We start from the raw sequence: 72,089 nt of genomic DNA on the forward strand, positions 1-72,089 counted from the left end.
TTTTCCCCGTATGTGCATTTGCAAAACTACTAGTGAGAAGAAACCAGTTACCAAAAAAATGACATAATAACCATGTTTATAGTGTAGTAACTAAGCATTTACAGACTGAAGAGGATTTGGGGACTGACTTTTTTTTTTTTTTTTAATACTACTGGTTTCCAAATGATTAGTGATTTTGCATGCATTGTTCATATGTGGACCTGCTTGAGTCAATCTAAAGGAGATCTGTTTTTCTCAGAGTGAGGCTTTGCCACTGTAAAAGACAAATTACATGAAAGTATCTCAAAATAGGCATTCCCTGAACTGAGAGATTTAAAACCACCAGTCCTTTTCAAAGCCTTGACTGCTGCAGCTGGAAGCATTTTTACCCAACCAGCTTATTTTGATGAAAGTAAGTTATGGTGTTTGCCCCATAGTCAGGTTCAGTATTTAGCCAAATCAACAACAGAAATGCAAGGGCTGTATCAGATGCCTGATCTGTCACATGACATATCAACTTATGTAGAGGTTCAGTCAAAAACCTTATTCTGCAAGGAAAACTCAGCTGGCATTCAACCAGAACATTCAAATATTCTTGAGACAGCAGCTGCTCATTGTCAATGCTGTGTGGTGTGGGGGGGTTAATGTTTCCACAGGGCTTTCTTACCCTTGTGAAGCCTTGTATAAGATGCAGTTACTATCAGTGTTCAGAGATCTTCTCCTGAGATGTAGCTCTCTGCTGCCTAAAAGCAGGACTGTAGGTCTACAGATAGCACAGTCAGCTTCAAATTTTACAGGCCTGTAGGAATAGGAATTGTGCTAGAATCATGGGATACGTACGGGTGTGTCTTTGCCTCCTCGCTCTACAATAGTACTATCCTGTTAACATTAGTCTGCCAAGTTAGGTACATTATGTTCTAGCAGGACACAGCCTCCTAATAATGTTTGTATGACAGACAATAAACTTTATTTTCAACAGGTGGTCTGTATGGAATTGAAGGCTGTGATACTGCAATTGGATTTTGATCATTCTTCCAGTTTGGGAGGTTAGGCTCAGAAATCAGAGAAGACAGTTATTTCTGGCTTCAGAATGTCCTAAGGGAAGCTGTGTTATCTTTCATGTAAAAACCAATCATAACACTGTATGATATTCACTAATGGACAGGTGACACGAGCAATGTCCTCTGAAGGAATGCATTTGCTTGTTATTTACATTTCTGCTGTGAGACAGAAATAGAATCAGAGCCCTATAGCATTAGAGAAAAGTACTTTCTCCCTCAGTAGCAGTCCCTGCAGCAGTAACAGGGTAAAATGACTCTAAGAGCAAGTCAGTGACAAAGGAGAAGAATGTAGCACTCCTCAGCACAGTCTGGTGGACCCAAGGGAAAGGACCCTGAGCCAGAGATTCATTGCCTGAGGCTGCCAGCTTAGCTGAGACTTTTTGCTCCAGGTGTGGACAATTCAGGTGGACCCTTTAAAACAATACAACAGCAATATTAAAAATAGCTTTAAAGAAGGAAAAAGCAAGCACTTAGGAAAACTATCAAGCAGAAGGAAGGAAGGTTAGGTATGGAGTAGAGGGAGTAGAGGCTGATGGAGGAAATAAAGAGAAAAAATGACAAAGTGTAAACAAGTGGTGAAAGGAGGGACTATAGAAAGACTGACAACGTAAAGGGGTGAAATAAAACATGATCTCTTATGCAGACGTTCATGATTAGGAAAGGTTATTTCTCCTTCATTTTTATTTCCTTGGCAGAGAAGGGTGAGCTGTAGGAGGAGGAAATTAAGTGTTTGGTACTGGTGTTGATGGAAACTTTTGTTTCAGCTGCAGCAGGGCAAGAATTTCCCCTGGTTGGGCCCAGGTGAGGGCTTACAGAGCAGTGGTATCTGTGTTGGAGGCAGAAGCCCTTAATATTAATTTATCAGCCTGTGCCTAGGGAAAGCAATGTTAATGAGGCTTTAACATATTTGCCACTGACATGTGACATGCATCTATAAATATTCAAAGAATGACAGGATCACTTAACCACTCTTTCTTTGTTTCAGCCTCAGTTCCTATCCCAAACTGAACTGGAAAATTTTTTATGGACTTTGGCTTGTCTCAGTTAAATTAACCCCCACCCCCCCGCCCCTCTTTCTATACCTCCTTTCCTGTCTATTTCTTCTGAATCACTCTCTCACACTGTGTCCAGGCTGTTTTCAGTTCTGGCATTGAACTGCAGCTTGTCACTAAAGGCATCCTGGCATGTACATAAAAGGAATTTAGAGGTGGAAATGACCACCAGTTAAATCACCTCATCCTCCCTAAAGTCAGTGTGGGATTGTTCCTGCAGCATACTCTCAAGGGCTTGGGGTTTTAGTGCTTTGAGCAACAGAAATTCCACCTCCACCCCCTTTGGGAGGGGTGCCTGAGGGCTAATAGATCACACTCTTATGCAATTTTTCCTGATACATAGCCTACATTTTCCTTTGTTTGATGTCTTTACTCTGTTATTCCTATTTATAACTAGTGCTGGGTGAACCCTAGGTGGTTCTGAGGTTTATTTCTGTTTAAGAAGGCATGAAAAAAGGCAGTGACTAGTCCATATTCTTTAAACCTTTTGGTGCCCTCCTGACAGGCTCCGTTATTTCTTCCCTAAAACTGCCCAGGACCCAGTAGAAAGCCTCATTTCTCTCTATCCCAGGAGGGTAAGATGTTGGATACTGGCCAGTCCTCTGCTCTGGTAAATCTCTTCTGAGAACAGAGACTAAAGCCCTGATCTTCTCAATCTCTAATATCCCTTTTTCTAGTCATTACCTAGTAGCCTAATTCCCCCAGTTTAATTTCCTGTACTCATCAGGCTGTTGCCATTCTTTTTGTTCTCTGACCTAATTGAGGGAATTAATCAATCCCTTTTCATTGGACCCATTCCTTTGATGCCTGAGCACAAAAGGTGCTTCTTGAATATTTTTTTCTTAAGAAAGAAAGGTATTAAGCTGTTATTTCAGCTGATATCCCATAAAACACTGCAGTAATCCAATGGGAGCAAGTGGGATCCCTTCCCTTGTTCTGAAGATATTTTGCAAGAAAGGATTCGGTCAGGGGCTGTGAATTCTTCCTCTAGACATTCCATCATGCAAATGGAGACGAGTACCGCAGAGGAGTCACAGCATGTTCCACACTTTAAGGCTGCCCAAACAATAGTTCAACATAATCATTACTGGCAATCATTTTTAGCAGGGGCATATTACACATGTATGCAAGTTCAATGACAAACAGTGCTGTCAGGACTTTCTCACTATCTGAAATCCTTCATGAGAGCAGCTTTCTCCTTCTTCAGATGTCAGAGACATCAGTATGGTGCTTGATTCAGGCATATAATTTGGCCAGGACACGTAAATTACACTCAGAGGGACTGCTCCTGCTACTGCCTTTTTAATAAATACTAGTTACCAGGGCTGTAATAAGCCTCAGATCATATCTTTTGTCTGTTTGAAGAGGGATTTAAATCCACAAATTCCTGTTGCTGTCAGAATGGCCCCTATGGTAGTGTATTGTCTGTCTTCTCACTCCTTCCCTTTGAAGGCTAAATAACAATAAAAAAAATTTTCTGCTCCAGCAAGAGAATTAAGAAGTGAGAAATGCCTGCTGTAGTCTAGTGGTCTAGGTATTTGCATTATGGGGAAATTATTTTAAAATGCCTTTACTTGAGGCATTTTTTAATACAACAGTAAATGAGTTCAACAAGTCACTGGTTCACAAATCGCATTCATGTTTATATTATTCTCTTAAGAGGCAGAAAAACTGCAGTTCTATTTCTGATCCAGATCCAGGACACTGGTTTTCCCCCAGTCATACCACTACTACTCTAACACTAGGCAAGAGATAGGAAGAAGAGGCACAAGCACCGCTTCTCCTATATGTTTCGTATGGCTTAAGCATGCTATTAGCCTGTTGTGAAGCTCACAGACAGCACAGTAGTGGTTGATCTTTGGTGCTTGTTCACATAGTGAGCATGAAGAATAAAGTAGGCTGGGGAAATTGTCTGCTTTGGAACTGTAGAAATACAGGTGGGAGAAGAATAAGGCTTCCATAGACATGAGCTTCCTATGTCTGCTGTCCTGGACAAACATAAATCCATGGTTACAATTTTTGCCATCAGCTAGTTTCTAAATGATATATACATGTATCTAAAATTTGAAAGCAGAGGTTTGTCATGTAAATTGAATGGCAGTGTCAGGAAGTAATAGGCATTGATAATAAACCACTGCACTGCCAGAACAAGTAGCTGGACAGAGTAATTATTTATAGAAAGGGAAATTTATAAGTTTTTTTTTTATTTTTCTGAGGCAGAGGACTGAAGACCATCAAACCAACCCTAAAATGACTCAGGAAAATTTACCAAGAGTAGCATATGTACACAGGGAGACCCTTTTTGGCATTACAGACTGTAAATTATGGTTATTCCTATGAGGCAACAAAAGAGGTTCTGTCAGTTGTACAATTACTTTTTATTGGCAGTGTTCTTTCAACTCAAGAAAACATTGGCTGAAGTTCAAGACCAAGATTTGGCTCAAATGCCACCATAATTTTTCAGAAATGTGATGAATGTTCCTCAAGAAATAGTTTCCTAAGAAAGCCACAAAAATGTGTCCAGTTAGGTTACAGGATATCTAGAATGATATCCAAAAGTTGCTACCACTGAAGATCAATTGCTGTAAGTAATTTCACCAAATGAGATTTTTACCTGTCAGACTGGCTGATACTTTCTGACAAAAAGATACCAAACACATTTGGATGAACTGTTTCATAAATATTGATGTATGTATACATGTACACAATTCATCACACATATCTCAAACATTCATTTTGGCAGATAACCTATTAAAAAAAGAAAAAAAAAAATAATCTAGTGACAGCCAAAGAAAGTCCTGCCACTGTGAAGGTAATGAAGTGTTAGACATGGACTAATAGCTGAAGGTCATATACTGAACACAAATTCAGCCAATAATCTCTCATGCCATATTCTCAAACCTGAGTGAAAACTTTATTTTATTGAAGCTGATGAGATTTTTTTCTATTGCTGTCAATGAAGGCAAGATGTCAAAAGTTTCTCCTCCTGCCTTCCTTGATGATGCATACCTACAATATAGCAGCAGTAAAACATGTATCATTTCCGTTCTCAGTTCTAGCAAAGTTAGAATATTAATAAACATTAGTAAACTAAGCTTTAGTTTATCCTGAATAGAATCTTAAATTGCTAGAGAAGACTGGAGATGAGACATGTAAAATGTGCACTTTTGAGAAGATCACAAAACACCTGTAATGATTACTGCAGTTATCCAGAACACAAAACACTACTTGTACTGTTTTTACTAAAATGATTTATACAGAAATACTGGAAAATTACTGGATACTTCCAGATAATTCCTGTTTGCAATGGGATGAAGACATAAAAACACAGTCATCAAGAAAAAGCAGAAGAAATAGTAAGTTCTATCTGTACAACGTTCATACAATTAGAAGTGTAACTCTGAGGAGGCAGATTTAAAATCCTCTCAATTCTAACATATATTGAGAATATCTTCTACAATTTTGGAAAGTTAATCTCTCTGTACCTTTAATCAGCTGTACAAACTGGTAATATTAATTTCCTGCTTGGCAGTATTGAGTTAATTAAATTTCATGACATCTTTAGAGATTTATCAGTGAAAGACATTGCAGCTAGGAAAGTAGTTCAACCCCTGCCTGACTGAATGGGCCTCTCCAAGCCTGTATTTTTCTTTCCTGGGCTGCAGAAAGATTTTAGGTTCAGTTCACTCAGAGGATGTTTCCATCTCTCTATCAACTCTCCAGTGAATTCTTGGTACTTGTAGTTTTGGTATGAGTGTGATCAGATACTTCTTACTCATACTTGCTTCCAAGTTATTTTAGATTATAAAGGCCTGGCATGCTCTCAAGCACAAATCTTAAATTTGGCAACATGGCTACAACAGACACATGCATACAGAAAGCAGAAGGCTAGACAAAACAGGGTAATTTGAAGACTATATTTAATAGCACAGGAAAGAAACTGAATTAAATTCCCCCAATTTGATAAGACAGCTGCAAACAAATGAACTTGTAGCTTATTAAAATGTGTAAGTTTGCCTCTCCGAAGGCTACAAAAATTAATGGTTAATAGTTAAGGTTCCAGTGTATTTAAGTAATTTGGTTCCTGTTTAATTGAATTTCTGGATGACACAATAAATAGAAAAATATCCAAAGTTTGTTTATACTGATTGAAAACTTTCCCAGACCTTAAAATACCAGGGGGAATTTTCTTCCCCCAAAAAGGTTAGATTGATTCCTGATTTAATCAGTTGCTAATCATCATTACAATCAGGGGTTTATATGGTGCCTTAGACCCAAAATAACCCTCCTGTTATTAACTCCATACCATCTGATAGTACCCTCTAAATGAAACAGACCAAAAATGTAGTAAACAGGTGACAAAAGACACCACAGAAACAGGTGGTAACATATTCCTATGTCTTTAATGGAAAGATTTTGCTACAATTTAGGTTATGTGATATTCTTGTATTTTTAAAATGTGTGAAAGAAAATGCAAGAATAAAAAGTCAAAGGACACCAATGAATGTAGATATTTTAAATGACCAAGCTGTAAAAGAAATACAATACATTACACAAATAAACAAAGGTTATATCCACAGTCATGAATACACACTCTTCTCTACACAAAAACAACAATAAATAAAATCACATTATATGCAGATAGTTCTACTTACATCAGTACAATATACTGTGCAGCTTTCCATTTGTTTTCTACTAGACTGGTACTAGGTTTCTCTGTGGTCCAGTATTTTTACATTAATAATGAACAGTATCACCGAAAAAAGGGGACAGAGTTAACATCCGCAGTGTATCCTGAGTCCTCTTAGTTTTGTGATAATTACACTTTATGCACAAGAAACATCAAATTCTACCCGCTGACTTCATCCTGCCACTCTACTCAAGTCTTCTCAGTACTTTTAGACCATCACAGTAAAGATGACTTTGTTACTAGGTAAATACCCAGCCTAAGGGCATGGTACACCCTGAGCAGGTCCTATGTACCACCTAAATCCTGTTTAAATTTTAGGTAAGGGGGCTATGTGAAATTTAAAAGGTGAATAAGCTTTCTGCTGAGTCTCTCTGAAAGGAGATATTAAACAAAGACAGCATACTGTGCAGGAAGAGCTTGATTGCATCCTCCATAGAGTCAACAGTATCATCATGGAAGTATAATCAACCCCCAAGCACCTTCCCTCTTCTCTCTCCCTAACCCAACTGCACAGGTATTTTCCCTATATTCCAAAGAGATCTTTTCATCCCTTGTATCCTATACTGCAGAAGTCATCACAACACCTGCCACAAAGCTACATCAGGGAGATACTAAATATGGGAGGAAACATTTATCATCTCACATGGCACCAATATAAATGACCACTGATTAGTAACTGTGATATTGGCTTTTCAGTGGAGGCTCGTTCCTTTTTTTTTATTCCCAAGAGAAAAAGAAGTCCAGATCATCACCAACTATGAAACCACACAGCTATGCTCATTAGGTCTGCTGATGGTTTTGTGTAACACTAGCAAAACCTCTGTTCATAGTTTGTCGGGGAGAATTGTGTGTTCCCTGTGCATACCAGCTGAGATTACAAAAGAAACCATTAAAACAAGATTTTTTTTTAAATACCCTTTTTGGTACATTTTCTTTGCTTGCTCAAGTGTCCTCTAAAAACATTCACATGACAAACACCAAGCAACAGTTCACACCGAGTGGATTTTAACCTTTCAAAGATGTATTACCTAATGAATCCACAAAAGATATCTTAAGTACTATAGCTTAACAGACATACTTTAACGTGTCAGGTTATTTAGAATATTTTGACTTTGATGTAGAATATTAACTTAGTGGTTAGTGAGAAATTTTGAATGAACTTGAAGCCTCTCCTTTTGAAAGCTAGTTTTATATGCTGTAAATTGGGTGTATGTCAGTTAGGAGTCATTCTTAAAGGTAAATTCTGGAATAAGTAAATAGCATATTAAAACAGTCTATGTAATGATACACTGGACATGTTTAAACACTAGTCCAAGAAAGCCTCAAAGCCATGGCAGCATTACCTTCTTCATCGAAACCAGCAATAACCTCATAAAAACACCAACAATAACCTTTATCCTTTCTTCCTCTACGGGCGAGATAAAGGGAGAGCTGCTTTCATGCCAGACTCAAGGCTTCACTGGGGCAAACTGCAGTGCTTAGGCTTCCTGTCATTCTCTAGAAGAGAAAAGACACTACCAGAGTCTACTGCACAGCTTGCTGACCCCTGTAGACAGCCAGGTCTGAGGTCTCTCACAAACAGCTATTTGTTTCAATTTCAACAATCATTTTCCATCAGTCTCAGAGCTCAGATGTTAAAAGGTATATGAGAATGGATACTGCACATTGCCTCAAGCAATGTGAATTCATTTCTGCCTCTAAACAGGGATATGCACAGTGCAAACACTTCCATTCTTCCACTTGAGAGGTTTCACATACACACAAATCTTGTGCTTTCAACAGCAAGAAAGAAAGGGGAGGAGACATACACAACATATCTGAAGGCAAAACCTTTTCCATCATGTCCTTAAAAATATATTCCAAAAAGTAAGTTTGTATTTATTTGTTTCTAAAAAGGGTTAAAACTGTCTTTTACAAAACACGCACTTTGATGAAATTTGTCCCTTCATCACTCACTGTTGTGAGACAAGTTACGAGGGCATGTTGCTGACCAACAGAAAAGGCAATGTACCATTACAAACTTGTATTTCTGTTCCCATGTGCCCTGCTTTGGGGACAGTGGCCACTAGATTTGATGTCAATTGTATAGCAACAACAATTAGGGGACAAAAAAAAAAAAAAAAGGCTGACATCACCTGACATCATCTCACCATGCTTGGACTAGTGCATTTTCTGTGAGCCCAGTGGCACCCAGGAATCATTTTAGCTTTAATGAGACTGCTTCTACAACCACAATCTATGGTGCCAGCCTTAGGTGTTTTTAAAAGGAAAGAATGCCAGCTGCAAAATTCAGATTAAACTTCAGAAAGTTTTTAGTCAGTCTGATTTTTCAACTTTGCTTGGTTGAAAGTCAGGCAATATCAGACAATTCTGGGCCTAGATCTCTGATAACAGCTGGTGTGGCCACGGGCCAACAAGAGATGTGCTGGCAGCTAAGCAACACAGTGGCAATGAACAATGGCTAAAATTATGTAAAAGCCACCTCTCAGTGAAGAGGGAGCATTTCTGACTAAATGAGGGAAAATGGCTGTCTCTTTTCAAAGCACTTCTGAAGTTAGAGAAAAAACAATGAAAAAAAATGGGGAATTCAAGAGTGTTCACTCTACCCTGGGAGAAAGTGAGGAAAACTAACCTCAACTGTTTTATTTAAAGAAACAGAACAGCTACATGGCTACTCTAAAGCACAGAGGAGGGTAGCGAAGGATGTGGAACTGTCTTGAGCTCCGGAAAAGGTGGACTGAATTGCCAAAGAAATTTATGACCAGGACTATTAGCTTCCTGTCTTTGATGTCTATTCTTGGCTTTCCAGGAGCATTATGGCATTCATGAGGTGAAAATCACACTGGAGCCAAGGTCAGTTAAGGCTGATGCAGCCTGTTCTACTGCAAAGCTGAGAAATTCACTCTGAACTGCTTCAAGATGCCGAGTATAAAGCCTGAAAATGCTTCACTGAGGGCCTGAGTTTACTTCTACTGAATCAATTAGAGGGTTTTTTCATCAGCTTAATGAGAGTGTGATTACATCTACAGGCCAAAACATGAATCAGAGATCAACCTCCCAGTACAACATGCTGTCAAGGAGCACACTTAACTTGTCCAGCACAAATGTTTTCAAAGCAATAGCTACACCATAATAATTCTCCATTAAAAACCAACAGAATATTTTCAATAATGCAATAAAGCATTTCTTAAAAACAAACTGAAAATAGATCAATAAAATTTATTTTCAGAAGTGAATGAATATTAACTCTTTAATAAACTGAATTCTGGCCACAGTCTTGCAAGGTGCACAGCACTCTCAATCAAAAGTTTTAGCAATGAACGAATGTCTTCAGCACTCAGCTGGGTTTGGTCTTCAGTGAAGCACATCAAAGAAGGAACTGGTAATTGACTAGTGATGGTGGTAGTCATAGACAACTGAGAACACATAAACTATCCAGAAGAATAATCTCCAGAACTACCAGTGGCCTAGGTCAAAGCATCTAGGCATCTGACTAAAATCGTGGGTTTCAGCATACTAAATCACAGGTACTATTGAAAGTTTTGCTCCACCTTTATCAACTTGCAGTGGACACGTATGCATTGAAGATAAGATGGTGAAAGTCATAGTATCCTAATGAAGAAGATTCTGAGGTGAATCAGCTATTAAGATGAGCAATATTTGGTAATTAAAAAAAAGGCTAAATTAGCAGAATTTGTCAAGTTTTGACAAACAAAAATATGACGCCACTAGTTCAATTTAAATTTAATATGCACAACTGTAAGATTTAGCAATAAACATATGGCCTATGGGGCCAACCTTACCCCAATTCAAGCACATGGCAAGATTCTCTTTGTTTCAGACATGACCAGGATCACACCCTTCGGTCCCAAGTGAGCAAAACACTTAGAATCTGAAGTTGAGCATATTTTATGTGTGTTCTAAACTGCTGAGCTGAGTCAAGGCCCTTCTTGTGCTGCTCTGTAACACAGAGGTATGTTTGTAATATGGGCAATTTGTTGAAGCCAAAAATGTAGGTTTTGAAAACTCTTTTGAGAATCAATTATTATTATTTTGATTAGACATTCCCTTACAGAGTTTGAAGCTTAAACATTGTGGCATTGAGCTAACGCAGATGAACCAGAAAGGAAAAGTGCATTAGCTGGTGAAGAATCTCTCCACTAATAACCTAAACTCAAGGCAGTTTTTGATCGACGGTCCACAGAAGACCTGGGAACTATTTGTGAGAGGCCTGTGAAAGGCAGCTAAGAGCAAGTTTTTTTATGCTATACAGGAGTCTACTTATGTGAAATATCATATATGATCTCCACACTTCCATGGGAAAAAATGCACACGTAGGTGTGCACCAATTTAGAAAGATTAAAACCCACTGATCTAAAATGTTCTAATGTGCAAGAAAGGTTCACCTCTCTTGGGAGGTCCTAGGATGCAAGTTGTGGCTAGGCCTCCATCAGCATCCCACCAATAGACATCTTATAAAAACACTTCTTGATATCATGATTATAAATCCTACATAACACTGGAGATCAGAATTATGTATTTCTAATTAAAAAGTAACTTTTCACTATACTGTTTTTGTAAATATGTTTAGTTATAGTAAGATGATGCAATAAAAAAGCTGTCTTAATAAATTTATTGTCCCAGCCAGATCTCTGGCTCATATTTTCTGGACTGACCTGACTTGCATGGCGCAGGAAAAATGCAGATCTACACTACTGTCTTGCTCTCTAATTAGTGACTGTTTCAGTACTAGTTTACACTGCAAGTCAAGTCATAATAAATATCATTTTGAAAGAAGTTTATGCTTCAAATCGTACCCTCTTTTCTCTACATATTTAAAAGTCTTCCCTTTTTCTGTGGCAAAGTAGTCAAATGGATCAAAGAAAGTAAAAACACTGAAAGGTATATTTGCAAAACAAGAAGTAGATCAAAATTCCCTTGGAAATTATTTTTAAAAAAACAAACCTTAATCATGCCCAGAGGCTAGACAAACTCAAATGCTCGAAAAAAAAATCCAAAAACTAATCAGGAAGTCTTTTTTTCTCCCCAACTCCACAGCAGTATGAATGCTGCTCTAGCCTACATTCTTCTCTGGCGTCCATGGGATAAGGAGGTTACTTCAGAAAACTGTCCGCTGGCTGCAGTGTTACTTTGGCTAAGGCACCTTTGCAAAAGTCATACAAGCCCAGACTGGGAAACAGGATGATGGAAATCTACTGTGTGAACAACAGCTATTACAGTCAGCCCTAAAGACACTAAATCTACCTGGTCCACATCCACCACCTATACTGGAGCTGCCCTGTCAGCCAGGAAGCCCTGCCCTCTGGCTGCCTGGGACATTGGACAATATTTCACAAGGGCAGGTGACAAACCCTTGCATATGCTAAGAGACAAGTGAAACATAAGAAAAAAAATTCCAAGGAAATATTCCATGGGGTATTTCCCCATTAACAAATAAAAGGCAGCAGAAAGAAGACAGAGCCAGATTTCACTCTTCCTTCACATCCAGCTACTCAAATCTCAAATGGTTTCTCTGAATTGGCACTCTGGCTTCTCAGAGCCTAAAAGTTTTGTAGAACACAGGCTTCAGTGCCAGCTTTGAGATTAATTTTCAAGTCTGACTATGACTGCTGAGACCAGAAAGTTCTGCTAATGAAATCTGAATAGGATAAACTAAAAGATTTCACACACTGGAACCACAGTCATAGCTGGATTTTCCCACAGACAATATTTTTATGGGTCTTCACCACATTTATAGTATGTACTGTTCACTTCCATTTGCTGACCAGAAAGCGCAGAGCTCTCCTTTGTCTAGCATAAACTAACCTGTCAATAGGTAATTCATCATAGATTCAATTTTGGTCCTAGTAAAGCCAATGGCGAAAGTCCTAGGGATACTGATGGCAGCAGGATTAAAGTCAGCCCTAGAGTAGTGTTCTACCATCCTGAAACCTGAAGGTAGTTCTTTGTGTGTTTAGTTGTATACACATGAACAGTCCCACGTTAAGACAATGAGACTAACTATTTAACATGTGAAATGAACATTATTCTCAGGATCAGGGCCATCATCACATAGACAATGTGCATTTATATTGTTTAAGTAAGTATTTGAATGTTGCACATGACTGAAGAAGAAAGTGGGGCCACTTCTCCTCCCCTAAATACTGGTTCTAAAATGTATCTACAGCTGTTGACTTTCCCTGCCTGTTACTCCTATCATAAAAAATATGTCTTCAAAACATCCTCTCCCTTTTAAACCTACCAAAGCAAAAATAGATACTTTAATAGAAAAATACAAGATAAAAAAATATCCTAAAAATAAAATGGTAGCATGGAATGTCATTTTTACACAAAAAAGATCCCCTTTTTGAATTGCCTCAGCTATACAAACACTTTCATATTTACAATTTTGGATGTAGTCCTGTGCTCACTGAAGTTAATGGGATTTTGCCATTGACTTCACTGGGAACAGGAGCAGGCTCTACAAGGACTGTATTTACTTCTCTGAAAAGTCATGGCAGTGGAGAGAAAAGAGCATGATAAAACACATACAAGACTGAGGAATTAGCCAGTCTCTCTCCAGAGGCCTGATTGTTTTCTTTCTCTCACTATTTCACACCACACTAAAACTCTTCATCCTTCACTGGAGTTTTTTCTAACTCCCAGCACCTAAGAGAATCAGTGCTTTTGTCTGTGATACTACACAAACAAGGAAATAATAGTTTGTGTGTGTTTCCACCTGCCTGACTTCTCAGTGAAGTTAATTACACCCCAGTGGAGTTAATTACACCCAAGTGCCAGTTCCCTCCCAGAACTAAACTCCATATGGCCAATCTTGTATCCCCTTTAATCAATGACAATGATTCAGTGATGTAGATCATACCCCAGATGAATCCCTTTTTTCCTTTTGACAGCAACCAGCACATGTGCCTGTGAAATAATATTCGATAGCCATGGGTGAGATGCAATTAAGGAAGGAGGTGGTAGGAGCTAAAAAAAGAAGGGAACAGAATGAGGCATTCCCCATCAACTAAGCCCAAATCTGCTGTCCTTAATATATGCCTTAAGAAATACTGTCTTTATATATTAAGTACATCCTATAACATCAAACTGCATCATTTTCTTTTTTCATGAGATGAAAGGCCATGCGGCATAATGTGATTAGTAAATCATTCCTGAGCTTTTGAAAGAAATTAAGACAAAATTACTGCTTAAAAGAGTGAGTTCTTCAAGAGCCTCTTCTTTTTACACTGATGTCTTTGGTTGTGTCCTCTTCCCTAATTATTTTTTTCCCTAGGAAGAATGGAATTATTCTTCTTCTTTATGCAGCAGAAAAATGAGACCTAATGGAGTCTTCACGTAACTGCCGATGTTTCCCCATGTTACACTCCTCCTGTCGAGTCCGTCTCTCAATAGTTATTCTGTATTTCTTTCTGCATGAAAGGAGAGGAACAGAGTGAGAAATTCTTCTCCAGCTACAGAATAACAGGACTTCACTTATAAAGAATGCCTGTAGGGGACAGCTGGGTGCCAGTGAAAAATGAAATGTGGCAGAATGTGAAACCCTGGTCAAAGATTAAAGTAGTTTGCCTCAAAACATTTTACCCAGGCTCAAGAATGACTGCTAATTTCTATACGGCAGTCTCAAAGCACGAAGACACAGACATTTTCTTCTTTGAAAACTTCTGATCTAAGTGATTAGGAAGTTTTTGTGAAGTTTCATGTGAACTGTGTCACATCACTGCTTTATATTGATCAAAGCCAAATTTCTTTCCAGTATATGGGGGGGGGGGGGGGGGGGGCACTTTCTGCAGAGTTCAAACAACAGATATGACTATTCAGTTGTGTTTCTCACTGAAACTATATATTAACCAACTAATCCTCCCATCTCCCTCTGAGAAAGCTACTATGTTTATAATGTCAGAGGAGGTAGTTTGATGAATTAAGAGGGATGTAGAGGATAGATAAGAAATAAATACAATTGCTCATGCATCAGACACAGTTTTTCCTGTGTGTCTTCCTCTAGGGCCTTTTGAAGAATTCTGTTACGTTACTCTATACGTCAAACAAGCCCTCTGACTGCCTTTAAGTTTCCCCCTTAGTACCATCTCCCCCCAAAATCACATGTTTATTTTATGCATTTATGCTTCTGCTCAGTTTCAGGACCAATTTTTCAGAAGGGCATTAGTCCAGCCCCATGTGCATACAGTACTGCTTGTCCAGAAGATGCATGACATAAAGCTCATATGCCAAGGAAAGCTCTGCTCCACTTGCACGTGGCAGGAGTCTGAGCTAGATAGATAGCAGTGGAACAATTATTTTCAAAAAGCCAAGGTTTTAATTTGGGTAACATGACTCATTAGAAAGTGGGAACCTACAGGTTCTGAAAAGATTCCCTAGACATTTGTGGCTCTAACAGTAGGCTCCAAAACAACTTGAAAAACCTATGTTTTTTACTTCATTTATATATTTTCAAGTCAGATACTCCCACAGGTCAGAGCATGCAGAGTAGTCATGCATACACAATCAACAGGTATGCATTTTAAAAATGTAACTATTTAAGTTTAAATCCTTTCAAGGCTACATATCAGAACTACTACCCAGATCTTTTAACAGTTTGCATGCATAGTCAAAACTATGTTTGCATAATCATTTGTTGTAATTACAGATCCAAATGAGATGTAATCAGAAGGTACATAGACAATTTGAAAGGTACAGAAGCTGCAGGTACAAATTACTTCCAGGCGTACAACTGCTAGACCTACATTTTCTGAAAATCTGACCCATACACCCTGGTATTTTATGTTTCATATGTTTATTCTATTGGTGGAATTAGAGGGTTGTCCCTGTTCCTGCTCTGAGTGAGTCATAAGGATGACATGAACTGCACCAAAAAATTATCATTTCTCCCATAAATAAATAAGATGAGGTGTTGAGCTCAGGTGTGTACATCTACTTTTACAGACACTCACCTTTGCTCACATGGATTTCCAATCCAAATCTTTGTGTCAGATGACTAAGAGTTTAAGTCCCGTTCCTACAATGATGCTTTGCATACTTTTATACCAGCCCAGGATATGTATTCTGCCTCATTCTTGTCCTCACGTACCAATTCCCTCCCAATATCAGCAATGCTAAAAAACACACCTAAAAATTATCATTTGAGATTGAGAATGTATAAGAGATGCAAGAACCTCTTATGACACACAATATAAAAATAGACTTGTATTTTGTTTTTCTTTTAAAAACTGTCTTTAATAAGCCCCAGCTAACTTATCTTGTCAAACAACATATATAAGCACCAAGCACATGCAAGAATAAAATCACCCTGCAGAATTACAGTTGTAATCACCTGATGAATAAACCTGGTTCTGGGAACTTCTGAAACCCTAAAAGTGTGCTGGCGAGTTGAAGCAGTTTTTGTTTGTTTCAATTTGTTAACATTTTTTACTAAAGACGTATTTTTATTGGATAGAATTTTTTGATTCTTATAGGCAGGTTATTTCTATTCTCCTATCTGCCTTTTCTCTTCCATAGCATAAGAGGAAAAATTATAGTATATATATTAGATGCTGAACATGTATAACTAATTTATTCTGTCAGTGTAGGATCAGCTCTCAGGACTTTAGATTTGCTGACTAGCAGTGTACGAATTATTTTATTTAATCAGGAATAAAACACTGATCACCCTGCACTGACCGCAGCCTACTAAATTAAATGCACAGCTTTGAAATCAAAATGCTCTCTTATACTGAAACAAAAATCTCTTCCTAGCTTCCAGTACAATTTCACTCAACACTCAATAACTAAGCATGGTACCAGGCAAGTGATATAAATCTCTTGCATGCTCACAGCCTGAACAATTGCACTGGCAAGGAGTACTGAACAAAGAAGGCTTTCAAGGCCAGGGCACTTTACTAAAGCAACTGTGAATAACTGGAACTCACTGGAATTACTTCCATGAGTAAAGTTACTCTGAAATGTAACTGTTTACAAGATGAAGCCCTGAGTCAATAAAACCGTTTGGATATACAAAAAAGGACAATCAAAGTGTGTTCACTGTCTGCAGGAATGTTAACACATTATTATGGTACCTCTCTATCTCCCTTCGAGTGTGTGCTGTCAGGAGCTGAGAGGTTTGGATGATGAGTACTTTAAATGAATCGAGTACTTTAAATGAATCGGACTAACCTGAAAAAGTAGAAAGCCATTAGCAAGCCTGCTCCAAGCAAGGCACCCACAACTATTCCGGTAACTGCTGATTCTCCTAGACCACCTGCTTGAAAAGGGGAAAAATAAACAATCAGGGTTCATACTGAAAATTATTTGCATTCATGTATTGGTAAATACACACAACGAGGAAATGAATGACCAACATCAGATACCTAGAGCCTTTCAGAGCTCAAGACTCTGTGGAAACCTCCTCCTTAGTTCCAGTTTCTCCATGTTTATTTTTTGTCCTTGCTTTTCTTGGGGTTAAACAAGCCCCCAAGATCAGGGTCAGATGAAGATTCAATTCTAGAGATGTGACAGACAGGAATGTTTTTGGAAAACTGGACAGTTTGGTCTGAATCATAACACAGACTTGGATTACAATGACACACATAAGAGGAATCAGCACTGAATATGCCCTCAGTCATTATACCAGAAACAAACTCATTTCACCTGGTTTAACAACACAGCCCTTTATCACACAGGTTTCTTAAAATGAGTGCATGATTATGCAGCAGCTCTTCAATTATTATTTTTTTCTGAACCTAAGCTGTTTCAAGTTAAAGCCCTATGAGCTTTGCCTTGCTCCAAAATCTCGAGGTAGAGCAGGGACACACTGGCAGAAGGGGAGCCCAAGTAGGGATTGTCACTCTGCAAAATGCAGGGCAGCTGAAGAACAATGGCATTTTCATGTGGGTGCAGCCTGATCTCTTTTCCACGCCCACCCGGGGTTTGTGGAAAGGAACAGAGAAACACTAAGGAAGTTAAACTGCTCCCCCCCTGTTCATTTACCCTTCACCCTTTGAGGAGATTTTGTCTGTACATCAGGATGTGTGGAAGGAAGAAGGTGCACAGCTACATCACGCTGAGCACGGAAGGTATGGCCTGGAAATAGTCTATACAGCATGTATGCACAGGTTTTTCAGGAACTGAAGAATCACCAGGCTGCAGATACCTTTTCATTGCAGGACTAGTGATTTGTTTCCTGTGAAAAGCTAAGACCACCCTTTGCCACTGAGGCATCAGTATCTTTCTACCCTTATCTCCTTGCAATGTCCTCCTCACTACAACATGGTCTGCAAAATGAGTACACTGGAAAACAAGGACACCTTCTCTATGGAGGGTAGTCCCAGCCTTCGGGATTCACAGGTGTCACCCTACTGAGAAGCTGACTTCACTACTTCTCGGCTTTCTGGCCCCCTCGCAGTGCCTTCTCATAGCACTGAAAATCATTCTGTGCTAGCAGAACACTGCTCCCATCAGCACTGGCCTCCCCAGCTGCTAATTGTCAATATGACTATTCCCTGTTTGGGGTTTCAGTTATATCCTTCTTTCTGGCTAAAACAGATTTTACCTTTTAGCCCCTGGAAAGCCCTAAAGCCTCCAGGGCCCTGGGCTGTGCATCATGATTACTGTCATGTTTAAGTTCAGGGAAGTAATTCAGACCACGTACTACCCATGGGCTGCCAGATCTTAACTTCCCAAACAGTCAGCAGAGAGACAGAATCCTGATGTCTCAGTTGGACAACGGTGCTAAGCAACTTAATATGGACCATTATGTTGCATCACCACGTGGATTCCTCTCTCTGACAGCCTGGACAAGAGCATTAAGTCACTAAACTTACATGATTTACAAGGTGTATTGTTTGTGTGCTCTGAAACTCGGCTTTCATCTAGTCGCAGCCTGCCATGATTCCAAGGATATTTCACATTTGATCGAATTTCAAAACGCCCCTGCTTTCCGTAGTAGTCCCCGATCACCTATGCAAAAAAGAAATGAATGAAAAGATTTTTCTATCCACTTAGGGAAGTAAAACAAACAGGAGAGCGGCATCACGCACTTGGACTCCTGTAGCAGGATGTTGAACCACAGAGAATAGGGTTGAAGGGGTCTGTAGGAGGTTATGTAGTGCATGCCCTGCCCCAGGGCATATCAGCTGAACAAAAGCATTCCTGACAGATGTTTATCTAACCTGTTCTTAAAAGCCTCCAAAGATGGAGACTTGACAAATCCTGTAGGCAATTATTCTGGAATTTAGCTATCCTTACTGTCAGTGGTTTTCCCTAACACTTAACTTAAATCTCCCCTGTGGCAATTATCCATTCCTACTTATTGAATTGCCAGTGGACATAGAGACTCTTCCTTTCTGAAATATTGCTTTACATACTCACAGGCTCTTATCTGGTCTGCCCTCATGCTTCTATTCTTTATAAACACAGTTCATAAAAGTTTTTTTTAACCCTCTGATTACTCCTCCTGCTTCTCCTGCGCTTTCTTCAATTGCTCCATAGTGGGTTGAGTGCTCAGGACCGTAACACAGCTGAGTGAAAGTACCATTTCAAGTACTCTCTGTGCTGAGGCTCCTGACTACACAACTACACACTCCAGGCTGGACTTTTCTATTCTGCAAGGATCTGGAGGTACTCGATCATGTTCAGGTAAAATCTTCTTCTGAATAACCACAACAGAGCCTGTAATTCTCCACTTTGTATTTCTGCAGTTGTTGATATTTACACAGAAATGGTCTTTCATTCTTATTAATCTGGTAGCATGGACTATTATTTCAGATCAATTCTTCAAGATACTTTAGAATTACAGTCATGTTCTCAACAGTAAATCCAGGCTTTATTCAAGGTAACATGCATTGGATCTACTGCAAAATTGCAACACTAATTGTGCTAACAGTAGTAGGTCACTCGTCTGAAAATAGCTTTTTAAAAATATATGTACAGTAATAAATGCCAAATATCATAACACTGAAGTAGGCAGTAGCAATGGCAGAAGCACATCAAAACATGTATTTGACCTACCATGGATAAAAAACACACATTAATACACTAGGTGTAGAATTCAAGACACCGGTAGCTTGTTCAAATCTTTGAGCTAAATTTCATTTTGAAGGGAAAGAGTTAAAAGACATTTCCCCTGGTTAGATACACAAAGGTAGATTTCACAGTAAATAAAGGAACTAATTTCTCTCCCAGTTTTGCAACTCCAATAAACTCTTAGAAGAAAGATTTTTTTTAACATTTGTTCAAAAATATAGGCAAATTCAATAAATTGAAAAAAGTAGAGGGAAAAAAATCTCAGAGATCATTTAGAGGCAGAAGACAAATACTTAAGAGACTGTTTAATTTATGAAACAGGAGTGGGAGGTTACTAAAGTTATCAGGGCTTATTAAATATGAAAGCATGCAGGAAGGCTTAAGAAGAACAATCAGCTATAAGCAGCAACCAAACGCATTCAGATCAGAAGCAGGATTTTTAATAAGCAAGAGTAATTAAAGAGTGGAACAAACATCAAGGCAGGCCCTGTTCTTCAGTGTCTCCAAATGAAAAACAAATGCCTGTTAGAATAAGCTTTAGTCACATGCAGATTACAAGGCTCCTTACAAGGGTAAGAAACCTGCCTGCCTGTAATTCAGCAGAGGTGAAACTAGGTAATCTGGTGTTTTCTTCTAGCTTTAAACTTTGTGAACGGACCTTGGAAAACAGCTCTGACCAAACACCCATTCATGTGGCTCAGTTCAGCTGAGAAACATTCTTGTATAGATGTAGAAAAAACTGGCAAAATTAATAAAACAGGGCATCAAAGAAACAATGTTTTTAGAGTGAGGCATGAGGGTAGAAATTAATGTAGCAGACACAAGTAATAAGTAATCACATGTAAAATATGTTAACTGCATGTATATTTATATACATCATAAACAAAGCAAAGGGCAATTAAAATGAGTGATATGTTAAAAGGAGAACTGTAACATCAAAGAAATAAAAAATAGTTTAAATTGAAAAAGCAATGGAAAGAAGGGTAGAAGAGGGGGATTAAATTGATAAACAAGGTAAAAAAATAATGGACTAAACAAACAGAAGAGATACAAGCTGTTCAAAGTTACCCCAACCAATTTGTACTCCTAGCTTCAATTAATGATGATTACTCCTACCCCTGGGAGTGTCTGCAGCTTACTGCTGTAGTTTTTCAATCATTTTTACACACCAAATCACACTAGACATCCTCACGCTTTTAAAAATGCTTCTTGAGTTTGTCTCTGCCACAGCACTGACAAGAACAATGAAACTTCACTGGATTCAAATCCAGATGTAGAAATGTCCAGCCTTGATTTACTGCTGCTTTATTTTTGAGCTTGATGAAATAGGGGAGGCCAGCAAAGCTTAGGTTGAAGCTGACTTTGAAACTAACAGAAGCTTTATGCTGCAGCTGGAGTTATGGCAATGTATGTATTAATGAACTCAACCCAGTCGGCTATTCTCTATGGGCAGCTCATGCTATTTCTCCTAGACTGTTTCACAGTCTGGCTGCTTCCACTGCTGCTGCATCCAGTGGAATAACCCACATGGTGTACATGGAGCCATCTGAATAAAATGTCTCTTAAACATTGAAAACAAGGCACTCTGGTCTTACTGACTGATAAACAAGGTGAGGCAAGGTCTGCACTCCTAACTAAGATTAAAATACCTGTACTCACTGTTTTTATGTATCAGGGTAACTTCTGCATCCCTGTTGCTTTAAGATTAATCTTCCTTCTCACCAATGAATAAAAGGCTAATTTTAAACAGTAATTTCTCATATTCAAAATTTATCAGTGGTTAGCTAGCATGTGAGATTTCACCCTTTAAATTTTAAAGACTCTAGCATTATGTGAGGAAAGATGTATTGTTAAAGAAGTTTAGAAAGTTTAAAAAAAACTTAGGACAACTACTTCAAGATAATTATTTTACAGAAATTATTTGTTCTCCAGGTTGATAAGATTAAGCCATACTATTCTAATGGTTACATTAAATAAACAGATGCCTGCCAAATAAACAGATGATATCACGTTACACTATGCCAGCTAATTCATCAGTGACCAATTGCAATGGTGTTTGCTTCCTTACCTCCTGCGTGCCTGCCTCTGGGTCTGTCATTCCAATCACAGAGAAATCCCCGTATCTGTCTCCATTGGCATCAATGGACACCTGCCCTGCAATACCTAAAGAATGGCATGTGAGGAATTAGAAAATTAATTAGTTAAAATACTGATCCTTTCCAAGGAAAACAAAAAAACAGTGGACAGGTTTTTACAGACCGATATGACAGGAAATCTCATCAGTTTCCCAGCATTTTTGTTGGCATTCCAAAAGAAATTGTAATTTCATCTCGGTGTCTGCATTCCTGAATTCTTAACATTTCTCCTATTTAAATATCAAATGTGTGAGACTGTTTGGGGAATATGTGAGAAAAATCTAATCCAAAAGCCAGCATGCAAGAACAAAACACAAATATATTTAATGTGAATTATTTACAGAGAGCCTAGCCCTGAAATATCTAATGATGTCTCAGTGAGGAGAGTCCAGCTTATGTGCTGCAGAGGATGCAAAGGCACAGCTCTGTGCCCCACAGACTGACAGGGTGGTGCACCTATACAGCCAGTCCAGTGCTGTTTCTATCTGATGGGGTACTGAAGGGGATGCGGGTAAGGGGCATCGTGTGTAGTACATATGCATTAAGTCTGAATTCATTTACATAGGATTAACTGCATAACATGGTACTGTTTGTTTTATATCTTTAGACCCTCAGTTTACTTCCTTCTTTTATAAGCTCTCAGAAACTTTAGGGAAACCAGGAATCATAGACTCAGGATAACTCAAGTTTGAAGGGGTTTCAATAGGTCTCGAGACCAACCTCCTGCTCAGAGCAGGGTCAACCAGGATTTCAGAATAGGAGGATGCTCTTGGCTTTATCTGGTCTTCAAAACTACCAAGGATTTTCATCTGCACAGCCTCTCTGGGGCAACTTGTCCCAACTGTCATGGTGAATAAACACTTCCTTCCACTCAGTCTGAACCTCCTCTTTCAATGTATGTCCTTGTGTACAAAGAGCATGACTCCAACTTCTTGCAGTGTTAGTCAAACAGGTTCTTAAAAATCCATCAAACAATACCAATTAACTATGATGAAGACATTGTAAGACTTTGCTGATATGCTTTATCATCACAGATATTCTCCAGTGTGATCCTCCCACTGCTTGATACCAAATGTATTCACACCAGTGCAAGTCAAACAGGCATTATTATACCTCCATGTTACACCAACTACGTGACTAGACCAGGCACAAAGCAGTAGAGAATCAGGTTCTCAGTGACTGTAAATCAGAAGAGAGAGGTCAGATATTCAGCAATGAGTATAAATTCCCTTCAACATACCTAATGATAGCAAACATGGAACAGATTAACACACCTCCATTTATCTTGCCTCTTTTCCCATTTAGTGACGTCAGGAACATTTAAACTTACTGTGATTTTCAAAACATGTAGTGATCACCAAAAGATTATTGTCAAGCATATGTTTCATTATAACAATACAGAAATCAAACAATTGTCAGTTTTATTGCTGCAGGAAAACAGAAGGGATATAACAAACACTTGACTGTGAAAGCACTGGAAAAGGCCACTGTAAAAAGCTGCAACATCCTTGCCTACACAGCAATTTGGATTCTGGATCTGACAGGAGGCATTAATTGGAAAAGACACCTTCCTAGCCTAAGAAAGCCAAAACTCAATTTTTGGAAGTAGGTACTAAAATTTGCTGAAACTCAGAATTCCTATGGGATTTTTTTAAATGGGAAAGACTGATTTTTAACTTTTCCATCTGAATCAAAACAAAGAGTTTGAAACGTCAACATTTCCTGCAATATTCTTCCTTATGAAACATACTTAGGAAATTTCGGAACAGCCTTAATGAAGAACTGTGTTTAGATGAAGGTGGAAGGATTTTATCTGGACTCTTTTTGCTCTATTACGTTAAATATCTACATATAGAAAATTTTGCTGCATTTTCAGAGGGAATGTCAGTGAACAGAAAATATGCTCCACAAAATGTGCCCTGCAGTGATACCAGGGTGTCTCTAACAACACAAGCAATAAGAAATGTTACATAAGAAAGCCTTATCCTTTCCTAAGCTCATGATGTTGCCTGTGCAGTTGTGGCTGGCAGACTGTGAACGTTGAAGAAAATAGCACCCACATCCTGCTGGAGTTCTGATGGGTCACCTATTCAGAGCAGGCTGTAAAATGAGGTGCCCACGCAATTAGATATCTAGATGCTAGCAGTTAAATTAATGTCATTAATGAAACTGGAGTTCTCATCACTGAGGCCTGCAAAAGTTTAAGTGAATTATAAAGCTTCAGTCCTGAAGTAGAGCCTGGTGGGTGTATGCATGGACCATACTTCTGCAGTGCTGCATCCACTTCAGAGAGGGACTTACAGGCAGAATAAAGGGATGTGATTTTCCTAAAAGGACTGGCTTGTAACACATCAAGTTAAAGGCCTCTTTCAAGATCAGTTTCATCCTTGTAAATTATGTCCAGCAAAGTACTGCCACCGGGAGGAGATGGCATACGACTTACATGGAATTTTGACCCTTTCAACAGCAACCTCACAGCTCAACTTGACAGCTACATTTTCAGAATAGCTGTGACAGGTCAGCCAGCAACAACGAACTGTTTTTCACAAATGAGGAAAGAGAACACTTTTTCCTCCTGGCTGGTTTTACAAGAAAGGTGTGAGAATCAACCATAAAAGACTTGAATGGGCATACCAGCTGGTGGCTTCCTGGAGCACAGAAGTAGGAGCAGAGAAAACACAGACAGGATGTGCTGGAGCATCTGTTCACACACCGGATAACCAGTGAGGCAAATTCTTAGATATCATAATCCCTCGGTTAAAACAGTGTGTTTTGGGAAGCCATAGTTGCAAAGGGAGGTCGTGGGACATCAAGCACCAACGCCAGCTGGTGCAGGGCTCGTTAGGGATCCTTGCATACCAGCGTAATTTAAAGCAACCCCTGCTGTTGCCTTAAACTGCCCTGGGGTCTCGTGTTCAGGCCACAATTTGAGAACAGAAAAAAGCTGCTGTCTTTCTTGCCTTTCTCCACTATGTGTAGTGTGTTCTCAGAGCAGAGAACCTGGCCACTGAGGTTGTTCTTACACATTCAAATTAATCATGCGCATCTTATCTAGGGGAAATGTTTCCTTTTCCGAGGCATCTCCATCAAAAATATTGCCAGTCCTACATCAAAAGATTGGAGTATTATAAGAGGTGGATGGGAATATTACTAAGAGATGGATGGGAATATGCTAAGAGATAGATGGGAATATGCTAAGAGATGGGTGGGAATATGCTAAGAGATGACAGATGAATACAGCAATCCTTGGTTTCTTTATTACAATCCGTACCTGGCATTGCTCTGCATCAGCAGGGTGATATACAAGTGATAGTTGCACTGCAGAATTGCAGCATTAGGCACAGAAAGGCACAGTGCTGTTCAGCTGCTGCCTCTGAGATAACACGCACAGCTTCTGAAAGGAGGCTGGGGAGAAATCCTTCTAGGGCCCAAAGGAGCCCTGTCAAGAAACAAAAAAAAAACTGGCACCTGCTTGCTTCTATCCATTCCCAGGCTTTTAAGATAAAAAAGTAAATGGAAAAAATGAGGCAATCTGAGAGCTAATAGATGCACATGAGTAAAGCGAGCAGCTGTAATCTTTTCAAAAACAAAGAAGGAGCCTGAGAAAATTATTGGTATTTCTTTACCAGATCAGTGAGGGTCATGAAATTGTTAGGAGTTTTTTGAGCTGAGTAAGACAGCAAGGGTTGGTTCAAAGAAAAAGTCAGGGTGGTGAGGTATGTGAGCCAGCCTTAGTGATGTGTATGGCTTCATATGGTTCTTTGCCTCTCATTTTAGAGTGGAATAGTCATGGGTCCTTACTCTGCACACAACAAAGATCTGAATTTTTTGACTCTGAAAGCTGGAATAACATATTAACTCTTACCTTCATATGTTCTGTTCCGTGTTTGCTGAACAATTTTTTCCCCATCTTTCTTACTGAAACCAAACTTCAGGACTTCCTGTAAAGCTAGAGCATAAAGAAGAATAGCATCATGGAATCCTTCCACAAACATGTTCACCTAAAAAAAAAAAAAAAAAAAAAAAAAAAAGAAAAGAAAAGAAAAAAAAAACAATGGCAATTGACACATGAAATACTTTTTTTCCCTATGGAACTGATTAACTAGAGAGAATCTCCAAATTAACCAAAATTACTAATTTGGAGGGTTATTTTCTCAACTGCTGGAACACAAAGGAATGTGTCTCAAAAAAACCCAGGGAGAAAATGGCAACTTTGACCCATTTGTAAAAATATTTAACCACTATCTGCTATTCTGAACATTCAAATCACATTTTAATGTTGTGTCTGAATAGCTCTGCAGATAGGGCAGAAATTTGCAGATCACAGTTCCCATGCCCAGATGCACAAATTCTGCAGTTGACCACATGAAATTCTGTAAGGTGCTCAGCACCCTCATCCCACAGCATTGACTGAGTCCTCCTCCCCCTGCACAGAGGACTTAGCACCTCTCAGGATTGGGAAGTATGTTCTGCCATGATTTTTTTTGGAGAGCGCAACTGGTGGATTTGCTTGTTTAATGATTACCACTTCCATTTCTGGCCCTTGCTCAGCTGAGCATCTCTCTACTAGCAAATGAGCAATGGAGAAAACTACTTACCCTCTACAGTAATGTGTTCTCTGGAACTGCCAGGAGAACAGTTTCCTGTCCTTTACAGTTTCTTCATTTAGTGACATGAAATGAATAAGAGGTTGCTTTCTAACCCTAATATAAAAGGAGACTGCTGCCCACCAACTCTGCCTCCCACAAGTCCATCTGGCAACCTAGAGCTTTTGGTCTGCATCAGTGTAACAGCAATCATTAAAAGCAGAGTGCTGCAGAAACATTACAAATTTGTTCACAGGAGCCTGCTGTGCTTCAGTGATGAAGCAATAATTATTTTAGGAGCTGAGTTCAGATGGAGACCCATCAGCAGAAGCAGACACAGATGGATTGAGCAGCACATGTATTCCTCTTCTGCAATCAGCAATTCACATCTCAGTAGTGCAATGCACTTTGGCTTGATGCACAATAATTCAGAATTAATTATCTTTTCAGCTGCAAGAAAGATGCTCCCATTCACTCACAGTTTCATTACAATGAAATCCTGACATCCTAGCAAATGCGTAATCAATGCTTATACCATCTTACGGAATCTCTTATTGCCATTTCCAGTGAACAACACACCTCTACAAATATACTCCTGGAGAGAAACAACATTTAGCTTACATTTCACTTTGGTGTATTGTGCTGGGTTTCTGTGGTGCGTTTTTTTGGCAGAGGGGGAGGGAGCTACAGCTGTGGCCCCTGTCAGAAGCTCCTTGAAGTTTCCCTGGCTCCAAGTCAGACACACCTCTGGCCAAGGCTGAGCCAATTAGTGATTGTGGCTGCACCTCTGTGGGAATGTATTTAAGGAGGGGAACCTGGGAGAAGGACTAACGCCCAGGTTGGTGGAAGGAAGAGGGGAGGGGCACAGCGCCAGAGCAGAGACTCCCTGTATTCCATGGTGAGACAGCAGGACCACCCACCCTAACATCCATGGAGGTCCACAGTGGAACAGAAGCCAACCTGAAGCCAGTGGAGGAGCCCACACCAGGACAGGTGTCTGAGCTTAAAGCAAGCCGGGACTCTGAGGGGAGAAGCGGCTCCCGCTGTTGTGGTTCGGCGCTGGGAGGGCTGCAACACGCGGGGGGGACCCACTCCAGAGCAGCTCGGGAGCTGCTGCGGCCCGTGGGGAGGGATCACGCTGGAGAAGGTTTGTGGAGGACTGTCTGCAGTGAGAGGGGAGCCCCGGGGAGCAGGGGAGGGATGTGTGGTGTTCCCCCACCTCCCGAGAAGGAAGGAGCAGGAGCTGACTGTGACCCCCATCCCCTGCCCCCTGTGCCGCTGGGGGAGGAGGGGGAGAGATGGGGAGCAGAGCTGAGCCCGGGGAGAAGGGAGGGGTGGGGGGAGGTGTTTTTGGGTGTGGTGGAGCTTCTCACTGTCCCACCTTGTCTGTTAAGTGTTGTCTTTGTTGGTGTTTGAATTAAAGTGATGTTTTCTTTTCTTCCCCTAACGAGTTTGTCTTTTGCCTGTGACTGCAACATGTGAGCATTCCTGAGCCACTTTGGCTTCATTTTCTCCTTCCCATTCCTGATGGGGGAAAAGGTGAGTGAAGAGCTGCTTAGTGCTCAGTTGCCCTCTGGGCTCAAACCACAACACTTATCTAAACAATTTAAAATGTTGCTAAATAAAGTGCTACACTAATTCTCACAGTTTTAGCTGGACATTAAAAATGTTAAAAGATAAAAACATGTAGCCAGTTAAGAAAATAACTGCTCCATAGATAAAAAGTATTACATAGTTGATTGGCTAAGCTGAACTAACCAAGCCCCTGGTAATGTAACTATATGCAAGACATCCCTTCACTCTTAAACCAGTTGCCAAAAGTAAGGAGAATTTTAGATTTATTTACTGATAATACAAGAGTTTACATTGCTCTGATATTTAAAATTGGGCTTTTAGATAACTCCAATTTATGTTTCATTAAGAAAATGTACCACCAGTTTAGGGGAGGAGTTCACAGTGCTACAGAAGGCACAAAACAGCTCAGAGCACTCACAGCCAAAGACTAAAAGACAGCTGCAGTTATTCTGACCTAAGAAGAAAGCATGAAAGAAGAGGTGAAAGACAGGCTTTTGGTGGAATAACAAGAGCTGATGGACAGAGTGCGCAGTAGGACAGGATCTGCCAGCAGGGGGGTTAACTTTCCAGAATTGAAAAAAAAAAATACAAACCAAGAAACCACAAAGCTCAACAACTGCTTTATGTGCCAGCATTAGAGTCCAAGTGGCCTGTGGATGATCAAACATGGCCTTTCTTGACATGACACTTATTCTCTCAGGAGAAATGAGTCTCTCTAGTTGCTTTACCTCCCTGCTGGCTGATTTACAGCTCGTGGCTGGCATCTGTTTCAAGGAAAGCTGTTTGTCACTTCCTTTGTCCATGGCAAAGACCTCTATGTAACACAGCAACCTTCAAAATCCATTTTGTCAGCTACTTTGCTCTATCTGAAATCTACCCGTGCGACCAGCCTGAAAACCCTCCTCTAGACACTGCACATTTGCCAGATAAACCCTGTCAAAACTCAATTGGCAGTTTGGGGGGTTACTGCCACAGCTCCTTGCCTTGACTCTTGGCTAAAAGCCCTGACATTACATATTAAAAAATCATATTAGAAAACCATCAGAATACACGCAAACCCCAGAATTTTATCTTATGTTGTCAAATAAGGTGAAACTTATGGTAATTCCTGCCATTTCAAATCTTCTTCTAAAAGAGTAATATTTACTGTTTGCAGGTGAGATCACACCTACACTCCCCAGCCAAACCTTATGTTGGGCACACTGTCTAATTTTCACATTATTCCAGCACATGTTCAAGCACCAGTTCTTGAAAGGGAATACAGGATGACATGAAGGGCATAGAGTTTTCCTGCACATTGTCTTGCTCAATCATAGAATTTGCCATGTTCCTACACAGAGAATGGGTTGCACTATGTATAGGACTGCCCTAACATAGAAGGGAGAGAACACTGGAGATGGGAGGAATATTACAGTGTGAAGTAATGGCTGCATATAACTTTGAAGGGATTGCTCTTTTTTTGCTCAATTTTCTACCTGTCTAGGGCTGACTTAGGTTCATTTTGCAGCCCTGTTTCCTGTGACTGTCTCCAATGGATCCTCTGAGTAAAAAGCGAAAAATTTGTTCCATCTGATGCCACTCTTGACGTATTAGAGCAGTGTCCCAAGCCATATAGTCCCAGGAATTTCTTTCTGGACAACACTAACTCTGTTAATGATACCTCATGTATCCTCATGAATGTGAAGGATTTTCTTTCTTCCTTTTTTATTATTTTAACATAGCTTCTGTTTTACATTCAATCCTATCAGAAATGATGAAACAGACTGACACCAAATTCTCATCAACAGTTTTTACACTTTTTGGCCTGTGTTTATTTTAATTTTAGAATATCTGACAGTAAGAATAACTAATACTTACAAAAAAACCCCATCCTTCATTTGCTGCAGGAAAAGGGTTAAAAAGGGTTAGAACAAGTATGTGTTCCATTAATGTTTCAAATAGAGATAAGCGTAACTGTGAAGATGTCTTCACAGATTGCTTGAAAGTCTCCATGGTAAGTAATAATGTGTGGTTCAATATTAGACAGCCCTCAGGACAAAACTAAACAGATTATAAAAGCTGCTACAGATCCACTAATTTTGTAGGTAATTAACAGTTCTTTTAGCTGAGCTCTAATAAAAGGCAGAATTTTTTGATTATAGTATTTTTCACCTTGAATTATGCTATTTTCTTTAATTACAGATGCAAGCTGAGCTCCAAATGATGTGATCATAATTTGCAAGTCAGGTCTACTAATATGTTGCTGTTGCTGACCCATATCGCACAGCAGAGCCACCCCACAACCTGTGTCATCAGCAATGCGAGTGGCAGCTGAGGAGCTGCCAGCTTTGCTGAACATGATTGGAGACTGCAATACAAATACGTGGAACCCCTCCGATGAGAAATCTTCTGTATTACTTTCACATCCTACTCAAGGTACCACATAACTAAAATGCAGGTAAACTAACTGCATAGTTGGGTGAGGTAAGCACCTTTTAATTTCCTACATTTCTACTCTAATTAAGCGTTTTCCACCAGAAAACCAAACCAAACCAACAAAAAAAAAAAAGCACCAAAACAAAACAAAACAAAAAAGCCCTCCCTGGAAATTACATGAATAAATTTTACACAGTTTAAAGTTATAGTTCCCCAAGCAGCTATAGCGTGACCACACCATTCATATATACCAAGGTGTTAACAGCATACACAGCAATGCAAAATACTACCGATGTGGAAGACGGCCAAGATACAGCTATGTAGGACTCAGAATTTTCCATATCCTGCCCACTGACTGTTAAGTAAGCTTACTGTCTTCCATCTGAAACTGCCCAGCTCTGAATCACAGCAATTACAGCAGTTCATACCACTTCAGTGCTAGGTGGGGAGGATCATCATCACTTTTTCTCTACTGCAAAACCAAACTTCCTAGTACATCCGCAGTGATTTTCACGTTGTCAGACTACAGTTCCAGCCAAAATCAGTGAGGACCCTGGGGGATTGCATAGGGTATACCCAGATGTTTTGCAAAAATCTTACCAATTTACATACTTGACATGATGCTCAGATGAGCTAATACCCACTGAAAGTTTACCCTCTTTCAGATCAGTCCACAGGCATGAAACCTGAAACAATCAAGTATGGAAGTTTGATCCTATAAATACATGAAGCTCAACTAACCTCAGCACTATGAATACTGTAAATGAATCCTCATGAATTTTAGCCATACTGTGTTATACCTATAGCATGACACAGTAAGAATACGGCAATGAAGTTCAAATACAGCAACTGTATTTCCAATGTATATATGCTGTGATGTACTTCAAACCAATCCCATGCCACATTGGTTCACCTACTTCATGATCATGGACTTCTCCAGCACATCAACACATTTCAGTTTAGGTGTTTTTCTACTCTCTCATGCTGTTTCAATGTATCTCAATGAAACAGCCTTTTTCTAAGCAGTTGTAATTTAACTGTCAGGTCCCTCTTTTTAATCCTTCTTCACCAAAACAATTATAATTACAGTTCTTCCTTCATGAGCTTTTCCAAGAAATCCTGACATAGCTAACTTTTTTACCTGCATTTCTTGACACGTATCCTTGGTTGTCTTCTGTTGACTGACTCATGCCCCAGCAATACACTCTTCACTGAATTTTGGAGTAGGGACTTTTCTCTTTGATATCATGTGCTGATGTTACACGCTTCCATTCAGGACAGCACCACTCCTGATGCCACTGTTACAGGTACTCCTTTATGTTCCTGGCTGTGCACTTGGGCCCTCAGCAGTTCCTTAAGGAGTTGCTATGCCCTTGCTCTGAGCTGCACAAATCCAGAACAAGGTGCTCATGATCCCCACAGATGACAGACAGATACAACTGATTGAGGTTTACTTTTTTTTTTTTTAAGTTAAAATAGTTACAAACTGATTTTTTTTGTTAAATTTTCAGTTTGCATAAACTTTATAAGATACTCTGGATTGAAGCAAGCTGTAGATTGACAATGTGAAGCCGAGAGAAGAATATCCTCAGATGTGAGCATTATCTGCAAATAGGTGACATGCATTTCAAACCAGTGTGTCCAGTTTCAGCTTTGCAGTAATTCATGAGTCCTACTGCCAAAACACTACCGCAATATCATCCTGCATGTTACCATCATTGTAGGATTATCACAGCTCTCGTTAACTCACCATCCAGCTCCTCAGATCCTCACGTGATTTTTTTAAAGCCACTACACAACAGACACTCACAGAGTTTCTAAATCTCACCTATAGATAATAGTTTCACCCCTGCATCGCAACTGGGATTTCAAGGACTCCCAAGTATAACAAACGCAAAGCCACAGGATTCACCCATAGCCAGATGTCAGAAACAGCATGTCTATGGGTGCCTACAGGCACGGATACATGATCTGACCTGTGAAACCAGCCCAGCAACTGGAAAGGAGGATAAAGCTGTAAAACTGTTTATCAAAGCTGTATGTTTAGATGCCTAATACTAAAAATACAGCCTGTTTGCCTGGGGAACCAGACTGCTTCCCTACCAGAGTTGAACCTTAGTGGTTCAAAGAAACAGGAAGGGAAAGAGAAAAATAATAGAAACACATGCCTTCTCCAGAGAAGGCCATTTCCTCCATATTTAATTCACAACTCAAAAAGGACATATGGCATTACACCAAATTCTGGGCGATGCAGCTGTAGCCAAGGTCAGCCTCTCACTGTATTCACTGATAGCAACTCTCTATAAATACATAAACTGGCATCTGCTCAAGAACACACGAGGCCAGAGCTCAGGACTTGGTTTTCTAAATGACAGATAACTGTCCCAACTCTCATTTATTATTTGGAGTGGAACCCACATCTCTCCCTAGAAAAAGAGGATGAGCATTCCCCAGTGTAAGGAGATGTCACATAACAATAAAACCTTGTGCATAATTAAAAGAGATTTATTCAAATACTGCTGCGTCAATTTCATCTTTCATAGGGAGACAGTGTGTACGTGGAAATCTGTATGAGACTTTTCTTATAGGGGAGTATGTGACTTTATTATGTGAATTCTGCAAGTTTATACTCTGCTTTAAAATTATAGATGAAAAATTCAGCACTGCAGTCAAACAAGGCATCACTTTAACTTTGAGGAGGCTTTTTCCAGCAAGGTTGCCTGCTTGTGTCCATCTCCTTGCCAGTATTTATTGGTACAGCAGCAACGTTGAGAGCAGAGGAGAGGAAAACACGTGCTGCCACCTAAGCACACTGCACACCAGACAGTGTGGCCCCAGGCTGAGGACTTTGCAATTTAAGTGCAAATTGAGAGAGAAGACATAGGTAGAAAAACCAGGGTGATGATTACATCAAGCAGCTCTCCTCTACCACAAAACAGCCTTTTGAGAGACAAACCTACAGAAAGATCACTGCTCTTTACTACACACAGACACCCTGCCACAGCTAAGCGCTTTTCCTTCAGGGTGAGACTGTGCCTTTGCTTGTCTACACTGTTCTACCATGCATTTGGCCAGATGGTACATGAGCTAATGTGCACCCCGGTCATGCTAAACCATTGCTACCCGTGCGCCAACTAGACAAGAGGATGATTACTCCAGCAGGACTGAAATACCACCAGTGACAAACTCCCATCCACTTTAAAGCCAGCTGTGGACCAGAAGCCAGCCCTTTGTTACATAAAAAGGTCTGCTGAAATAAAAGAAATTAACAAAAAGAACATAAAAGTAAATTAACAACCAATATCTGGGGTTTACTTTAAAAAGGCTGCCAATTTCAGGAGTTAAGGGTCAGTGAAAGTTATTTGCTTCCTAGGGAAAGAAAACTAACCACAAAGCCAGCTCCTTTGCTCTTGTATCTCATTCTTCACGCTCTCTGCCTTGTTTTTCTTAATCTCCTATTCTTGAAAAACTGGTAGATTTACTCACTGTCATCTTGCTGGGGCAACCACAAGTTGCTCTTTTGTCTCAACAATGAATTGAAAAGTAAACCAGGCTGCAAGGGAGCTGTGCTGTGAAACACCAGCTAAAACACAACAGGGCACAGTGACAAACCAAGACACAAGGGCATGGAGGAATCCTTCCACCCTACTGCCTGCAAGAGCTGCTCATTCTTTGTTTGTTTATTGCTTTCAACACTCTCCTATGATTATCCAGAACACAGCTTTAAACCCCTAGTGCTTGCTGCCAACAGGCCAGGCAGAAAATTTTCAAGATACAACCAAAACTTTGTCTTTCCATTAAACACAGGCATGGGAATCACCACCTCAGCAGATTTAGAGCCTTACGGACAGTCAGATCATGTTAAGGGGCTCTTACTGTCTCTGATTTGCATGAACTTTGGAAACAAACCCATGGCCTGACATAACTGGGTCTCAGATGCCCCCCAGATCTTCAATGGCATGGCAAAAGCAGGAGGGGGATGAGCTGAAAACTGCCCTGCTCCAGGAACAGGGAGCACCTCTGGGACCAGATTTTCTCCCTGCAAACCTGTGTGGAATTTATCCCTGGGTGTATCCAATGCACTCACTGATTCCTTATGCAAGTTAGTACCAGCCATTTTACCCCTTTGTGGTTTGGGTTCCTGTATTACCTCTTAATATTGGTCTCAAAGGAGTGCAATTGATATAGCTAAGGAGCAGCACTGTTTTGTACCAGAAGTGAACCACATACAGACTAATCATTTAGGGGAATTCTTCATCTATGTATACTTTACACATGCAATATTCATCTATGGAATTTGGCTCTAAAGTGCTCCAGGCCACCTATCAAGGAAAAGGCCAGAATGAGAGAATGCACTAATGTGCTCCTGAGATTAAGGTGAAATCTACCTCCTCATGTTCATAATACACTCTAACTCCAGATAAACAATCAATGCAAAGGATCTCTAGCACGCAGCACTATATTATCTTTTCTTGAATACTGAAGGGATCCCAACTGTAAAAGATATTGCTGTCATTTCAAATTTACCATTCTACTTTTTTAGGATTTCCTGCCTTCTAACCAACTATGTGGTCATTCATGTGATGAGTTACAACACTACATTCAGAAATCATACTTCTAGTCACAGTGGTGAAACACGAGAGATATTAAAGAAGTCAATCTTTTTCAGCTGAACACACACAGAAATTAAAACGTGCTTGCTTTAAATAGATTTTTCTAAGGACCCCATTGATAGTCTGCTGATAACCTGTTATACAGTTGTAATGAATGCTTACATTTTAAGTTAGCATTATGCAACCACTGGGACATTTTAATTGCAGATAAACACCTTGTAACAAAAAAAAAAAAAAAAAAAATCCCAGTCCTTTCATTAAGTTTTAAATGTCAGTGAGCAAGTTTGTTTTTCAAGCAGGAACATATTTCACTTTTCAGGATGACAGAGTCACTCATCTGAAAAAATCAGTTCCACTTGCTAAAATAAGCTAACTGGTTTAAATAAATGCAGAGCTAGGACAAACAGGAAGAACATTTTTTGTTAAATGTTTGTCTTTCTACAATGTGCAATTGTTTTCTAACATTATCACTAAACCACAAAATCACAGAAATACTTTATTTTCTATACTAAAAACTCTCAGGAGTACATGAGTTCTCATGTAAAACTCAGAGAAAAATCACTATATCTCTGTTGAGAAAACTCACATGTTTAAACTGAATTTACCTGTGCTACAATAGCTGGTGAATAAATAGTATGAGGGTGGGATGGTGAAATCTTCAATGGGATAAAAAGCCATCTGATGAAAGGACCATCGTATTTCTGCTTTGCAGCAGGTTAGCAAAGGCTACCCAGCAGAGTGTTTGCTTTAAATACAGTCTTAAGGGCTAGATAAACATGAATGATTTAGGCACAGCCAAAAGTGGTGCTTAGTTTAAAAGTATGCTCAGACATGGCATTAGTCATCTAAGCTCCTTATTCAGTACCAGGCAAAAATTAAGCACACAAAACCAGGATTCACAAGCACCAGCACCCTGCCTCACCCTTGCCAGCAGAGGAGCTGGAGAATGAGGGATGGATGTGACCCGGTTATTCTCACACCGGCAGGTAACAAACTCCCCGCTGCACGGAGATGCAGTCAAGCCTTCACACAGGGAGCCAGTCCTTGCAAATCCCCTGCCCCTTTCATCTGAAAGCCCCGGGGCTAGGACTGCTGTGCTAGCATGACTGAAATTCAGGATCAGATCCCTGCTTTCAGGGAATCTGAACTCCACCCTTCCCCTGCCCTGTCTGGAGGGCATCCTGAGGTGCATGCACCCTGGAGCTGATACCCAGGGACTGGGGGAGAGGGATGACCTGCCAACACCTGGGGTACTTTTGGGCTGGGAGTAAATAATTTGCCAGAATAGCCCACCTGAGGCTGAGGTTGCCATGACAAATGATCCTTTTATTAAATACCAGAGTAAATGGGCATATAAACCTGTAAACAGGAATGGCATGGAATTAATGACAACCCCCAGGCTGCTATTAATCATGCTTTCATTTCAAATAATTTAAAAATTAATGATTTGCCATTTGTATTTTCTTTCAGATACTGGATATCTCATGAAAGGTTTTTAGCTGGCTGATTAACCATGCCTTCACTGGCATACCCGTGAGGGAGGATCCCTCTAGCACAGGAAAGAAAAGGTACAGCAGCTATCTCAGATTATATTTATGTATACCTGTCAGCAGGCAGTAATGTTCCAGCTACACACCTGGAATATGTCCCTCCACCTTCTAGCAGCAACATGGTAGTTAACACCACAAAATTCGAGGATTTACAGCCCCTCCAAAAGGCTAAACCCTCACTCTTAGCTTCTTGATTCCTTGTTGACTGTGTGATTCCTGAGATCCTGCTTGATTTTACTTTCTAAGGTATTTTGTAGTCTGCAGTCTGGTGCGTTAACTGGGTGCATTGTATAAACGTGTGTCCCATCAAATGTAAATGTCCTCCTGCCTACTGAATGTCGCCTTGTTCCCAGCCGCCAAGCAAAGGGCACCCAGAGCCCCTCACCTACCCTCCTCCCATCGTCCCGTGCCCCTTTCTCATGACCCTCTTATTCATTTGCTCTGGGACATAGACAGTCCTTGTCTTTTCAATCTGCCTTGATATATTAGTTCTTCTTAGAATGGACTAAACCTTTTGATTTTTGTCTCAAGCTTCTCTTCCTAATGAAAAAAATGTCTACTAAAGAGAGAAGGAAAGTTGGGAATATGCTCCTGTGGGTTCCTATGGCTCCTTGCACGCACAAGAACACCACTGCCTTTAGTCACACAGCTCATCCTCACAGGCTGACTACATTAACCACTGTGCATTAGAGAAACTGCTAATATCCACTAAATAAAAAATCTGAGCTGGCAGCGCGGTACACTGATGTGCTGTCACAGCCCGGGTGCAGCACACCTGAGACCTGCTGCCTGCCTTCGCTCTTCCAATGCTCAGACACCTGCGTGACTTGACTCACCCACCAGGCCAGCGTGCCCTCCTGTTAAAAGATTTGTCCCCCTTGGAGAATAAATCTTTCTCAGAGCTATGTTCAAGCTGCTTAATCTCCCACCACTCAACCATAAACAATGCATGTGCCAACACAGCAAGAGATCACAGGCGTGAGGTGTTACTGATTGCCATCTATATTGTTCTTTCAGGAAGACTAGTCACCTGAATGTCCTAAAGTTAGACCCTGCCTTGCTGTCATTCAAGATTGCTTCACTGTATTTCAACTCAAGTGAGTACTGAACCACCCCAGTGCAGGACCTGCTCCTCTGGAGGCAACATCCCTTCTGCTCTGGAGCTCCCAAACAACGAAAAGACATTTCTGACCTTGAAGAATTGTCCTTCCTTTACGACCCTCCTGAAGTAAAAAATACCTATCTCCTTCCCCTCAATGCCTGCCACCATCCTAATCAAACACCCTAATTAGACTGTTTGGCTCAGCCAGATTTCAAACAGCGAACTCCATGTTATCGTAGCGTGAGGCTGCAGCATCCAGCACAGCCAGCAGAGGAGAACCCTCCACAGCACCCGTGGTGCCAAGGCTGGAGCATCCCACCAGCCAGCCAGCAAGCACTCTTATCCCAGGAGAAAACAGCTTCCAGCTGCCCACCCAGCACCCTGCTGCTGGCTGCAATGGCACCCCAACTAGGGACAGGCTCACCCAAACCTCCTGCTTCATGCCTTGTTGAGCTGAGGGTATTTTCCACTTAAAAAGGAAACTTTGAATTGAACCTTATTTTCATAACCTACTCAGGGAACAAGGCTTGTAGAAGAAAGTATTAGCTGCCAGAAAGTTAGTTAGCAAAGGCCTTTGATTTTTTAAGTGTCGTTTTGTACAAAATGAGATATACAATCTTTCCTTGCCTTCATTCAAACATCTCAGAGCCAAACCTGAGGGCCACTTAATACCACTATCAAAAATCGTATGAATTGACATAAAAGTGAGACCTCAATGGGAAAAATTAGGTTTTGGATCATTAGCAATGCAAATGGCACAGAGAGGCACTAAAACCAAAAACAGGTTATAAACTTTGTTTGAAGACATATTTTTCACACTTTATTAGTGGAAAATAAGGTGTAATTCTAGCAAGCATTTCAAAGGGAGAGTACCCTGCCCATAAATGTCTGAGTGTCTGTTTAGTAAAGTGGAATGTGAGTATCTGCAAAACCCAAGTAAAAACATGGGGCTATGGAAAATATACAACATATATATGAATATCAACTCTAAACTTTTACATTCCCAAAGAGTTCAGATGTTACTATTTTCAGATATACCTACAGTTTTATGCTATCTTCTCATTGGTTTAAGATAGCTCCAAAAATATGCTTAGACAGACTAGAAAAACTAAACAGAAATCCACTGGAAGAGAGAAGAATAATTTCTTTCTTTTACTGTCTTTTATGACATCTGTTAATGGCGAATAACATACTACTACACTGTAGTTTTGCCTAAGACACCAACATGGAAGACACTAGTCCTTCATATCACTGAGAAAGCACTAACATCAGCAAAAAAAAGTGTCTGCTGTATTCACCAAATTTAGCAGTCCAGAGTTCAACACTACACTTACAGAAATTAAAGAAACTCTCATTAATTCCAAGGGATGAAGGGCTGGTCGTGAAAATCCTAAATATGTTTTACTGAAAGAATTCACCTTGTTAATAAGCTGGCATGTGAACCTGCTTTTTCCGGCTGCTGAAAGCAGCTTGTGGTTTGCCTTTATTCTTTTGAACACAATTAGCAAAGCACTCCAGCAGCTGAATAGACCTATTCATTTCAACAAATTATTCCCTGGCAGGGATTTTTTAAAAAAAAAAAAAAAATCTCCCCAAAACTCTCTCCCATCCTGGTGTAGTCAGAAAAGACACAAAAGCCTGCATATCATTAATCTTGCCTGCCTGTGCCTGAAAAAAGACAAGTGGGATGTACATTGCTGAATACATTACATTTTCAGCATCTCTCCCAGTGACATGACTGAATTGCTCGCTTCTCCCAACCCTTATCTTAGCTGCTGTACAATCCTAATTAAAAGGCTGACGTAAGGAATACACACGGGGGAGAGTCTGGCAGGGATGTTATGGACAAGATGATAAACTTTATGAGCACAGCTACCTCCCACGTAGCTTTTGTAGTTAACTGTTGGAGCTTGAACAGTCGCTCTTATGTGGACCATTCTCATTTCAGAGGGCTGAAAATGTTAAATAAAACAGACTCACCCTTTCTAATAGGTAGTAACATCTCACTGTTCTAATTCAACTATGTAGCCCATTCTTTCACTGAGATAACTTTACAGGCAAATTGGGCTTTGGTTCCCTTCTCCTGCTGCTCATTTTCTGTGTGAAAAGGGCTGTGGATAGGGTAAAACCCACTCATCCACTTCGCAAACAATGCTGTCATGTAGTTAACACAGCAGAAATATTTGTTTAATTAGTTACATTTTCAGCTTTTAAATGAGAAGAGAAAACAAGCCATGGGTGGTCTGTAACCTCAGAAGAGCAAATATCCTGGGTTGTAAAATCATCCCAGCTCAGAATACTGGGTTGGACATAAAAAAAGCATTTATTGAATCCTAGGCCTGAGTCAGGAACAGAAGGTGCATTAAGAGCTTCCAAACTGCAGCCTACCACCAATTCATTAAGCGTTCGGCATTATTTAATAAAAATGGCTTGTGCATATACTTTAACTAAAACACTATTTATTCATAAACAGAGTAACTGTTGGAAGTTATTCACACACCAATTCAGAGACAGTTTCAAATTCTTGCTTCAAGTAAATGCATGCAATTCCCATCGCTGTCTGCCCTCACCTAGCCTATAGCTGAGCTTGTCCTGTATTTTGAAATTACACCAAGGATAAAAATTGGTTTATAGAGACCATGACAAGTTGCTGCTAATGCCTTGATAACTCATTAACATTACAGAATTGAGAAAACTGCTATTATTTGTGTAATAACATTAAAGTGATTCTACTGTCCTTATGCCTGAATCTCGAATTTGAATGGGTTTTTGAAAAAATTCCTCTTTTTTTGGCAATTTTATCAGAGAAGTCAGCCTCCAGGTAGGCAGAAAATAAAATGGTTAGGCTTTCTACAGAACTACAGGATGTTTCTTGAAAAAAAAAAAATCATGCTACTGAATGCTGAAAGGAGGGCTGAGTAGATCTGATGCTTCTGCCCACAGTTCCTTGGGTTACATTAACATGACAGTAACTGCTTTCAGAGTCTGAAAGTGATGATCAAGCAAACTATAATATCTGCTAATGGATTCAGGCAGCTGTTGCAACAGGATGTTGCAATGGGACATTGCAGACAGGGAACACCACCATTTTTAGCCCTTTCCTATGCAACTACTGCCTGCCCAAATGCTTCTAAGATGTTTTCTCAGAACTTCTCTGCCACTCTTATTTTTGATGCTGTCTAGTTAAAAAGTGCTTAAGATAGCTTCTTCCTTCACAGGAGAGATTCCTGGAGGAGTCAGAGAAATTGAATTTTCCATGCTTTCCTGCTCACTCACAGGGCACAGGTTCTTCCACCTTTCACACTTTCACAGGGTAACACCCATGCAGAAACAACAGCAATTTCTGATCTGGAAAAGACATACCCAGAGCACATTTTTCTCTCTTCTGTGTGATTTCACAGCTGGAGATGAAGATGGTCAATGCCCTTTGACCTGTTACTCCTCCAAGGGCTGTATGTGTTCTCCATCTGGCAACTGGAAAGCTGCTGCTTTAGGACTTCGCCCTTTCTGTCTCCCTTATCTTTCTTTCTGTCATCTGCTTATTTTCCATTTTTATGATATTCTTTTTTGGTAGATAATAATGCCTTTAGGATTAGCGCTGGCAAGAGGCCAGGACAAAATGGCAGCACTAACAACTTTTGTTTGAGTTCGGGTCACTGAGAGATAATTTAGACCACGGATCTGGGGCCCCATTTTCCCATGACACTGAAAAAATCCACACAGAGAAGCAGAAAACTGAACGCTTCAGATCCAAACCTCCCTGAGTTCATCCTCCTGAGACACAGCACAAAAGGATGAGGATTATATTTCAACACTCGTAGATAGGACTTGAGATGGGCTGTACCACCGGCTATCTTTCCCCAGAGATTCTGTTTTCAGGAGCAGAATCCAGAGAAAAATCTAAGTCTATTACTTCCCACCCACTCAGCTGTAGGACCTCTCCTTCCCAAGCTTCCCTTGGATAACACAGCCTTGCTTAGCATGCACCCAGGCCAAAATTGCCCTTTTCTTCCCATGCTGCCAAAAGAAGCACCATTAACGAGGTGTTCACTACCCACATATCTTTCAGAGAGGAAGGAAGTGGCCCTCAATTTGGCTTTTTATTTTTCCCCATTGATTTTTAAAATTGATTTTTTCCTGAAGACTGAAGGCTGCCTCAAAATATTTCTCCTCTGAACATGGCAACAGGACAATCAGTTAACAGAATATTAAGTATCTCTTTCCCATTGTCCAAAGTAGGGAAATGTAAAATTCATAAATGATGAAAAACAAACCAGATAGATAATTAAAACTCATAAACTGCTAATGAAGTAACAGAGCTAATGGGTTTTGCTATGCTCAACCCAACACTACTCCTCTCAAAAATGTTTTGTTTTCCCATTGGGTTAGGAGGCTGCAAGAAAGAAGGTGGGGAGTTGCTCTGCGGAGACCTATATAAGTTAAGCACCCGTGTAATACCAGGACACTCTGCATGTGAAACCAAACCTCCTTCCTCCATAGCCATGATCTGTATCTCCTCCACAGGGAGCCCCAGAACCCTACAGCCTCCATCACAAGCTTCCCATGAGTGAAAAACTGATGTTTCGGATGGCAGGAAGTTGTGGTAGGTGTACACAGATCACACGTCCTCCCTTTGCCCTGACAACCAGAGATCAAAAAATGTGTAGAAAGCCAGGTGGGAAAGGAAGAGCAGAAAGAGGAGTAGGAGAGGCAGCAGCAGCAGGAGGGGCCCCATGCCGCTATCTAGTCCTAGCAAAGGCTGACATTTTGGGGTGAGGGAGTAACATGAAAAGCTCCGGATCACAGGTAGGAATGGGATACATGGAGAGGCAGCCCTCTGAGCAAGGCAGAAGATGAGGGTGGTAGGGAGCCAGGCACCCGCGCAGCTGCCCTGGGACAGGCAGGAGCACTGCCAGCACGGGTGGCTGATCGCACAAGCAACTGTGGAGTGAGGAAAAAGAAAAGAGGAATTCTGGCAGTGGATATGCAGCTGTGCAAGGAGTCTCCCCAACAAACACGTCGGCCTGCAAAATCTCTCCCCTGCCAGCAAAGGGCGGGATTTGCTCTCATGAATCCACTTCTGGGTAGTCTGCAGTCTGGATAGACTTGCATCTATCCAGTGTCTATCAACACTGAACTTGCATAGGGTTTGCAGTGGGTCCCCATCCTGAAGAACAGCAAAGCACCCCCCTGTCTGCCTCCAAACCGCCCACAGACAGCATCCTGAACTCTCGGCAGTTTAACACTTTTCTCATCTGGGGAAACGTCACACTGCCCAGACTAAAAAAGCCACAAAACTGTGGGTCTTTAATATTCAAATTCATGTTTCTCACCAATCACAACCAAGAGCACATGGCATATTTTAAAGGTACATAGTGCTAAGTGACACCTGCAAGAGGGCACACAGAGGCAAATTGCAGTCCCATGCCTTCTTCAAAATTCATTTAGCAGGTTCTTCAGAGTCACACCTTGAACTCAGCAGTTGGGGTTTCTCCACTAACCCAAGGCAAAGAATGCCAACAAAAGACTATTTCTGCCTGCCTAGACTGTGAAAGTTTAACAGGAAAAATAAAATGTAAGCCATTGATGTGATTCAAACTTAACATTTTAAGTAAAATATTTAAATAAAATATATTCAAGTTCTAAGCAGCACGGGGTTTCTGAAGACAGCTGAGGGTTATGCAATAAACTGCAGGAAAGCTCATTTATTAACACAACATTCAACTTCATTGTGCTTCAAACTAAAGATGATGCTTCCACCTGTGACGGACACAATGCTTAAAGCAAAGAGATGAGGTAGATGCCTAAGCAGGAGCTGGTAAATAAGGGGTTTGGGTTGCTTTCTTGAGTTTCAGGCATCAATTTCTAGCTCTCATTTCTTACAGCTAAAAACTGACCAAGCTCTCTTCAAGCCTCTTTCCTTTACAAGCGTGTTCGGAAAGTTTATTCCCCATCATGGGGAAGTCTGACTGACTGGGAAGGACTTGTATCAGCATGCAGAAATCCCTGTAGGTATGTGCTATACATTCTTGCTTTCATAAAAAACTTTCATGTGAAAACAGCTAACGAACTACCTTAGCAGTAGCTCAAAAGCAGTTTTCAGAGGCATCTTCCTCCTATATTTGGAGAGATTAAAATAAGACATATTTTCCATCTCTGGAGGACAGTGGCACTTCCCTAGGCTTAAAACAACTCACAAGGACTGTAATGATATTTTAGACAGTTTAAAATAAACAACAAGAGCAACAGTCTAAATATGCTTAGTTGGGAAATAAGACCACTTTTCTCATTCACATCCAGACAAACTTCATCAGATGCAATACAGAGAGTACAAATTTCTGAGATCTGATTCCACCAAAAAAAAATTAGGAGAAAACAAGAAAGAAGACTATAGTTCTTTGCCTGATAAAAAAAGACTAATGATTGGCGAGAGAGGGAGAGAGACCTGGCAATCTGACTTTCTGCAACCTTCCTGCTCATGAACAAGGGGACGAGCACAGGACAATTGGTCATGAATGGTGCTGCACAGACCTAGTGCACCTAGACCAAGTCTATTCTCACTATTTGCATTATTCACAACAAAACAACAACAATAAAAAAAAAAAAAAAGATATTTTATAGGTAACAGTTAGATTTTACACCTGAACCCGGGTGAATCTGTCCTGATAAAGTCTCACTGCTACTTTTGTCTGAATTAGGAGCACGATTTTGAAGATAAGACCTGAAGCCTATCATCAAGTACTTACGTAGTCATCCTCATGTAGACCTTGCTTCTGAATGGAACTTTTCACCTCCAGGGAAAACTTCTCAAACTCAGGCTTCACGGTCCTCAGCAGAGTGACAGTTTGGAGGTATGAGTATGCCTTCTTGGCTTCAAGGTCATGTTTGTCTCCTCTTCTCCATGAGCCATTTCCTAAGGGGAAAACAAGCGTATTTCCAACTACAAATTAGGTACCGCTTTAGTATTGCCTTCCTCCTTCCACCCAGAATTCCCCTCTTCCACACTTTGGGGAGGTGGCAGAGTACAACAGAAAACTGAACCTGCTCCAAGATGTGCAGCAAAAGAGGCAGGATGGAACGGCTGGTGGGAAGTAAATGTGCAAACAGAAGGACAACTTTACTCCCAAGCTGTGCTTCCTTACTTTTAAGGATCAGGATGAAGCCTAAGCTTGAGAAGACATCTCTGAGAAAAAAAATGTGCCAAATCTCAAGCACAGCGATATTTAAGTTAGAACAAGCAAGGAAGGATTTGACCACAACAATTTTGTTATGTATCACTCCACCAGAGACACTCCTGGACAGTCAGAAAGGCACCAATAAAGTCAATAGGATGATCATCACCCCGAACAGGAGGCAGATGGTGCAGCTACTTCTCCCACAGCTCTCCTACTGCAGTCAAGAAGAAAACCATGTGTGCAGTGGCTGCCAGACCAACCCTGCTCTTAATGGAAAAGAAACACAGATATAAAATGAGATCCTGAAATTATGCTTTATTTACATGTGTTTTGTGTCACAGCAGGGGAATAATGTAACTCAGTGTGCTGGCTTTGGCTGGGATAGAGTTAATTTTCTTCCTAACAGCTATTACAGGGCTGTGTTTTGGATTTGTGCTGGAAACAGTGTTGATAACACAGGGATGGTTTAGTTACTGCTGAGCAGTGCTCACACAGAGCCAAGGCCTTTTCTGCTCCTCACACCACCCCACCAGTGAGTGGCTGGGGGTGCACAAGAAGCTGGAGGGGGCACAGCCAGGACAGCTGACCCCAGCTGACCAAAGGATACTCCATACCATGTGGTGGCATGCTCGGCATATAAAGCTGGGGGAAGGAGGTGGAAGGGGGACACGTTTGGAGTGATGGAGTTTATCTGCCCAACTGATGTGTGTGATGGAGCCTGGCTGAGCACCTGCCTGCCCATAGGACATGGTGAATTAATACCTTGTTTTGCTTTACCTAATAAACTGTCTTTATCTCAACCCATGAGTTTTCTCTCTTTTACTCTTCTGATTCTCACCCCCATCCTACCAGGGGGGTGTGAGCAAGCGGCTGGGTGATGAAGACTAACGTTAAGCTCCCAAGGAAGACCTGGAGGCACATGGATCCCTGAGATGAGAGGGGATATGGCCACTTTGCTTGTTATTGAGACCAAGAGAAGCAAACAGTTTGGAAGTGGAGATGCTAATGCAGATGGAGTCCGGGTATCAAACCCGTGGTGCTCCTTGCACAGCACTACCAGCTGCATCACATGCCTGTAAGAGCAAATTCATGGTCAGACCACATCGGTCCCACCAAAGCAGGTGAATGCAGAGCCTGTGTTTTGTCCTCCCAGTACCCCAACATCACCACTGGGACTTTTTTTTGGACAAAATGCAATTGGAGAATTGCTCTGCTTCCTCAGAGAGGACGGGGGAAGGAACAAAGGATCTGCACTTCTCCAGAGGACAAGTCTTTTCTTCTGCTCCTTTTGGCTCCTGTCACTTCCAGCACAGAACAGAAGGCACAGGACCATCTGAGCCCTTTTACCTCTCTCTTCCACACCAGGAAAGCCTTATTAACCACAGCTCAGCACCAGCTAGTACTGTAATCTTTGTAAATACCACAAACCTTCCTAATTCTTAATTTCTTTTCTTTTTCCTTTTCCTTTTTCTTTTTTTTTTTTTTTTTGAAGTGATTTCATTGTCTAAGGAAGACGCTCTAGACACATCTGCCTTGGTTTAGGGATTTCTTTCCCAATACCAAGTTTAACCAGTCAAAATTACTTACACCAGGACGCCATCCATCAGACCTGATGGAAACACTGGAGAGCAACTAACAGCCCACCACCTGGTTTTGCCCTCAGAGGTAGCACTCTTCCGTTCAGTGCCTGCACCCTGTCCTTGTTACTGCTTTGGAAAAAAAATAAACACACATTTGGCAATTGTAAACTAGCATGTCCTGCTAGCTCCCCCACAGGAGGGTACAAGCCCTGCCAAAGACTTAGAACTGAAAGGCCACTGCCTCAGCTGGGTACCTGCATTTAAGGGGTGCAGTATTCAAGAAGTACGGCAGAGACGACACCATGGAGGCCTCTGCTCTAACTCTGCATTTACAAATGGAGTTAACTAAAAAGAGCGACCCCAAAAAAATGGTCGTGCTGGAAGAATGTGAGTTTCTGTCCAGGACACTATACACATTTATTTTTAAAAATCCTGACACTGGGAGCAGGGAAGGTACACTTGCATAACAGCGTTCCTAGAATAATTTACATATTTAAACTCCTTCATGGATTATTTTGCAGGAGGTCATCTTGCCACAGTATTTATGTACAATTATTGCAGCCTTGGCATTTAATATGCCTGCTCTTCTGAAAAATTAAAAATATTCAGAACAGAGGGCAACAACAAACTGCAATATGATCATCTGGACTTAAAGGCAAAGTGCCAATTTGCCAATCACACCCACACTAGTATCTCCAGGCACTGGGAACAAGGACTTTTGGGGGAATGTCTCTGTATTTCTCTTTTATGCTTGCTTTCCACATGTGATGACCATCTGCACAAAAGTCAATTTGTGATACACAGTTACTTCACTCTTCATGGGAAACACATCCACAAAGAAACTGAAAAATTAGTTTAGAAGAATTATTACTTTGAAATGTCAGGAAATGCCACATTTTAACTACACTATATCAGAAGGCAGACAGATTTCATTAATCCCTTGAAAAAAGTACAAGATGACTGGACTACCTGTGATGCAAAGGAGGATGGTGCTGAGGCTCCCACCTGACTGTGAGGCACTGTGCTACACAGAGGTCCCATGCCAGGATGGCACAGCACTGCCCTGTACACAGCTGAGCAAACTGTTGTCTACGGGGGGCTGCATCACCAGGAACACCCACCCCACATCAGCCATGATGCCAGGGTCCCTCCTGCGGCAGGGTCCTGAGCCTGGAGACTGAAACACTGCCTCCTGCAACCTCCCCCATCTCCTAACAAATACCATTTTGGAAAGCAAAACCACTCCAAAATGCAGCAGCCCACCTCTTGCAGCCACTGCTCCTCCGTGAGCATCCCCTTATCAAGAACTTTGGGAACCATCTGTCCCAGACAGCTCCAGTGCTTCCCAGCAGTCATCCTGCACTGATTTCAGCCAAGGCAAGGAAACTATCAGTCGTAGGGGATGATTCATTTGAGCCACTGCAGACACCTAAGGATGAGGTGAATCACTGTCCAGGGGTGCCCATTTCTCTCCTGTGACTCCAAAGGAAGCTCAGCTCACACACAGACTTGTAGCTATGGCCAGATGAATCACTTCTGATGCGTTTCTACTGATGCACAGGGATAACAAGCCACCGCCCCAGCCAGAGGGGCTATCTGATCAGTAGTTTCTAGTGAAGTCAAGCCTGCAAAGCTCTCAGGGTCTACAGAAAATCCAAAACTTCAGGGCCTTGTGACTGCTTATATGGGTAGACCTTCAGCTTTTTGCTCTGGTCCTGATTAAGGCTGAAATGTCAAATGGTTTCACTTATGCCACAAGGGATAAAGTCACTCCAAATTCAACTCAAAGGAAATAAAATCTTGATTCAAACCATTGGCTTTGATCTTGTTCTGCAACTTTACCTTTTAGTTATTTAAGTGATTTCCTTATTACCCGGCAAAACTTGGCACTTCTTCAGCTAACTTAAATGATGTATGTAGCAGTATCTGTACTCCTGTACATATCTACATCTCCAAATTTAAACAGCTACATACATTCATTATAGAGCTTTTCAAACAGCACTGTTTACTGTGAAATAATCTCAGAGCTGATAGATGAATAACAAAGTTTATACAAAAGAATGTAACTTACAAATAACTGATTTATGAAACAAATACATCATCCTTTTGTGAATTCAGTTCTTCCTGTTGGTCAGCTTTTTGAGGTTTGAAAGCAAGAAGAAAAACAAGTTTTCATTCTCTCAACTCCCACTTGGTTTTCAATTTGAAATTAATTTGTTATTGTAGTGGATTAGTTAAGGCAGCCTGCAGGGGGGAAATTATTTTCTCTGCACCTGCGAAAGAGGTTGCTCCTTTCAAAAGCCACATTGACACTTCAGCAAAACCTAGCTCCCAGGCGTAAACTTGCCTCAGCATCAGCCATCTGTTGTTGTTTAAAACTCAGCAAACACATTGCTCCAGAATTACTTTGAATTTAACTGAGACAGCTGTAACAGCTGAGAGCAGGTTTAGTCCCTGCCATGCACTGCCATAATACCAAATGTAAGTGAATACAGGTATATTTCAAAACATAATTGTATTTCATTTACATATTAAAGTCATGTGTTAATTTGGCAAATCTGATCTTTTTTACTTAGAGGTGGAATCAGCCACTTTTATCCACCCTGCTGTAGTAAATTTGGACTGTCCACATCCCATCCAGTACTTTCCCTTTGACAAAACACTGATGACCATTTTTGCAGATGCAGCTTCTGATCAAAAGCCAAACCAAACTACACGCGTGGATCCCACAGCACAGAGGTGACTTCTGGAGACCCAGGCCCTGCAGCTGCCCGTGGCCCTGTCCATTGTTAGTGTCCCCTTCCCACAGGCAGCCAGAAGCAGCCTGCCCTGAGATCTGGCAGTCACAGGGCTGGGGATGGTGCAAGCGACCTACAGCCAAGCATGCACACTGCAGCATGGGGTACCCACACCTGGCTGCTACAACCAACGTCACCATCTGGTGCTGCTTCCCCTACAAGTAACTAAGTAATACCTATAGTGTATCTGGCATCTTGTGATTTGCACAGTGGCAACTACAGGTATGAGGTCCATTTTATTTCCTGCAATACCATAGCTCAAGTGGAAGTTAACTGCAACAACGGGGAGAGTCAGTGGTGTATTCTGGGACTCAGTGCTGCATATTTTGAGGTTAACAAATCTAAAAATATTACCAGGCTTACAGAAGACTTTGCAACATACTTGGGCAGGAAAAGCATTACCATATGATGAGCTGTTGAAGAGTTCAATATTGAAGAAAGCGTAGTCCCCATTGGTCATTCCTTGCCGATGAGCAGCCAACATGATGTTCCTGATTGTGTCACCGCTGGCACACATGATTACAACTGGTGGAAGAAAATGAAAAACACAGATAAGCAATTCAAGAACTTCAGGGAACAGCTTGTTAAGCATGAATGCTGCCAGAGACAGTGACCCCAGCTGTCCTCCCAGTGTTGCAACAAACATGACAACGCAGATGGCAAACAAAGCCGATTTTCCAAACAGCTGACAGAAGACAGGTACCCAACACAGAGAGGCTTCCTCCTCCCTTGTCTCCTCTGAAAATAATTAGAGCCTGTGTGTGATCTAAGTTTTTTACCCCTGCAACATGCGATAAGTTCTGTCTTCAAATGCCTTCAACTGCATATATTCATGGAGTCAATTGCAACCATAAACCTCTGTTGTTACTTTTAAGTGGACATAAGACAATCTGAAGATGAAGAATTAAGGTGGTACAATGACATTACCACTTTCATTTCCATTCCACTGAAAAGTTTCTTGTAGATTCACGTCATCTACACCTCATCTATCTGAAATTTAGGTATCTAGTCTGGAATTTGTTGACTCTCTACAGCTAATGGGGAGCAACATCTCTGCAGCTGTCTAGGGACGGTGGTACGAATCTCTCCAGAATGTGACCTTCTCTCCAGAGACGATACCGTAAGCCTAGGCGATGACCTTTGATGACACGCTTAATATTCAGAAACGGGACAAGCAAGTGCCACTTTCTGAGGGTGAAGATTAAAGGTAGCTACAAGATTACATCACAGAGCCTCATTCATCACAGACCAAGAGCTAAGCAGGGGCTCTGCAACTACAGTGGGACCTAGAAGCCTGCAGGTGTGCTCTGTGTGGGCACCATCACACCCACTGTGACAACTGTGGTTGAGAGGTCTCTTCCCCAATCTGCTGGGCAGGGGGGACTACTCCCCTTGCTCACCCTTCCCTCTGCAAAGGGAAAGCAGAAACCCAGGCAAGGTCTTCAGCAATGGGGAGATACCTCCCACAGGGAGCGCATTAGACTATAAAGTTTTATATAGGTTCACAAGACTATGGGTATGAAGCTACTGACATCAGAGGGAGCAGCAAAGCATTGTACCAGTGCGTGCTTCAGGGCTACATCCTACAGCAGAGTTGTAAGAGATCCTGTTGGGACAATGATTTGAAACCAACTGCACGCACATTTCCAAGAACGCCGTCACGCATGGCAGGGCTCAAAAGCAACAACAATGTACGCAAATATTTTCACCCCAACAATAAAACTGAATCAAAACCACATTCATCTTTTCTGGGTAGAAGTGTTTGCTATTATAAGAAACGAAAAGGCCAAACAGGCCAAATCTTTTCGCACACAATGAATCTTTTCCCATCACTTTTCTGGTTGGATGCCATCACAGGCATAAAGCTCCAGATGCGCCGCTGGGGTGAGTCACGTTCGGTACATCCCCACGCTTCAGGAGAGTTACCATGCATAGCTCTGTCCTACTGATCATAGCAGAGTAATGTAATAATTTCCAGAGCAACAGAGCAGGACATATTTCACGACCATTGTGAAGTATATTAGCATGAAGGAAAAGAAGAAGAAAAAAATTCTTACATTAAAATTTGGATCAAATCTTTTCCAGATGCACATCAGGAACAAATTTGTCTCACTGTTCCTAATTTCAGCATAGGTGAGAGATTTCCTTTTGAAACATTTCCTTGCTGCCCTCCCAATTCTCCCTTGGCTTTGTCTTTATAATTCACATCTATCACAAAAACATAATCTGTAGATGGAATCAAAGAGAATCCCACAACACCAGTAAAAGACCTTGAGCAAAAGAAATAAAAAAAAAAAAAAAGAGTGGGGGGAAAAACCCTACTTTAAAATACATTAAATCATATTTTGTAAGCCTCTGAAGAAACATAATGGAAGTAATATTAATTATTTGGATGTGGTTTTTAACCCAGAAGGAGAGCAAAGATTACATATTTCAAGATTTTGAAGCAAATAAGCTATGGGGATGTCCCTTGCAATCTTCCAAAAATGTAAATTATGTATATTTAATCTGCATCTGTACCTTACTGTTGTGTACATACAGATGCATACGTGCAAACACATACAAAATGTTCTCCCTCCAGTATAATACATGCAGACCACAGTAATTCTAATATTAATATTCTGAATTTATTGACTAGGATTATTGACTCATCCTGCAAATACTTAAGAGTTTAATTCCACTTAAAGGAGTATGCATTCCCTTTACTACACACATCCCTTGGACTACATGCCTATGCAAACTGCATTTAAGCACAGTCCTGGCTTTGCAACCATTATGGTAAACCTGAGCGTACAGCATCAAATCTGCAGCGTGGCTAACCAAGCCTACAAGGGAGCTTGAGCTACTTAATGAAATTCATTAAAGACAAGTGGCTAACTTTTACCAGCACATTTTTCATCATGATTTTGTTGTGGCTCCAAGGCCTGAGACTTTTGAAGCGGCTCCGGGGACTGAACAGGCAGCTGCTGGCAAACAGGGGTGCATGGTTGAGCGTGCCCCTGCCCCCCGAGCCCCCGAAAGCTCAGTGCAAACTCCCAGACAGCAGCAACCTAACCCATAGGGCCAGTCCCTGCCCCAGGTCCCCATCAGCCGACTGGTGGGGCAGCTTCTTTCTCAGCCCTGGGAGAGTGTCAAGCGGGTATCCTGCCTCTGCTTGAAAGCCCACTCCCACCCAGGTGGCTCAAGGAAGCCCAACCACTCAGGTGGGACCACCACCACCAGCAGGCTCTGGAAACAGAGAAGGTCAGAGCCCAGGACTGTGTCACGGTAGGTGTGACACAGGAGCCCTTAAAAACTGGTGAGAAAACCAACCAACCAAAAACATTTCTAGAAAGTGCTCTGGACAGTGCCCTGTTGCCCACAAGTTCTGCTGCCCCACTGGGGGGACCTTCAAGGAGTCCCCAGGAGAAATGAAGAACCCAACCAGTCAGTCAAGGCACATGGTGCATCCTTCACATGATATATGGCTTTTAAATACTGTGACAACCTGAAAGATGATGTGAGCAGCAGGACCACTGCACAGGCCCAAAGGAGCATGCCAGGCAAGTCCTGCAGTCAGTCATTACAGTTAGAATGACACAACTGGAAGCTGAAGGGCCCCACATGCTGCATTTCGCAGTAGCAGCATGAGCCAGAGGACAAACGAAGAGGTGAGAAGGAGGGAGAGACCCCATAGGGCACAAGGCGGGGCGGGGGAAAGGAGTCAGATGGATGGCTGCTTTTGTTCAGTCATTTGCAAGTTACAGATTATGAAAGACCAACATTCTTGGCTCAGCAAAGCACTTAAGCTCAGTCTGAAAGCAAGCCTCTCTTCCCAGAGTGTCAGCACAGGCTGAAGATCAGGGCTGTCTGCAGCCATCAGTCACATTCCCACAGCATAGCCACAGCCCCCTATGGCTAAGGGCAAACACTCTTCCTGCCATAAGCATGCTGTTATGCTCTTAGCATCAGTAAAGCCAAAGACACACACACACAAAAGTTACTCCGAGTAAAAAATAAAAGCATCCTTCCCCACACAGCGGTTTCCTCTAGCACTTACACATTTCTTTCTCTCCATTCAGTGTTATTTCCCTGAACGGTACTTACTAGGAAAGCTCTATTTTAAGCACCTGCTTCAGTGAATAGATAATTAAAGAGCCATATGCTATTAGACCTCAGTTATCTCACAACACACTCCTGCACACATTAAGGATTTCACAGCAGTGTAATGACGAGAGCAGTGCAAGGCTGCTCTGCCTGCTGCCTACAGCACGGTAACACCAGTTGTGCCAGTCACGCACGCCATGATCTTTATCGGTCCAAATCTGATGCTATTTAGCATTCTACAACCAAGGATGTAAAAACTGTATGAAACATTTTGCACATCTAACCCTCTTTGAAAAACAGGTAAGGGCTTTCTTGAACTTGATCCTGCAGTCCACTCCTGAAACACACCTATTCTTTTTTCGCAATAACTTACTGGGGAACCCTATGGTGGTAGAAGCCTCTAACAGAAAATGCCTTTTGATAAGCCCATGCATCCACACATTTCTCAGCAAGATCTCACTTTAAAACACATCTAACTACAGATCTGCATGTCCCAAAGCACTCCAACCGTTTTACTACTTCATGTTGCAGAGCCAGTTCATCCAGCCCAGGGGTGACTTTCCAAGATGTTTTACAAGCCATTTATCTCCACTGTGTTTTGCTAACAGTTGGTGGCAATATTAGTGCACACACCCACGGGTTTCGCATCCACACATCCCCCAAAATGACCGCTTCCCTAAATGCATGTTATTTATGAGGTACTCGATGGGGCTTCCAACGGCAGGAGTGGGGAAAAGGATCCCCGTGGCAAGCCACAGCAGGGTGAGAAGAAAACATCTTTGCTTAGACTTTGAACTTGCAGAGAGTCACTGCAAAAGTCTCAGAGAATAAGCAACAGATCTGCTGCTCCGCAGATGCGGGCGATTTTGAGTAACCCAGACCGCCGGCAGAACGCAGGAATCATTCTTACTATGCCACAAAACCCCCCCAGCACGGTCCCCGAGGGCGAGCCTCCCTCCCCGCCGCGGGAGGCAAAACTCTAACGAGCTCCTGCGCGCACGGCTCTCGCTCGGGGCGGCCGGTCCCCACCCGGCGAGGGATGCCTGGCCCGGGGACGCCGCCACAGCCCCGCAGCGAGTTCCCCCACGGGCGGGGACGGGACCTTCCCCTCCCGGTGTTCCCACCGCCCCGTCCCTGAGCCCAGCCGCCACCGAGGAGCCCCGCCGGGCTCCCCGCCGCCACTCACCCCTCTCGCCGGTCTGGAGGGCACGGACGACGTCGTCGAGGTCGAGGTGTCGGCTGCTCTCGTCGAAGCTGTGCACGGCCATGTGGAAGGCCTCCTCCTGGAAGACCACATGGACGCCCTCCATCGCGAAGTAGCAGCTGCGCTCGGAGTTGCTGTCGCTGTAGAGCAGCGTGGCCCGGCTCCACTGGTGGTGGCGGAAGAGGGCCAGCAGCATCTCGCCCATCTTGGCGTAGGCGGGGGCGACGCGGGTGAGGTGCGAGTACTCGCCGCCCTTGGCGCCGAAGCCGGCGGCCAGCGCCCCCGCCGACAGCATGGGGACGTCCCAGTGCGCTGCCAGCCGCGCCACCGGCGCCGCCGCGTACTCGCAGACGGGCCCCAGCAGCAGGTCGGGGCGGCGGCGGTGCAGGGCCACCATGTCCACCAGGCTGAAGAGAGCGCGGTTCCCGCACGCCGAGTCCTCGTAGGTGAGCTGGAAGGCGTAGCCGGGCGGCAGGCCGGCGCCGCTCTCCCGCAGGCTCCGCACCGCGTACTCGATGGCCGGCCGCACCCGCCCCAGCGAGAAGAGGTAGGCGTCGTCCTGCGGCAGCAGCACCAGCACCCGGATCAGCTTCTCCTCCTCCTCCGCCGCCGCCTCCGCGCCCGCGGAGCCGCCGCCCAGCGCCGCCCGCGCCGCCAGCACGCAGCAGAGGCTGCCGAGCAGCCAGGGCGGCATCGCGCCCACCCCCCACCCCGAGACGCCCGAGCTCCGGCAAACTTTTCTCTCTCTTCTCCCTTCCCCACCAACCACCGCCACCACCACCCTTTCCCCGCCCGCCTCGAAATTGTTCGGTCGTGCTTTATTTCTCAGGTGTTTGGCGAATTCACAACCTGCCCCCGCCTGCGGGTTACGGACGGAGTACCGCGGCTCTGCTTTTCTTATAAATAGATTATGATGGAGGAGGAGGATGACTAGCCTCTTACCCCCCGCCCCCCCCGCCGCCGGATCCCCCCGCGGGGCTGCCGAGCTGCACCCTCCCCGCTTAAGTAGCGCGGGAGCGGAGGCGGCCGTCCACACGCCCTGCGCGGCGCGGCCGGGTTTGTGCGCAGGGAGGAGCCGGCCCGGGCGCTCCCGCCCGCCCCGCCCGCCCCCTCCCGCGGCCCCCCCGTGCCCGCGCACCTCTCCCGCCGGCCGGGGCTGCGGGCATGGGGAGCGCCGAAAACGGGGGGGGCGGGGTGGCCGCCGGTCACATCTGTCACGGCTGAGGTCCGTCTGTTCATGTACCGTCCCGATCGGCTGCTGCCCTCGCAGCGACCAGGCTCGAGGAGTAAGGGATCCCGTCTCGCTTTCATTTTTTATTTTTTAAAATATTTTTTTGGGTTGCTTCAGACCGGTTGAGCTACTCTTCACTGAATATGGGAAGCATTTGAGCCCCTTCCCCACTACCGTCCGTCCCCCCCCCCCCCCCCCCGCCTCCCCCGAGGGCTCACGGGTCGGTGCTCGGAAGGGCTGGGGGATTTGGGGGTGTCACAGCATCGGCACCGGGGGATGCAAGTAGCACGCTGGAGGGCACTGCAGCAGGGTACATCAGAGCTGCCCGGCTCCCATCTGCTCACCCAGAAGGGTGCCCGTGCTCAGGGGCAGGATAACTCTATGGGGAAGCTGGCACCGGATCCCTGCCCCCTGCCTGTATCCTCTAGGGTCTTTCTGAGACCCCCATGCCAAGAGGGCCCAGATGCAATCTCCAGTGGCCTCCCACCCACTGTGTCAGAGATGCAGTTTCATGCCCCAAGCAGCAGAGGTTTCACCAATGATGAAGACAAGTCCTGTTCTGAGATTATTTTATCGGGGGGAAAAGAAAAATAACCTTTTTAATTATCTTGACAACACTGGCTAGTCAGAGCATGTTAAATGCACCCCTCTTCAGCTCTGCTTACTAGCCATAAAGTTGCTTTGCTTAAGATTTTGTTAGTGTCCATTTAAAATGGACTCTCCTGCTCTGGAATAAAGTCAATGCAAAAACTGCAAAATGTTTTGTCAAAGAGGCTTTGGAATACCTGATGCTTTTTGACAGCAAAATCCTAAAGGATGGCTCTCTATGGAGTTTTCTGTGCCCCGTAACAGCATGCACCCTCAAACCCAGAGCAGGGCTGGGCGGTTTGATGTTTTATGGTTACTCAGAGAGTGCCAGGTTTGCATTCAAAAGGTGAGTGAACTGCTCCTGGCTTTACAGAAGGGGTTTGTTTAGTTTAGCACAGAGGTCATTGTCAGGGCAGTATGTGTAAACTTACTTTTGTTGCTGCCTTCACACTGCAGTCTGAATGGGAAACCTGTGCTCCTGGGGTGACCATCTGCTCACCTTTAGGATGCCTCAATTAAAAAGAAAAGAAAGCTGGAAGCGCTTATGCGATTACAACTGAGCAGTGGAATGAAAACAGCAGGTAACACAATGTATAGAAATAATCATCAAAAAATCTTTTTTTCAGGAACATTTATCTAACGGGGCTCAGTAAAATAAAGAAGCTCAGAAATTCAAAGATGAGTAGTGTCTCTGAGAAATGTGCCTCTCATGTAGTTTTATTTGATTACTGAATTGAACTTCAGAGTGTTCTTGAAGATTACATAAACACCCACCCTGGTGAAGCTGGTTTTGTATGTTCCTGTACTGTAAGTTATGCCAGGCATTTTTTGTTGTAAATGACTCCATATAACATAGTGGAGATTAAGCAGAATGTTACAATATACAACACACCAGCCATCTTCACCACAAAGCTTGCAAAAACATTTTCTTAAGACACATTTTGAAATTCTGACCTTTGTAGTCACTGCTTTATGGTGACCCTACAGATGTGTTTACAACACTGAAATCTGGACGGATCTCTCTTGATTCCCTCCTTCCCCCACCAGAATATCTTTTTCATTTTACGTTTGAGCTCCATACTCTCCGAGCTGTCCTATTTGAGCGTAAGCTGTGTAAACACAACAGAAGAGATAGTAAGCCCATAAATTACAGGGCTGCCATCCCTTCACACTGGCTGCTCCTTGTGAGGTAAAATACTGCTGGGAATTAATAAAAGTGGGAGAAGCAGGGCCAGTATGAGGGGGAAAAGAAAGAAGAGGCATCTAGCCAGTACTGTGTAGCAGTAGTAGCACCAAAAACCAATTTTGATGCTTTCAGAAAAAGATTTGGCCCACAGTATGTGGTCCTTACTCACCTGAGCAACTGCATTCAGCCCTGTGGGAGTCACAGTGTCTCTGAGAGCCCAAAGTGTCACCAACAGCTCAATTTTTCCCCTTCACCCTAAGCAGTTTTATAAAGATTTCCAGCCTGTGATTGATTTATTTTTCAGAGCCAGGAATTTACGCACGAGAATTTACTTGTTAATCCCAATTCAAAATGTCACTTAATCCACCTCATCATTAGTTCTCTTACTGTATATTTCAAAGCTATAAATTCAACATTCCTCCACAGACATTTTTTTTTTTCAGCTACATAAATACTTTTTAATAAGAACAAATCCTGCAATCATGAATCAGTAGCAGGCAGAATGCCCACAAACTGCAGCGAGAGCAGAGATTTCAGGCTGGCCTTTGAGCACTAAAGTCATTTCAGACACAGGCTATTCCCCCCCAGAAATAACTCATACAAAACCCGAGATTCACTTGACTTGCTCCAGCTAACATCAGCAACAGTCTGAACTGCCTGCTGCAGATTAAGGAAATTCTTTACAGACAGGTTCGCTGAAAACATAGTCCCCCCTAGAGGTTGAAAAGATTAAATATTTTAACATTATCTGCACTGCAAATATATCCTGCCATTCAGACTTTTACATTATTTCCTTGTTTTTCAATCTATTCTGTTTTTATTTCAAGGAATCTATCTGGAATGCACCTAAGGGATTTCTTACTGCAACATGATGTATCTGGGAGTGTCTTTTTGTGCTTTGTGGTCTTACCTTTGTATACTTACATTGTATAAAAATTCAACGCAGCTTTTAGGTGAAAATATTGCAGCATGAAAACTCAAGATGAGTCAATTTGATCCTAAAAAAAAATAAATGGAAAGGGGGCATATTTACTTGTTCTTCTTTTAATTGAAACCAACTTCTGTGTAGGTATGTATACAAGAACTACAAGATGACAAAACTACACATACAAAACATGAGCATACATACATACAGCAATAACACTTTGCAGAACTTGGTACTCTTACTATCTTAACAGCTTCCACTTCACAGCACAAAGTAAGGTAAAGGTGAGCAGGTGGATGTCATTTTTATTTTACAAATGGGAAGAACAGAATTTGGGAAGGCGAAACGTGATGTCCTAGAAGTCTAGGGTGATCATCCCTCCACAACTGCTTATATTCAATCCTGCTGCTAAAATCATGGCTTGATGATTTCAGCAGCCACACCACCACACAGTGCTACACCCACCCATCCTTTTCCACCAATACTGAAGGGTGAGATGAGATTCAGCCCCACCAGAGATGTGCTGTTCAATTATGTAAAAGCAGATGCTAGGATGAAAGAGACTGACACACACCACCCCCAACCTCCCAACCAGTGACAGATTCTGCTCAAGCTCCCAGAGACTATTTCAAAAGCACATGCTTTAGAAAAGCATAAAAATTATGCGGCTAAAACCTAACCTGATAACCCAATGTAATCCAATTAGTACTTGCTGTGTTTCCTCACATCTACAGGGCAACACTGAATGTGAGATAACCGGGTGAAAGACAACAAATCAGGAAATCTTTGCAGATATACAACATTCAAGGCAAAATACAGGAGAGCTGCCATGGCTTGCAGAAAAATCCTGCTCTCAGAGTTGCCTTAGAAGGTCCCAGACTGGCATAAGAAGAATTATGACAGATGCACATGTTAGGGACATACCCTGATTTATCAAAATTAAATAACTGACAACTGGTAAGAGTTATAGCAACTTCAGGAGGGCCCAAATTAATACCTTGGGACTGATACAGTATAAATCACAGTCAGCAAATGTGTCTTGTAATAGTCTTATTTCTGCACTCCATATAGCTCTAGCAAAGGAACTGGGTCCATATCTTCATTTCCATCCAAATACTTTGGAGACTCCCTGAAGCACTGCCCTTCACTGGATGCAGGAACAACATTAATGACCTTAAACTAGAGATGTCTCGTTAGCTGTTCCATGATACACTTTCAGTCACCTGGTTCCTTCTCCCCTTCCTTTTCAGATCAATCCATCTGAGATTATAGCAGGGATAAATCAGTTCTGAGATATTTGATGTAAGAAAAAGCTGAAGATAGGCAAAAGATTTTCTTGTGAAGTTGTGAGAATAACCCTCTTTACAGTAGCAGCCTGTCAAGACAGCATATCTATATTATATTCCACATTTCCTTTCCAATTAATGCACTAGTAATGATGAACAATAAACTGTCCACCTTAGTAATGTATGTGTCTAAATATATGATACAATGCCAAGGAAATAGAGGCCTCATTCAGATTATTGTTAATTTGAAAATACAGAGAAATAGTTTTTCATTTCTATGATGCCATTTAAGTTGTCACAAGTTGTATATAGAATTTTTCAGTTTTTAATAATTCATCACCTGTCTCAAGAAGGTTATCCTCTTATAACTGCAGGAAGAAACACTGCAAGTTCTATGAGGGACAGGCAAAATAATCTTTTGAAGATTTCAAAATAAGAACAGTGTACACAAGATTATACTTCTATTGGAAGTTAATTTCTCTTCAGGAGTTCTACGACTTCCAAATCAAAGTATTTGCTTTAGGGATTATTACAAAGCACGTTTTTCTTTCCCTCCCTATGACTAGTATTAATGAAAAAGTAATTACCTGTACTTCTGCAGTCAAGGCATGTCTGCAGCTGCAACAGTAACTTTGCCACACCTATGCCTTTCATTTCCAAAAATGAAAGAAAGCTAAAAAAGAGGTGACTATGGAAAAAGTCCATAGTTTTCAACAAACACAACAATAAAATACCTTGGCTACTACAGTGTTGTTAGCTCTACATTGATAGCTCTAGCCTGATTGATACTGACCTTTGTATAACGGCATTACATACAGCCACTATATATAAACTGACACTGGTTTTGGTTGTTTATCATTTTAGTTGAACATTAACAGTTTGGGTTCAAGTTTTCAGAATGTGTGTCTACCTTGGCATTTTTTTGTTGTTCTTCTTCTATCTTCAGCTGGTAAAGCTTGATCATTCCCCAAGAGATTAAGGAACCATTCATTTAGCTACATTTATAAAAAACTCTGGCAACTTCTTTTTGACTTCAATTTGGGTGGGGGGAGAGGAAGCCTCTGTGTGAGGGACAGACACATGAAAATGTGTTTGTATTTAACCAAGTGTGAATTCTGTAGTTAGAAAGCCTGTTGTTCCTACAAGCAGCAAAATGTTAACAGTGTAAATCCAAGATTTCACCTCCCCTACGTGTGCACCATCCCCTTGCAACTTACTTACCATGTTGTACCTGCACTGTCCATGCCCAGCAACAGAGCTTTATCCTCACCCCAGCCCTGTACCCAACCAGTGACCCAACACATACACAGTGCCACAGGGATGAATGCACTTGCTTTGGGCCAGGACTTTGAGGGACCTCAGCTGCTCCAGACTACTGGCTGAGGGTACCAGAAATAACACTGGGAAGCCTTCTTTTGTTTTCTTTGTATAGTCCAGGGGAAAGCTGAACTGATTCTTCTGTCCCTTCCTGAGACACCGCAGCACTAGCAATTCTCCAGGGACAGCTGGGTACAGCAATTCCTACCTGTGTCCTACTGCAGATTTCCCAAACCTCTTCGTATCTTCACAGAAACAAAACAGCCTGGGTAACAGGAACCAATCCTTACCTTTTAGATTCAGTTCAGGCAACATTCAGTTTGGACCAATTTTTTAAATGGTTCTGAATAATAATAAGAAAGCACGCTATATTTTTATGGTTATTTTAATCATAAAACTATGCTAGGGAGAACTTAGTCTTACTATCTATAGATATCTGTCTATTGAACACAGTCTCAATCCAGAATCCATTAACTGTAGCCTCTGAAGTTATACTGGCAGCAAGCAGCAGAAGAAGTAAAGGTGTAAGAGTTCAAAGGCCAAACAGAAATCATGGACTCATTTGTTAATATGGCCTTATTAATAAGAAGCAGATGAGCATTAATTGCCAGCATCGACTTTGAAGGTAATTAGCTGCCAATAAAAGCCAAGAACACCTGTCAAACTCAAGCCACTCCATTCTCACCATAAAACTTGGTGGCAGGGGTGGAGGGTGCAGGGAGTGTTGAACCAGTTCCAAACATGGAGTCGGACACTCAGAAACAGTGCAATGCTTGCAACCTTCCTGAAAAACAAAAGAGGAAATTTGAAATGACTGATCAGGCTGAACATAACCCAGGTCACATGAGGAAATAAGAGGGTGAGACCTCATGGGAAATGGAGTATGGCATTACTCATAAATCCACACGTGAAAAAGTGCACTGATTGTATATCATGGTTATTGATGTGGTGCAGGTGTCATTTCTGTACCACATACAAACAAGAGCCAGTGCTCTTGGGGTTTATTGCAAATCTGTGAGTAATACAATGCTCTACTGTGAAAGCTGTTTTGTGGTGGTGTTGAAAACAGTTAACAGAGGCTGTTAAAATAGTGATCTTAATTTTGAGCCTGTTCCTGGTGCTGGTCAATCCAGTTTAAGTTTTTTCTTTATTTATATGGGAATTACTTGTAAAACTCTAAGTGTAATCTAAGTATAAACTCAGCCACCAACAAAGCTCAGGATTTTGATTTGCTTTATCTCTTGAAAATATTTACTGTGGTACTGCCATTGGAAAGCTATGCCCGATCAAGTGATTTGTCATCAACTGAACTTCAAGAGAAAAGGAACAGAATTCCCAAAAAGGATATAACAGTGGAGTTCCATCTTTTTGCAGCAAGATTAAAAAAAAAAAAAAAAAAAAGGTCAAAAAACCCCCAAAAGCCTCCCAAAATGGAAAAATGTGGCTAGTCTCATAGACCAGATCTATGCCTGAAACTTTGACAGCAATGATGAATTATGAAGAATTATTGCATTATACTTTGGATGAAATGTTATTTAGTTCCTACTGCTAGGTAAGAAATTATGCCTGTTTTATCTTTCACTCTAAAATATCCTTAAACAACAGCAAAATGCAGTGCACAACAGGACTTACATTGTCATTCTTTAAAAAAAAAAGAACAAATATCCTGAACTGAAAGCAGGTGCCTCCAGTAAACAAACTGCATCTTCACAGAAATGAGAGGCCAGTTCACCAGACTTGATTTGAGCTCTACAGGGTTACTCCTCGGAAGTGGTGGATTTTCACAGAGTGAAAGTTATCTTTCCTTCCTCTTCCATAAATAGTAAAGTTTAAACTTCTTTTCATGGCTGTTCAAGGAGGAATAATACTTCTTGTCCATTGCCTGCCACTGGAGGCAACATACAACATGGGCAGAATGCAGCTGTATACACAGCAAATGTTATTTACATCAGTTGTTAGTCTTTTACAGCACATGCAAGGTTCCACTGAAGCCTATGGAAGAACATACTGATCATAAGTTGACAACACCTCCAAGATAACTTATTTCTAAGTAGAAAGATGGGTTTGTATTTTCAATTTAAACAAAGTATCTCCACACTTCCTCTAGTTTTCCAAGTACTTCCAGAATGAGAGAAATATTAGGAAAACAATTATTGTATTCCTTTCAGAAGTGTAACCTTATAAAGTACCCTTGACTCATTGGTCTTTCTCAAAATGCACCTTCTTCTGCCTAGGCTACTTTGGAAATGATTCACTTTCTTTAGACAACTAATTTCTATAATTACAGACAATATCTGGGTATAGAACAGACCCTTTATGCTAACTGAACTAAATAAAAAGGATACATCATCTTGGTTTGGATCAAAGCTGCAATAACTACTTAAGCTTGTGAAGATTCCCACTTTTGTTTTTGTTTCCATGTCCTAGAACAACACCTGCAAAATTTGCCCCTGGGATTTTACTAATGTAAATACCTTGGACGCTTTCCTGGGCTCAGTTCAGCCTTAGATGGTCACCCCTGAGGTGAACAAGACAATGGCCACCTTGTTCTTCATGTGCTTTTGTCTCCATTAAAGAACCATATCATAGTTTGAGATAAGTAGTGAGTGCTGAAATATGAACATCTGCTGTGCCTTACCACAGAAATTCTGTCCAGAGGACTTAAAAGGCTTTGGAGAGCAAAGATCATTTCTTCTTGAGATTTATTAACTCTACAATAGGTACTCATATTGCTTGTAAAAGAAATGTTAGAAATATTGTCATGGTGTCCCTCAAAAACAGTTTGGATCAGACATCCCAGATCCACTGCCAACCAAAGTGCTGGATTGCTGTTACGTGTAATCTCAAAACAGGAACTATTTTAATGTGCTACTTCCACATGTATTCCCATATAAATAGAATAGAAATCTCACAACATAAAGAAATCAGACATCTATGCTTTGGCTGGACATTCAACACCACAGGCAGTATCACTTTACATAGTAATATGAGGCCAAGAACTGATTAATTTTTAAGAATATTCTGAGGGAAAATGTGGATTATTTTTTTAAGGCAGATCAGTTTATTGTGTTGGCATAGTAGAGCAAGAGATCTGAAAGGACAGCAGCAAGCTTCCAGAGACAGGAGGCAGAAAGTCCTTAGAGTTGACATTAGCAGTGAAATCTCTGTGTATGTTTTCTCTTGCATGCTAATTAATTATTAAATTACAGGGTGAGCTTGGAAAAAAACACTTTTAATGTTATTGACAGATCTTGTTCCAGTGGGTTGTATTTTAAAATATTTAATTAAATAAAAATATGTGCTTCAGGAGTTCTGTCATTTCCAGTTTATTAAAACACTAATGTAATAGAAAATGTATGGACCTGGTGGAATACACATTTGTCATCACATCACTGGAATGGGAAAAAATGAGATTACCAAGAGAGAAGGACAAAGGCTTCAGGAACAGATGGGTGGATGGAGGAAGACATGGCAGAGTAATGAAAACAGCACAGAGCAAAGAGTGGCACAGCAGTAGACAATGAAGTGTTATACACCAAAGCAAGTCAAGAGTCAGTCTTACACTTAATGAGGAAGTGGCCATTTCATACACCAGTTGACGTCATTTAATTTGATCGAGATGGGTAAAAGGTCAATAAACAAAATGGACAGAGGTTCCCATGTTGTAGTTCCTGCAGAAGGCAGGAACTCAGTGCAGAACAGACCCCTTCTTTAGGCTGCCAGAGCAAAGGAAGAGGAAATGGAGGTGTCCTCATCCTCTCTGCAAAGACAGAGAGGCCTTTGGGTAGTGTGGCTTCTGTTTGCACACTGACAACAGAGACCTCTAGGAAGTGACGTCTTCTTTATGTCCAGTTTACCATGTATTTCCTATTTGTTCTTTCATTTAGTTGTGTATTTTGCTTTTGCTGACAGCATGAATAAATACTCTTAGGACATATGCACACACACACAAAAAATTACTGCTTGAAAATGTTTAACTCATTCTCCTGTATGTGTGCTTGTAGACTAAGGTCAAAAGGACAGAAACATTCCTTATATTTGCAAAAAATAAACAGCCTCTTCCATGTCTTCTGCTGCCAGAGCAGACAGAAAGAGCAAACATATGCAATTGTGGAAATGTTAGCAGGAATGAGACCTCTTTCTGAAGAAGTAAGCAGTTTTACACTTCTTTTCTCCTCTTAAATTTTCCCAGCAGTTTTCACATAAGAAAACAGGGACAGAAAAGATAAGGTTTTAATTCTTGTTTTCTTCATCTTTAATTGTTTAATTATTACACCATTCTTTTTTTAACACCAGATAGATGGTAGTTTGTAGCTGAAGTGGGATTGTTCTGGTTTTTGTGTACAACTGTTCTTACTGAAATCAACTGGACTGTCATGAATTTAAAAAAAAAAAAAAAAAAGACAAAAAAATGCCTTGAGGTCATATCCATTCTGGCAGGAGCTGATCTGAAAGAAGGGACTTTGGGGACTGGTCTCCAGCCCCTGGCTGGCTGGCTGGGTCCTGCTGCCAGGGTCTACTGCCCTTCCAGATATGCCAGGACAACTACGTGTGTAATTGCTACTTACCCTCATTCTGTCAGTATGATTTGAGTGTAAAAGGTGTTTCTGCTAAACTAGGTCATTTGACAGAACTGGGCTAGAGAGCAGCTGCATGTGAAGAAATGCCAAAAGACTGGAGGGGGTGATAATTTTTGGTGCAGTGGAGAAAACAGCTCCAGGTGAGCTGTAGTTACAAATTTCTTATCCCAAGGCAGCTGCACCAAGATGGCATATCGGCCCCAGGTGATCTAGAAGATAAAATAAACATACATGAAGACATTTTCTTTTTTTACTATCTTTTATTCTTCTCTTGTGGTTTACCCTTGGTACCAACATTAAACAGTACCCTTGTTTAAAGGGGTGATTGACCCTATGATGTTTATGAAAGGGAAGCTATATGCACAGAACCTAGCAGCACAGGCTGTGCAAGTATGTGCTACGTACAATGAACAATGCAGTGCTTTCCAGGCATAGGAGAATCACATGAAGACAGAGCCAGAATCAAGCGAATGGGGAGACATCAAAAAGACATGAGAGCAATAGGAGGTATAGCTAGCTGTGACAATAATCACTTTATTGAAACAAAAAGGTCTATATTAGTATAGGCTAAATTAGTTTATTGAACACATGTGTGATTAGATCAAATTAGATAAATGTCTGAAAAAAATACACTTAGAGTGAAGCTATCAGTCAGCATGTGTTAAACCAGAAAGATATTTCAAGCTGATTCTATCTTGTGTTTTGCACTTGTCCAAAAAGGCCTTATGTGTATGAAGGAGGAAAAAGTGCATGTTAAAAATCTGTGAACATGTCAAGATGAAAGAGAGGTGACAAATTTTGATGATCAACACAAACTGGAGAGGTAGTTTGAAGTCAGACAATTGATTTAATAATGTCCAGTGATTTGTCCTTCGGGAAAATGTACAGAAAAGCATAATACAGCACAGAATAGTGCTGCAGAAAAGATTCTGCCCATCCTAAAGAGCCAGAAACTGAAGGCAAGTGAGTAGTATGATGCTGTTATATTAGCAAAGTGCTGTATGTCAGGTCTGAGCAATAGTGCTCTCGGCTCTGCAGGAATACTATGTTTGCTTTGAGTATTATTGTTTTGAGAGAAACACAGACATACTCGAGAGTTTAGGAGGGAAGAACCAGAGTCTGGAAGCATGTCCCCCTGAGTCAGGTGCAAAAGTTAAGTTTGCTTAGTCTAGAAAAGAGAAGACTGAATAGAGATGTTGTGATCTCTTCAAATGGAGCAGATGTTTTAAAGATAGCGATAAGTTGTTTTTTTCTGTTTCATGCTATTGCTAAGATATCCCATCCCATTCTTCCAGGTAAACTTTGTATCTCCCCTCGGAATATCTTTTTCCCCTGATCAGCATCTAACAATGCAGTCCCTCAGGAATCCATCTTCTGGCAGTTACTGATAACTAAGGAGAGTTTTCTGTCCTCTATCCCTGTAGTTATAAAACCTTGAAATGATTTACCAGTTTAGTATTATTTTTAGTAAGATTCCAAATACTTCCAAGTGAAAAGGACACAAAAAGCCTAATTGTCACAAGCAGTTTGCCAAAATTCACAGTTAAGATGTTCCTGTTTTCATCAGCTTTCATGTGTTTCTTTATTTGGAGCAATGCTACTGGATTGCGTCCATGAAACACCATTAAAAAGGGATGTTAATGAGAAGATGACCAGAACATTTGAGTCATGGCTAAAAAGAGAAAACAACATACTTTTCAAATGAAACAAATTTCAATAGAAATGTGTGACATTAAGTCATAACTGCGATGAAAAATATGGTCAAAGGAAACAAACGTTAGAACGCAACATCTGCTTTCCCTGTGTTGTCTGCCATTTCCCAAAAAAATTGTCTGATGGAGCAGTTGCAGGAGAAGGCAATACAATCACGTTTTGCCCTCTGGTATTTGGAGATCATTTCCAGTGCTATGAAGTATGATGGAGAGTGCTTGGAGGAAGAAACTGAATTTGGAAAATCAGTGGTCATGGACTGTACCAAAGGAATGACTCAGAAATGCATTTCTTGCTTCTGATCGTGTTACGTAGGAAATTCCTCCATGTGCCACATCATGCCATGGCATGGAGGACTGCTCACAGAGACAAAGGAACAGTTTGATGTCTGTAATGTGCAAATCACCCCTTTTTCTGGCAAGAGAATAAGGAATGATGTCTGGCTAATTATTTTTTGTGGTAATTATTTTTTAAATTTCAAAAATTATGCAATCTAATTTTTCACTGTACAGGTATTATGTATATATATATCGTTAATGTGCTGTTACAGGCACAGAAAAGACTATTCTCAGGGAAAAAATATCTGTGATACCTATAGGGGAAAAAAGCTCTTCAGAAATTGGAATTCCATTATTACAAAAATATCTGAAATAAACCACACTCTTGGGCTTTAAATTCTGAAATGCATACTAAAATGAACCATAACAGTTTTCTGTTAGGAAAAAAGGTTTCCATAGAAGCCTTTTGGATTCTGGAAAATTCTGTATGTGGGCAAAAAATTTTATGTAGTAGAATACCTTGGTGATGCTCAGTTATATTAAAGCTAGTTTAAACTTAGGTACAGAAACTAAAGGTGTGTCCAAGACCCAGAAGTTTGGAAAAATGATGTATCAATTGGATTTTTAGCATCAGTTCCTTGTAGCAGTTTAAATTGAGATTAAAGAAAGTGAAGGACATCTGATTTTAATTTATTATCACCCCTCTTCCTCAGTATATAAAATTGTTAGCATTTTATTTGCCTTTTGAATGACTGCTGCCTGAGTGTTTTGTCTTAACCAAAGAATAGGAAATGGAAGGCAAGAGCTCTGAATCCCCATCTCAGAGCCCAGTCACAAGACCAGAGTGGGAGTCACGGATTCACACAAGCACACAGCACATCTTCTTCTAAACCATTATCCAAAAAAGGTTTTAAATGAAAAACAAACAATGGTTTTAGGTTAAGTGCAAATCTTACTGGAAATTAGGAGCAATCTGCTGCAATACTGTGAAAGGGGGGTAGTTTATCCTAAAGGTTTGGAAAATGGCTTAATTCTATACACATCACATGGGTTAATAATGTGCCCCCCAAAATGACATATAGGAGCTCTATCAAAAGAACACCGGAAAGATCTGAGCTTAATTGAATGTATGCACACCTACAGTTTTTCATGATGTGCGATAACAAAATATTGTTGACTCAGCTATAAGTATGCTAAAACTTTTTAGCCAAGTGAAGTAGGGGTAAATCTGACATGCAGTGGAAATATGAGATATGAGGTAACATTGGTATGTTTGTTACAAAGAAGCAGAAAGCCAAATCTAGTTTTATGAGAGGAAAAAGGGAAAAAGAAAAAAACAAAACACCCAGCATCTCACTTCTTTAAAAGGCCCAAGGATTCCTAGTAGGAGACCGATGTTCATCTGATGTCAGGGAGTGAGCACTGGCTTTAAGTTCCACCTAGATTTTGTAACCTGTGATCCCAGGCTCTGTAACTATAAGCATTGAAACTGGATGTCTCTTACATTTGACCAAATACAGCCTTAGTGTGCTTTACTCAAAAAACCTGTGTGATAGTAGATAACAAACTGAACCTGAGTAATCTGAATGCATCATCTCCACAGCTGCAGGTGTGAAGAAATGGTGGCAGGAGGGGCACTTGAAGAGGACCTGCACCCTGGGACACAGGTGGCACAAGGCTGTCACTGTGCAGCGTGCTTCCAATTTACAAAAGGTCAGTGGGATTTCTGCTGTTAGAAAGATTTTCTCCCTAGAAAGCACAAGCATGTACCTCTTCTGGAAGAAGCAGAAAAATGCCTGGTAGATACATCAAACCTCTCTGCACCACGGAGACTACTGAACTACACTGTAGGGGCTGTACATGAAGACATCATGGATATAGAAACAAAATAAAACCGGTCTCCTTCTTTGCATGAAATATTGGTAATTTTTCTTATCCTCCTAAAAAGATAACTGTATTATTTTAATAATAAGGCCACAAAAGTGGAAAAAAATATCAAAAGCCAATACTTAGATTCAGTTTTCCTACCATGTTCCAGTTTGAATGAGGACTTCAGTTATTTTCACGGGTATTTTAGTTTAATATCAACTTCCTTATTTTTTTATTTAGCTTCACGTTGTTAAATTTCTGAATATACATTTCTAAGTTCGTTATACTGGACTTCTAAGAAGACTATTGCTTTGTTGTATCAGTCCAGGTGACAGTAATACAGCAGAAAACTGCACAAAAATATTTTAATACTCAAAGCTGCAATTTCTGTATTTGCATCATTTTGTAAGGAGACCTGATAGTTCTTTGCTTCATGTGGTCTTATGGAAATACATTAGGCCTTGAATTCAAATTATATATTTTGAACCCTGGATGTAAATGGGTGGCTTTCATACAATTTGATTTTCAAATTAGCTGGGAGTTTGCAAAGTTAGTAAATACACTACTGTGAATAGAGTTGATTTAATGTACACCAAATGTAAATAAACCCAGACATTTTACATAAAGGCCAGTGGTGTATCACAAGTTAGATGGGTTTCCCTAGAGCAGCTGGTGCAAATAAATGGTGTACATGTGTTATAGGTTGTGAAATATTTTTTATAAAATATCATCTCTTCCCCTTCCACGGTTCTTTGCATGTTCATTTACCTTTTGTTTCTCACTCTTTTTCACTCTCTTCTCCTTTTTAAAATTCTGATTAGCCTTTTTTTTTTTTCAGATGCTATTTTAAATTTTGATTTTTAAAAATTTTTGTTTTCATTTGTTATTTAATGTTGATTTTTATTTTCCTACGTGAAAGATGAGCCAAATTACATTGCACTTTCAATCGAACTTCTCAACCACTTTTTTACCAACAAATTTCAAATGAAGCAGAAACATCCACTCATTCACTTGGTGATAAACATTAAGCCACACTGAAATCAATTTGCACTGGCTGAGTCCAGTCAGGTTCAGTCACACATCTCTAATTACACCGCTTAAGAGCAAGGCCAGTAAAACATCATTTAGTTTTGTATTTTACACCACAAATCCTGTTATCTAAAGCCAAAAGCTGTGAGTGGGCTATCCTGCAGAATTAGTGTCTCATCAGCACAGCGTGTTTCACTGCTGCCATCTCCTGGCAAAAGGGACAGTTCTCCAAGAGTCGTAATTGTTTTTGAAATATTTATTCATCTTTTCTCTTTTAACAGTAGCAGCACAGGTTTTTGTTTATTTTGGCATTAGATAATTTATATGTAAGTTTTGTGATGTGCTGTCTCTTAGCCAGTTGTAATCTGTCCATACAAAAAGATTTCAGAAGATACTGCAAATGTAAAAATTAGTATTTAAAACTGAATAACTTTTGTATTACTAAACAATGTATTGCTACACAATCTCTTACATATATTATTAAATCTAGATGTTTAAGAAATGTTTTTGCCAATATTTATCCTGCTTATATTTTATTTTTAGACAGTAAATAAATTATTCATGTCTAGGCCTGATTCTGTATTTAATTTCATATTTACTACACCTTCCCATTTTAATATTTTTAAAAATAAATATTTGCATTATTTTTTAAGCTCCTACAATTGTGGTCAAATAACGTGGTGATGTTCTCTCAACTATCCTTCACCCCTGCATAACCAGTATTTGAAAACTATACAAAACTGCCTATTTTTTCTGAACTTTTTTCTAACAGCACTTGAGCCTGTGGAGTCTGAGCTGCTCTGATGTCATGCGAACACATTTTAGCTGACCAAAACACTCTAAAATCCCAGCTCATTGCTGCAGATGCAGAGGGAGGAGGAAGTTGCTATTACAGGAGTCAAAAGTGGTGTTGGGTGCTCTGCAGGCAGCAGAGGCCCAAGCCATGCCATATCCCTGACCCCTGATTTAGACTCTTCAAAGTAAGGGTGGAATGTCAGGATTTCATGAAAACACAAAATCTCATAATAAACACCTTTCTTAAACTAGGCTATTGAGTGACTTCACCAAACACACCTGAGGCCTTGCCACTGACTGTTCTGGGAGTCCATGGCCACCATGACAACATGCTGAGACAAAGTAACCTTCCTAAATTAAAATATTAGTCATTATTATAGAAAAACAACAGTGGGGAGAGAAAGAAAGGTTACCAAGGAAAAAGCTGAGCCTGAACATCAAGTGTCAGTAGCGTCCAACCCCCTGATGCTGAGCCTCCCCTCAGGACAGGGCTAAGCAGAGCAACCACACTCCCCACAGTCCAGGTGTTACATCTTAATTAATAAAACCACCAAAGGAGGGTTGTGAAGAAGTGCAAGGAATTGGTAAAGGAGCTGGTAAAACTGGCAGGAGTAACCCTTAAGAAGCAACACTGCAATTAAAGCACGGAAAAACCA

General features: G+C 41.3%; 1 protein-coding gene across 2 annotated transcripts; it reads right to left on the minus strand.

Moving 5' to 3' along the window:
- Nucleotides 1–6,479: 6,479 nt before the first annotated feature.
- On the minus strand, nucleotides 6,480–58,635 carry NPR3 (natriuretic peptide receptor 3). Of its 2 annotated transcripts, none has more exons than XM_032992196.2 (8): nucleotides 54,622–58,635; nucleotides 49,752–49,874; nucleotides 44,543–44,709; nucleotides 25,821–25,956; nucleotides 21,889–21,983; nucleotides 18,620–18,755; nucleotides 16,974–17,061; nucleotides 6,480–14,215 (listed from the first exon to the last, which is right to left on the minus strand). In XM_032992196.2, the coding sequence occupies exons 1-8, from the start codon at nucleotides 55,331–55,333 to the stop codon at nucleotides 14,104–14,106; spliced, it is 1,569 nt and encodes a 522-aa protein (XP_032848087.2). In that variant the 5' UTR covers nucleotides 55,334–58,635; the 3' UTR covers nucleotides 6,480–14,103. The 2 variants fall into 2 exon arrangements, with proteins under 2 accessions (XP_032848087.2, XP_042660750.1); XM_042804816.1 differs by having other exon boundaries at nucleotides 16,974–17,058; nucleotides 54,622–55,938.
- Between the last annotated feature and the right edge of the window lie 13,454 nt (nucleotides 58,636–72,089).

The sequence above is a fragment of the Tyto alba genome, unplaced genomic scaffold (genome assembly GCF_018691265.1).
Source record: "Tyto alba isolate M040663 unplaced genomic scaffold, T.alba_DEE_v4.0 Super-Scaffold_42, whole genome shotgun sequence".
Lineage (NCBI taxonomy): Eukaryota > Metazoa > Chordata > Aves > Strigiformes > Tytonidae > Tyto > Tyto alba.

Excerpts from the sequence above, each read along its gene's own strand:
- NPR3 (XM_032992196.2), bottom strand. The coding sequence starts at position 55,333 with ATGCCGCCCTGGCTGCTCGGCAGCCTCTGCTGCGTGCTGGCGGCGCGG. Across the intron at positions 49,875-54,621 it reads CCTCCAGACCGGCGAGAGGG|TTGTAATCATGTGTGCCAGC; the intron begins GTGAGTGGCGGC and ends TTCTTCCACCAG. Across the intron at positions 25,957-44,542 it reads GTCTACATGAGGATGACTAC|GTGAACATGTTTGTGGAAGG; the intron begins GTAAGTACTTGA and ends TTTTTTTTTTAG.